Source organism: Triticum aestivum, chromosome 6D, assembly GCF_018294505.1.
Source record: "Triticum aestivum cultivar Chinese Spring chromosome 6D, IWGSC CS RefSeq v2.1, whole genome shotgun sequence".
In the NCBI taxonomy this organism is placed as follows: Eukaryota; Viridiplantae; Streptophyta; class Magnoliopsida; order Poales; family Poaceae; genus Triticum; species Triticum aestivum.
In genome coordinates this window covers 232,103,102-232,175,190 of record NC_057811.1, presented here as the reverse complement: position 1 = coordinate 232,175,190, position 72,089 = coordinate 232,103,102, and the positions used below count along the sequence as shown (strand labels likewise).

The 72,089-nt window shown below is 45.7% G+C and overlaps 1 protein-coding gene and 1 pseudogene across 2 annotated transcripts in view; both read right to left on the bottom strand.

Moving 5' to 3' along the window:
• LOC123144526 (vesicle transport protein SFT2B) overlaps positions 1-10,431 on the bottom strand; it is a 28,645-nt gene extending 18,214 nt beyond the window's left edge. Inside the window, exons 1-3 of one of the 2 annotated variants that reach the window (XM_044563713.1) lie at positions 10,112-10,431; positions 9,587-9,640; positions 7,138-7,211 (exon numbers count right to left, since the gene is read on the bottom strand). In XM_044563713.1, coding sequence (XP_044419648.1) covers positions 7,138-7,211; positions 9,587-9,640; positions 10,112-10,252 — 269 coding nt within the window. In that variant the 5' untranslated portion in view covers positions 10,253-10,431. The remainder of the gene's footprint in view (positions 1-7,137; positions 7,212-9,586; positions 9,641-10,111) is intronic. The other variant, XM_044563714.1, reaches the window with a different exon arrangement.
• A 27,526-nt stretch (positions 10,432-37,957) lies between these two features.
• Positions 37,958-39,632, bottom strand: LOC123142570 (ATP synthase subunit beta, chloroplastic-like; annotated as a pseudogene).
• Between the last annotated feature and the right edge of the window lie 32,457 nt (positions 39,633-72,089).

The following is a 72,089-nucleotide window of genomic DNA, read 5'->3' as shown; positions in this document are numbered from 1 at the left end:
CCAAATCGTGAAAGATCGGCCCATAGGGTTCCACCCTACATCATCTTGGTATCATGAACCAAGGTTGATCACGAATTTGGAGTCCCTACCCCTCGTTTTCTAGCCTAATTTTGCTGATTTTGTCCCAATTTCAAAAATCCCCACAAAAATAGCCCCAAAGTTTTTTGTGATTTGTTGGTTTGATGAAGTTTTGTTGGATTTGATCCGTGGATTCGTTGTGTTGCAAGTGGATCTACCCTTTCCCCACCATCCCCACCACGAAATCCACCCAAAATCCCCGAAATTTTCGATTTTCCCCATGATTTCGAGTTTATCCCGAGCCTCACCCGCGAGCAGTTGACCTGCCCGGATCATCCGAACCCTGACCCGGATCATCCGGACGCGCCCGGATCATCCGGCTTCCCCTGACGAAACTGCATTTCTGCAGTTCTCCACCGCCACCATTTTCGCACCTGCATACCCACTTCGACCACCACCATTCCACTTCCGCAAACCCCTCGACATATCCAACCGTACCACCATTTGACTTTGGTTTTGAGAATTTGAGTTGTGGTTCTCCGTTTCCTAGGGTGTTTCGGCTAACTAGGAATGGTTCGACATCGACATCGCACCGCTCATCGTCGCCAAGGACTCGACATCGACAACGGCCACTTCACAATTTTGACACCCCGACCGTAAGCAAGGACGGTAACTTCGACAACACCTTTGTGTACTCCTTTCCATTACATTGATAACCCCATAGCCCATTTTGCGTCACTTTCCTATCGAAACTAGCCATTTGAGTATTGCCAGCAACATTACTTGTGCACATTAGTGATCATCGTCTCATTGCATATATCACATCATCTTGGTATCCGTATCTTGGTATCATCTCTTGTGTCACAAGGTTGTCATCGCATATACACAATTGCTATCTTGGTTCGTCAAGTGTGCAAAAGAAGTCCAAAGAAAGAGCTAAAAAGAGAAAGAGCCAACAAGCTTTTAAGCAAAAGAGAAAGATAAGCAATGAGCTTTTAAGCAAGAACCATAGCATCATACTACATTAAGATTGTCATACTTGATCATCTTGGATCATATCACCGGAACATCATACATATATAGCACACTTGGGATAGAAGTCATTGCATTTTTGCTTTGTAGGTTGTGCACTTGGGATAGAAGAAATTGCAACTCCTCAAGCAAGGCACTAAGTCCGTTGAAGAGTACTACAGGGAAATGGAGATCGCAATGATACGAGCTAATGTCACGAAAGATGAGAAGCAAACTATGGCACGTTTCTTGAATGGACTCAACCATCCTATCAAGAAGATCGCGGATTTCCAACCGTACACAAACCTCCTCGAGCTAGTGCACCAAGCTACCAAGGAGGAGCGACAAGTGCAAGATGATTACAAGTATGCCAAGTACGCTTCCAAGACCTACGGCTCCTATAATGAAGCTTCAACGACTACGACGCCTTCTACCTCGACCAAAGCTTCCCCAAGCAACGGCGACAAGTCAAGTTACAAGAATACTTCGACAACCTCAAGTCGTCCTCCTACTACAAGCAACTTCAAGCCGAGAGCTTCATCATCTACAACTCCATCGGATGAGACCGTCAAGACAAGTTCCATCAAATGCTTCATATGTGGAGGCCGAGGCCACAAGACATTCGAGTGCACCAATCGGCGCACCATGATAGCCAACGACGACGGCACATACGACTCCATGAGTGAAGAAGAAATGGAAGCCCTTGAGCATGTGGCCATGCACTGGCAAGTGAATGAAGATGAAGATGACCAAGTCTTTTGTGACAATGATTCGAGCCCCGCTCTCGTTGTCTCCAAGGTCTTGACGCTTCAACATCAACAAGAGGAAGACCAACGTTGTCACATCTTCCATACCAAAGCGGGCATCAACGGACGTTCCGTAAAGGTCATCATCGATGGAGGAAGTTGTCACAATTTGGCAAGTGAAGAGCTATGTTCCAAGCTACAATTGGTCAAGATGAAGCATCCTCGTCCTTACAAGGTCCAATGGCTTAGCAACTCCGGCACCATCCAAGCGGAGCACACCGCTCAAGTCTCCTTCAAGATTGGAGCATACGAAGACACCTTGGAGTGTGATGTGGTTCCCATGTCCGTTTGCCATCTCCTACTTGGACGACCTTGGCAATTCGACCGCGGCGTCATTCACAATGGGCGAACCAATCACTATAGCTTCAAGGTGAAGGGAAAGGAGTACGTGCTACGACCTATGTCACTAAGCCAAGTGATCACCGACAAGCAAGCTACCACCCATCGTGGAGAGAATAGTGAGAGAGTGAACCACCAAAAAGAGAGTGAGCGCCACAAGCCAAAATTGAGTGCCTCCACGATGAGCGACAAGAAAAACTTAGTTCTCTTAGCCACCAAAAGAGAGATGAGAGAAGTGTGTGAGAACCCATCTAGTGTCACCCACTATGTCGTATTGTGCAAAGATGAAGCGGCAAGGACTAACACCTCTCACAATCTACCTTTAGTGTTGTCTTCTCTATTGCAGGAATTCCAGGACGTTTTTCCCGACGAACTCCCTCCGAGACTACCTCCACTACGTGGCATCGAACACTGCATCGACCTCATTCCCGGCACACCTCTACCAAATAAGGCACCGTACTGTGTCAACTCAGACGAGACAAAAGAAATCCAAAGGCAAGTGCAACAACTCATGGACAACGGACATGTACGTGAAAGTTTAAGCCCTTGTGCCGTCCCGGTTATTCTTGTGCCTAAGAAAGATGGTAGTTTTCGCATGTGTTCCAATTGCCGTCCCATCAATGCTATCACCGTTCGTTATCGATATCCTATTCCTCGCCTTGATGATATGCTCGATGAGCTTAGCAGAGCCACAATTTTCTCTAAAATTGATCTTAAAAGTGGCTATTACCAAATACATATTCAAGAAGGTGATGAATGGAAAACCGCTTTCAAAACCAAGTTTGCCTTGTATGAATGGCTAGTTATGCCTATGGGCTTATCCGAAGCACCCGGCACTTTTATGCGTGTGATGCAAACACATCAATATTCCCCTGCAGGAAGGCGACGAGCGCGCTTTCCTATTTGCAACTCACGGTAAAGGTACCGCCAATGCCACCCTGGTAGAGACTTGCTTCGTAGCAAGTGTTGAGGCTTTGGCCTTCTTGCTCTTGCCGGTAGAGCTCTCTGGTACGTCCTCAACGGGCATGCTACACTCTAAGGTGTGCTACTCGATGGCCTCGCTAGAGGTCTTGCCGGTCTTCTTCTTTCCTTCCCGGGAGCTTTGCCGGCAGGAGCAGGTGCCTTGACGGCAGATGCTGTCACTACCTCTTGATAGAGCTTGTCAGCGCAGATAACTGCGTCCTTCTTGTCGGAGTGGATGGTGATGATGCTCATCGAACCCGACATTTTCAAAGTATTATAGGCGTAATGTGACACTGCCATAAACTTTGCCAGGGCCGAACGACCAAGAATCCCATTGTAGGGCAATGGTATCTTGACGACGTCGAAAACAACCTTCTTGGTCTTGTAGTTCGGTCCGGTGCCAAAAGTGACCGGCAAGGTAATCTTTCCGGTAGGCTGGCTCCTCCCCGGATTAACCCCTTGAAACGTTCCCGTTTCTCGGAGATCTCCATCAAGGATTTGCAGCCTCCTGATCACATTGGGGGAGATCAGATTCAAGCGGCCCCACCGTCAACCAACACTTTCGTCACCTTGAGGTTGCGAATTGTTGGAGAAACAAACAAAGGCAAACACCCGACTACGGTGGTCCGGTCAGGGTGGTCCTCGGTGTCGAAAACAATCGGCGTGTCGGACCACTTGAGCGGTTTTTGCGCCTCTACTGCTAGTCCGGCCGCATTGATCTCACGCGCCCACTGCTTGAGCTGGTGGTGAGAGGAGTGCAAAGCTGCACCTCCATCAACGCACATGGCCTCCACAGCCTTTTGGAATTCCTGACCCTCAGATTCTTCATCGTTGTCATCACCATCATCCTTGCCCTCCTTCTCGTGGCCGCGAGCAGGCTTCTCCTTCTGCTGTTGGCCCTTGGCGCGGCGACCCCCACGGCCACCGCGGCTTTTGTTGCCGAACCCATCGGCGCAATCTTGGACTTTCTCCTTGTCACGCTTCTCGTACTCTTGCTTTTGCTTTTCGGCAAGATGTTCCACTTGCCGGCAATCTTGGACTTCGTGGCCCTTGGTACGGTGGATCTTGCAGTATTGCTTGCCGGAGCCCTCCGTCTTCTCGCCTGCCGCAGCCTCCTGACAACCAGCGTATCCAGCAACCTTGTTGCCGGAGCTCTCGGTCTTCGACTTCTTGGCGGCATTGGAGTCAGCCAGAACCCTTGACGGCCATCACAGTCTTGCCTTTGCGCCTGCGGTTGCGCTTTTGGCATGTCTTCTTTGGGCTGGATACGTCGTCGTCCTCAGAATCAGCTTCGGCTCTGGCATTCTTCCCGGGAAGTCTCCTCCCCTCCTCAGCACGCGCACACTGGTTCGCCAAGGCGTACAAGTCGTTGACGGTCTTCAACTGCCCAATGTTCAACTCAGCCCACATCCTGCGATTGTGAACATTCGTGTGGAACGAAGCAATCACAGCAGCGGGGTGCACATCGGGGATGTTGTGATGCACACGGCTAAACCTCTGGACGTACTTACGAAGCGATTCACCATCCTTCTGTGGAATCAAGTGGAGGTCACTGGGCTTCCCTGGAGGCTCATGGCCCCCGATGTAGGTCCCAACGAACTCATGACACATGTCCGACCAAGAAGAAATGGAGCCCTCCGGCAAGTTCATCAGCCAAGATCTCACGTTGGGCTTGAGCGCCAACGGAAAATAGTTGGCGAGAATCTTGTCGTCTCTGCCACCAGCAGCTTGCACAGCGATGGTATAAATATGCCAAGAAACTCAGACGGATTGAGCTTGTCGTCATACTTCTCTGGCAAGTCAGGCTTGAAACTTTGGGAAGAGGGCTACTGAAGTTGCCGCAACTCGCGGATAAACGCTGGGCAACCCACATCGTAGGGTACGCACCCAGGGAACCCCTGTGCAGGCTCGTTCACAACAGGTCCTTCCCACGCGTCTGACTGACGGCGCGCTTCCCGGCGGTAGTTCGAGCATCCTCAGCGCACCGATCGTTGATGACCTGGCGCTGATCTTGGTGGCGATTCCGGCGGCCTGGCGGATCAGACGACGCCATTGACATATCGTCACGGGCGTCGACCCGCTGGCTCTGCCATACTTGCCGAGGAGGGGACTGCACCGTTGGTGCACCACCCCTGGTTCGCCCATCAGCCCCTCGTACTGGCGTCGTTGGCTGCCATTAAGAGGGCCCCGCCGGCCGCACCCCATCGTTGTTGGCGAAGCCCACGAGGCTCTAGATGGTGGCTCGCCACTCATCCATCTTCTCCGGAGCCGGAGGAAAGTTCAGCAATAGCTACACCTGCGCCAACACCTCCGCCAGCGACGTGGGCATGACTGGGCGCAAGGACTAAGAGGTGCCTCGGCTTCTGTGCAAGCCAGAAGGAGCTCCATCTCTGTCCTGCTGCCGCGGTCGATGCTCACCAGCAGTTCGACGTGGCGGCAGGCCATGCGCACCATGGGATTGGTGCACATGCTTCTTTCCTGGACGCCGACCAGGGTCGACGTCGTTGCGGGGAAGCGCTTCGTGTCCATCTTGTGATGGCCTCGGCGTGCGTCCCACCGCTCCATCAGTCTTGGATCTCGTGGCGTCATCCTTGGACGTAGCCACAGCGACCTTATGAGCCGCAGCGCCGCCTTTCCACATAGCGATGCGCGGGTCTTGACTCCCGACAGAGTGACGACTCTTGCCTCCAGAACGGCGGGGAGAGTGCTCGTCGCCGCCCCTGTCCGCCGGAGGTGTCTGGGTCGGCAGCTTAGAGGCAGACGGTGCACCCACCGTCGCGCTCTTCTTCTTGGGCGCCATGGATGAAGAAGATGGTGAAACTTGCACGAGAACTGCTGGAGTAGATCCGCACAAGCGATCCCCCTGCCTGGCGCGCCAAAGATGTTAGGGTACGACAATCTAACCAGCGAGGCCCCTTTGCAGTTCGGCTGGGGAGATCGACGAGCACGGAGAGCAAATCCAGAGGTTAACATGAAGGGTTTTCTTAGGTTCGGGCCGCCGTGGGGGCGTACATCCCTACTCCTCCTGCCTTTTGATGGATTGACTTGGGGCTCAAGTTACAAACAAGCGCAACTTGCCGGAAAGGGGCATGCAAGGTGCAGCTACTGTGTAAGAGTGAGCAAAGTGTCGACCGGTGCCCAGGTAGCCATGGGCCTTCTTTTATAGACGAAAAGGGGTCACCACAATGGCAACATGGTCATTTACATGCATGGAATAGTGGCTTCGATGTTATCCAATCTAATCCCACCGGACTAGGACAAGGGCATTTAATGCACTGTGAGCTGATAACGATCCTTGGCAAAAAAGAGTCTCTCCTTCTATGCCGTCGGTCCGGGCGAGCCTATCATCTTGACACGTCCACTAGACGGGTGTCAATAAAGTTAACCTTTATGCAACGTGCTGACACATGACCTGATGATCATCTCTAAGCCGCCTGATGATCATCTCTAAGCCGCCTGCCCGCTCAACACCTAATCTTGACAAGCCATCAACTAACCGATGAGGTGGAGCGGCCGAAAAGCGGGAGGGAGAACTTCCCGGCAAGGAGCTTGTCGGATCTTGGCTTGCTGGTGTGGAGCTTGCCGGCAATTGGAGTCTTGACCGTCAGTACTAACTTAGTACTTCTCAATGACCTGTCGGGAGATGTTCTTCACGGTCTTGTGAATTGAATCTCGAGTCTTGTATGCAATAGTCCTCCGGCAAGCGTTGCCGACGAAAAAAGCTACAACTGCCTGTGCACAAGTCAGGATACTAAGGCACCCATATCTTAGTGCACCGACAACCTAGAACATCAATTATTTTGGAACAGAGGGAGTAGTGTTTTAGAACAAGAAAACATAGTATGTGGTTAACTCATTTGTACTCACCCGCAAAAGAAAAAAACTTATTTGTACGGGATCAAAAACTAAATATGAAGGGATATAGACAATTCTCGAAAGCAAAACAAAGTGAGAGAAGACACATATTCTATCAAAAAGAACTACAAATAGTGCAACAGACCTTCCGAGTGCCATCGCATTGCCAAGCGTGAATGTAACTCCAAACTTCACAGGATTGAAGAAAACGATCATCGACTGCAATGACAGATACAAAAGCCAAATAAATAACACAGTTGGACTAAATACTAGCAATTGCAATGACTGACATTTATACTTCTATATAGTGCAGGAATAAGTTTCAATGCTAGCCATTGATACTGCTACATCCAACGGCAGAAACTGTCGTGAATCCCTGTGTTTTAAGACATGGATACATTGAATCAAACGACGAACGTTCTCTCAAAGCTCGGCTCTAGAAACTTCGCTTGCACCCGTGTCCCTAGCCACTAGCGCCTAGTGAACCAGTCGTTCTTTGCATCTTAACCTAAAATCCAGTGATCCGCCTGCCGAACCAACAACCAGAGTTAACTTGGTCCCACGTAGAAGTAGAATAGAGATTAAATTAGGAAAAAAAGTGCAAATTTTGGAAAATAAATCCTAGAGTCACAGTTCCGATTGAGCATCAAAGCAACCGGCAAATTGCAGCAAAATAAAGAAACTTTCACATGAGAATGGGCCGAAAAAAGTACCTTCCAATTTTCTTCTTTGTTGCTCCAGCGGAAAATGGATGCCCTATACACCCTCACTCCAACAACCCAGTTTCTAGATCCTTTGTGCTTGCCTCATGCTCTTGGCACCAAATGGAACAACAACAGCTACCGCCCATGTCGAGATCAAGACCAACAGGTCACAACCAGGAGCGTCGCCGCGGTTTCCACTATCAACATCGATAACTCTGTCCAACTGTGCGTGTGGTGCCAGGTAAAGACGAGAGATCAATGCGGCCTGGTACATCTCGAGAAGAGACGGGCCGGTAATCTGAGGTCGAGGTGGGCAATGGGCCATGGATCATCCATCCCTCCTGAGGCAACAGATATGCTGAGGGTAAGAGCAGTAGTAGTTCTGGTCATAGTGGGAAAGAAGCGCCTTAGAAAGATGATGACATACGTCGGAAGGGATGCAGCATTAGACAAAAGACTGGAGGAGGGGGTCATTCCTGGTGAAGTTGGGGAATCAAGATGTGAAAAGAGCGTGAGTGAGTGCCGTGTGCGTTGATTCTTCCACTTCGATGGATTGTTGTGTTCCGAACAGAGACGAAGATCGGGATGGAGAACTTCCATAGGTAAAAAAGAAGATCAGGATGCAGCCCCGATGACCCATGCTAGCCTAGAAGGACTACAACTAAAAGGACTATCCCTTTAGAAAAAGAGGAACCATGACCGTCAAATACATTGTGTGAATGAAAATTAGAAGTAGCTCCCTACAAAAAAAAGTAACACTATAGCTGATGTAACCCTTCAATAAGAACATATTTTTATTCATTTGCAGGATTAGCCCTTTAAAAACAATTACCAATTAGAGCCATAAGAAAATAATTCAACCAGTTCAGACTGATTTTATAGACATTTGACAAACTCTAACAAAATGTTTAGTCTAGCTGTTTTTTATTTTCATGGTTAATAGAATTACCAGTAGTAAAACACCGGGCAAGACACATGAAATTCATTGAACACAACAATGATATTAGTGCAGAAATATATACAAGGCACCATAGTTAGGCTTTATATTGTTAAGCTTCATGCACTAGCCAACGCAACCAAAAGTCTGAACTGATGAAAAGGGCTGGTGCAATCCACATATACGGTAACACCCCCTCTCACGTGTGACGGGGAAGACAAGTCAACACGTGCAACCGAAAGAGAGAGAGACGGCGCGCGAAACTCACGTATGACTCAAGAGGCCTCTACGTGGACACAAAGGGGGGCTATCAGCAATTTTTAATAAATTGCGAAAGTCGGGACTTGAACTCAAGACCTTAGCTCCGATACCATGTTAAGCTTCATGGACTAGGCAACGCAAGCAAAAGTCCGAACTGATGGAAAGGGCTAGTGCAATCCACATATACTGTAACATATGTATCGGTAACTCGTGGATGATCCCGATTCCCGAGTTCACCTGCTCTCACGTGAACTGTAAATTCGGAACAAATTCAAAAAATCTGAACTTTTTTTTTGAACTCGAGTGTGCTTGTGCGTGCAAGAATTCATGAACTAATGACATCCAAGGAGCTCTAGAAAAATAAAAACCAGCTCTCCAAAATGCTTTTTATTTTAAATTTACTGCTAATGCCGTGTGCCAAATTGGCAAAACATCGTGAATACTAACAAGAACTCCTAATCATACACGATGTTATCTCCATATGAGATCCAAAAGGAGACAGCCTGATAAAGCGTAAGAAGATGACTTAAACCCGAAGGTTAAAGAACATACTGCAAGGGTGTAGCATCGGAATAGGTACAAATAACAGCGTTCAGGAAGAAAAAAATACTATTAATCACGTGATGTTACACGTGCAGAAAAAAAAGGGGGGGAACTGCGCATAAGAATGCTGATAAGGCAGGTAAACTCACCAAGAAAGTGCAAGTCAAACCGGCAGCCAAGCATATCGCAAAACCATACAACCTCTGCACACAGAAAAACAAAATCGAAAGGTCTTGGATTTAGTTCTGTGGTACAACCACTATATACAACAAGAACAGTAACCCAGATTTGATGAGCAGCGTAGCCGCATTGATGGAGATGTTCTACCGCGACCTATCCTCATCAATCCTTGCTGGTCAATCCCCGAGAAGGTAATGACTGCAACAACTCCCTCCGTTCCTGAATATAAGTTTTTGGAGAGATTCCACTATGGACCACATACGGAGCAAAATGAGTGAATCTATACTCTAAAATGCATCTAGATACATCCATATGTTGTCAGTGAAATCTCTACAAAGAGTTGCATTTAGGAACGGAGGGAGTAGTTAGCATTAGCTTGGCTGATAGTCCCGGGTGACTCTCACAGCAAGATCTGAGCGGAGATGCCTCGGGTCCGAGAGGTAGCAAGTAAAAGATGGGGAACGGAGGAGGAGGAGGCGGCGGCGGCGGCTTTCCTGGGTGGTGTTGAGGGTGCAGTGCCGGTTGATGTCGTCGAAGAAGGACTGCTCCTCAGGCGGCGGCGGCGCGGACTCCTCGTCGAACTCCATGCCGACCAGCATCTTGGCCCGCTCCAAGGCATCCCGCATCCTATCCATGCTAGCTCAGATACTGGGCGTCTCCGATGGGGGCAGCCTCGAAAGCACGGCCAGCGACCCGTCGGTGAAGGCTGGTGCGGGAGGATCCCGTCCGGCGAGGAAGATGGCAGAGTGTTCTTTCACGGCCAGCGCGGAGTTCACTTTGGTACCACAATTGGGCCTGGGTAACCACTTTACGTTTTTTTTTTCGGATAAGTATCACGTCTCGGATCAGGCCGCAACAAATCGAGCTGACTCGTGTTTAAACTTTTTTTTTACAAGGAAACTCACCAGCGGGCCCCGCTTGTCAGGTGCTGATTGCGAGGAGGCGCGTGTCGGCCCCTGACTAGGAGTAAGTCCGGCTTACTCGCTCGATTTGGCTCGGTTGGGGATGAAGCCCAGCAGCTGCGCGGCGTAGAGGAACAGCTCAGATTTGGACCTGCCCTGTTCTGCGGCCATGACAGCGTCGAAGAAGCCATGTGCTCCCACGGCCTCGATGGCACCTCGACGTCACGTCCTCCTCGCTAGACACCTGGCCTCCGGCCTTCCTTGATCTCCACTCGCCGACCCGACATCCCGTCGCTACGCCCATGCACGAGCTACTCTCCCGCACGCCACAGCTCTCGGGAGAAAGGCCGTTGACTTGTGCTGCTCGCGAACTCCAGCCTTGCACGATCTACGACCCTCCGTTGTTGTTGTCTTCTCCCGAGATCCTGCCTCTTGAGCTCGTGCACGCCGCCAAGCTCCTCCCAAATGGTCGCACCCGGCGGCGGCGGAAGTGCTCATGTGTGTGATGTTTGATGTATGTGTGCATGGGTGCACCATTCTGTGTTGTGGTGCAGGCATGTGTGTGGTGTGCGCAACCGCGGGCCGCCACCAAGGTGCGAGTGGACCATCGATGCCTAGTGATGTGTGCAACAGTGCAATCGTGTGTGTGGTCGCCGCACCGCGAAGCTCGCTGTGGATCTCCTCCTTGTGTGGCGCCAGGCCCGCAGCTCCGCGGGGTCTAGGACCAGCAGAGCACCTCGGTATTCATCACCTCAACCCGCCGCAGGATTAATGCCGAGGGTGGGTGAAAGAACATGCGGTGCCCCATGTTTGGTTTTGGTAATTGATGACAATCTCTATGGACTAATGGTTGCCTTGAGTTATATTTGAAGGATTTGTTCATAGGCATTTCTTGAAGTCCATGTGTTGGTTTTAAGGAGTTTATGTGGTGACCAAGGTGTTATTAAGGAATTATCCAAAGATTGGTCATGTGAGAGTTGAGCTTATTGCAAGCATGTCTTGAAGAAGAAGATTGTGTGATCATTCATGTTTACCTTCAAGACATCATCCAAATGAAGAGAGTTGGAAAGAGTCAAGGTTGATCAAGACTAAGTCAAGAGTGAATCAAGTTGATCAACACACAAAGCGCACAAGATGTACCGAGGGATCAAGCGATCCCATGGTATGGTAAGCATTGTCAATTACGCTTTGTGTACTAACCCATGGTCTTCGTGAGAGTTCTTTGTGGGGTTAGGTTGCGGTGTGCAAGTTCAAGTGAAGCGGGCAAGTTCAAGTAAAGCATCACGAAGAGATCAAATGCTTGAAGCCATTATGGTGACAATGGACTTGTGAAGATGTGCGGAAGGGTGGCTCACCCATAGTGGAGTATGGGGGGCAATCAACTAGTATTCATCGAGCCAACGCAATCAAGAAAGGTGGTCCATCTTGAGGGAGTCAAGATCGTCATCATCTAGCTCAAGTGGACCATGTGCAAGGCAAAGGTTTGCTCTTGATAGGTTTTCTATTTTACCGGTCTCATAATGGTGGTTGGGAGACCGGGTTATAGGATCGATTGCCGTACTATCAAGGGGGGCTCTCGATGAGTAGCTTGATCGTATCGTTCATAGAGAGCTCAAACCATTGCATCCTTGCATCTTATTTATTGGTTCTTATTTGGTTCTTCTCTTTGTGAGTTTTGGAGCTTATGGTCATCTTGATGACAAGCTCGAGTTCATTGAAAACGGAGTTCACTCGCATCTTCTATGATGTTTTCGATGTTGGAGGTTATGCCGGTTCTTCTCGGTTGGAGGTTTCACTCCTCTATTTGTTGGCATACCTCACTTGCCTCTTCTTACTATAACCAGTCGCTGTTTTGATGCTACTCGTCGTCTTGTATCCAACAAGCTTGAGTTTGCTCAATTCGGAGCTCATATGAAGAAGTTTTGGCAGTTCTGTTTTTCTCCCTGCGGTAGTACCGCGGTGGCAGCGGTAGTACCGCTTGTAGCGTCAAGCAGCAGTACCGCTCTACTACCGCCTCAATTTTGGGTCTGCTCTTTTCGTGTCGGGTTCAGCAGTAGTCGCGCGGCAGTAAGGCACGGTAGTTCCGCCTATCCTGCACTACTGCCACCGTACTCTGCTCTGTCCTGCCTCCTTTTGTCCCGTGTTCTGCTCCTCTAGCGGTAGTACCGCTGGGGTGAGCGGTAGTACCGCTTATCGGTGGTACTACCGCCCCAAGGTTCTTGTTTTGTTGCTCCTTTTCACTGCTTCTTCCGCCCGAGCGGTAGTACCGCTCGTGGAGCGGTAGTACCGCTCGTGTGCGGGCTGAGCACATAACAGTTGGATTTTCCCCCTCCTATAAAAGGGGGTCTTCTTCCCCAATAAACCTTATCCTTTGAGCTCGTGTTCTTCCCCCATTGTTGACCTTCTTCGAGCTTGCTAACTCTCAATCCCTCCATGGGTTCTTGCTAGTTTTTGAGGGAAAATAGAGAGGAGATCTAGATCCACATTTTCACCAATCATTTTCTCCTCTATGTGAGGGGAACCCCTTGGATCTAGATCTTGGAGTTCTTGGTGTTCTCCTTCTTGTTCTTCCTCTTATTTTCCTCCCTAGCATTAGTTGCTTCGGTGGGATTTGAGAGAGAAGGACTTGGGCACTCCGTGTGCCCTTGCCATTGCATTTGGTGCATCGGTTTGAGTTCTCCACGATGATACGTAGAAGTTACAAGTTGAGAAGCTTACTACTCTTGGGTGCTTGGTACCCTTGAGCTTGTTCCTCTTGGGTGCTTGGGCGCCCTAGACGGTTGGTGGTGTTCGGAGCTCAATCATTGTGGTGTAAAGCTCCGGGCAAGCGTCGGGGTCTTCAATTAGGTTGTGGAGATCGCCCCGAGCAATTTGATGGGTTCCGGTGATCGCCCCCAAGGGTTGCCAAAGTGTACGGGTTCGGTGACCGCCCCCAAGGGTTGCCATTTGTACGGGTTCGGTGACCGCCCTCAAGGGTCCCTTAGTGGAATCACGGCATCTTGCATTGTGCGAGGTCGTGAGGAGATTACGGTGGCCCTAGTGGCTTCTTGGGGAGCATTGTGCATCCACACCGCTCCAAACGGAGATTAGCATCTGCAAGGGTGTGAACTTCGGGATACATCGTCGTCTCCGCGTGCCTTGGTTATCTCTTATCCGAGCTCTTTACTTATGCACTTTACTTTGTGATAGCCATATTGTTTCTTGTCATATATCTTGCTATCACCTAGTAGTTTATCCTGCTTAGCATAAGTTGTTGGTGCACATAGGTGAGCCTAGTTGTTGTAGGTTTTGTGCTTGACAAATTAACCGCTAGGTTTATTCCGCATTTGTTCAAGCCTCAACCGTAATTATTTTAAAGCGCCTATTCACCCCCCCCCCTCTAGGCGACATCCATGATCTTTCAGTGGGAATATGCCCACCTCCTCCGCGAGGGCCGGTCACGCCTACAGCTCCATGTTGGAAACATGCCCTAGAGGCAATAATATTTTGTATTGTTTATTTACATGTTTATAATTAACATTCTATATTATATGCTATAAGTGGTATATATGGTCCTTGAATATGTGATTCGGAGGAAAACTCATAAGCATATATAAAATGATAAACGATAAAACCTAATTCCCAGTTTTGCCTATAGGACTAGCTCAAGTGTCATGTGATGATTATGTTTTCCTAATCATGAGCGTCTGTTTAGCAGCAATGCTAGACATACGGAGAGTTTACAGATGGTTTAGGGGGGTGAGGGGGTGTGATTAGCAGAGATTTAATTAGGAGGGAGGCAATTAGATGAGGCCACATTCTCTCCGTGTAACGCTTTTGTATCAATCATCATGTCGTCTAGTATTATTGTTTGTTTAGTGTAACAAGGATGCCAACAACATTGAGGGTATGATTTTAGTAGAGCAATCATATCGAATTGACCCAACTTGTTTGTTATACTTTGAGATGTTATCACAGCAAGTCCATAATTATAACATGAAGGCTTAATATATGCTTTAATTCCTTAGACCATGAGAATATCAAGTCACTTCATACTAGACAATACACATTGGTGTTTCTCCAACGTCATCTGTAACACGGTGGTCATAACGATAACTTACAGGTTTATCGGAAAGTACACTGAGTGCCTGGATAGCTCAAGAGTTGGATTTGCTCCTCCAACAATGGAGCGATATTCTTAGGGCCCTCTCTGCGTGACGGCATCCATCATTGTCTAACCAGACACAGGTGACTACGTCACAAGGATGCCAGAACATGTCAACGAGAAAGAAGAACAAAACTGGTAACAAGGAGACCGGTATAGTGAGCATGAGAATGACTCCAGGGGATACCAATATATCTCACATCGGGTCTTGTCAAGTATCGCGAAGCAAAGTGTATAACATATGATAACCAAAGGTTCACTTGAATATCATTCATTTAATCATAGGGATCAATTTTTTTCTAGAATACGTACGAGTGTGCGTATCATCTATTAAAGAAGGATAAGGGTGAAAGTGACCCATCCATAGTGTAGTGTTACAGATTACATGCCAACACTCATTACTGCAGGTTGCTGCTAACGCGACACTACGATCAGAGACCCTTCGACGAAACTGTGTGCGATGTCACAATCGCAAACGGGGGTGTAAAATAACCGTCAAAAAATGTGAAAAACGTTTGCGATGGAGGATGCATTAAACACAGTTCAAATTTTAGTTGCGTGTGCGATGTAGGGGATACGGTTCAGCTCAATTAACTGTTTGCGCTGAGGAGGAACAAAAGAAACGGGCAGCTAGATGAAGGTGTGTGCGATATACAGCATACGGTTCACTCGGATGAACTGTTTGTGATTAGGTAACACAAAATAAACAGTAAGCCAGATGAAGGTGTGTGTGATATACGGCATGCGGTTCACTCGGATGAACTGTTTGCGTTGAGACAAGAGAACAGAAATGGTTCAATATAACAAGATGTGTGTGATACGCGGTAAAGAGGTCTGTAATCAGAAATTTGTGCGAAGACCAATAATAACACAGACGGTTGCAACTAATAAGACGTATGTGATATGCTCTGTCTACACAACATCTATTGGCCATCGGGGGACGGGCGGTCATCCGGATACGCCATAAGGATGCGAAGAGGCATCCTATCAGCAAGGACTAGTTGTTCCACCAGTAGCTCATGTAAGAAAGCTCTCAAGTTAAGCGTGCTCAGGCTGGAGCAGCCATGAGATGGGTGACTGGATGGGAAGTTGTGTTGATGTTAAATGAACGGATAGGATGGGTCGTATCTGTCAAATTAAATGACCGATACGACCCATCCCATGAGTTAATTTAACCTCGAGGTCCTTGTTTTTATTTTATTTTATTTTTTAACACATGTTAAAGAAGGTCTACCGCATTACTTTTTGACAATGTGCAATACGTGGCATACAGTTGATCCATCCGACCTGTATGTGATGGAATAGGCCGTGTGTGTTCCGGGCAAACGCTTGCTAGTATTCAACCATTTGGGATTGATGAATTCATCACCGACGGGTTCCCTAGTGTGGTCTGTGTTCATCTGATCATCATCTACTTCCTGTGCTAGCTCGATGTTCCTTCTATGCTAAGTTTCCATTAATTGACGGCGTCTTACGAACACGCCACCGTTTCCCGCCATTTCCTCACATGTTTCCCACCACCCAGCTACATTGCGCATAGGCGGCGCGCGACGCACGGAGGCGACAAGCATAGCCTGTAGCACATCCACCTTTTCAAAGCATGCCAACCCACCAAAGCGCCGCCTCTGCCATCAACCTCGTCGACGAGGAAAACGAGCAGTCGCCACGGCCCGTCGAGGCCGAGGCGCTCCCCGGCAACGCGATGGACGACGCCATGATGCGCGTCATCGCCAGGGTTGAGCAGACCTTTGGCGCATGGCGCTTGAGCGCCGCGGATGAAGATAGGCATGTCAGCGCCGACAGGCTGCAGCTCGCCGCACAACATGATCGAAGGCGCGCCGCAGAGCAAGCTAGGCGTGTCTGCGCCGATAGGCTGCGGCTCGCCGCACGGCGAGACCGTTGGAGCGCCGCAGAGCGAGAGGCGCGGCGCGCCGCACAGCAAGAGCGGATCCATCGGCGCTTGCCTGTTGTCGACACAGCGTCGCAGCTGGGTACACGTCCTGTCAGTACCCCCATTCCTCGCCAGGAGTGGGCAGAGGCCCTCAGCGTCGTACTTGCACCAGAGGCCGGCCGCGCCGTACTAGCACCGGACGCCCGCCGCGCCGTTCGCATGGGTGCCACCGTTCGCCTTGTCCGCGGCCCGCTGGATGCCAATGCGCTGGTCCGTAGGCTCGACCGCCTCCTTGGCCGAGGTGTCCACCTGGGCGCAGTAGAGGAACATGGCCGTCGCATCCTCGGGTTGGTGATCTTCGATGAAATAGCCAACTTGGATCTCGAGATCGTGCTCCAGATGTATCGCGAGCGTGTCGACTGCTTGGACGAACGCCTGCACGAGTTCAGGCAGAGCCAAGAGCTACCCTAGGCAAGGGCTGCTGGTCATGGTCTCATGGACGCGTTTTATTTTGAAAAGTTGTTTCGACGTGGATAGCTATGTATTCACAACAATCATAGTATTGCTCTGTTTATTGCTCTGTTTCAATGTGTGTACTCTGTTTTTCATTCTTATATGTTCTATTTCAATGTGTGTGTATACGCTTTCCATTCTGTATATGTGGATGATAACAACTAGATTCAAATTAGTATACAAAAACAGATAGAAAATGGATTTCATAATATATATATATATATATATATATTAATTATTCATTAGTTCATCACAGAATATATATATATAATATCATCACATATACGTGATGATACTTAACTACTAGGTGCAATGCATAAAATTAAAAACGAACAATACTAAAACCTGGGGCCAGTATTCCGACTCCTAGGTGCAGCCCCTCGCCAGCAACTCCCTGGTGCGCGGCGTCTTCCCAGTGCGGAGGCAGTACTCCGACTCCTCCGCCTCGCAGCGCTTGACGTACGGATCTGCCTCTTGCTGGCGGACGCGCGCGGCCGATCTTGCCATTTCGTTGGGCGCCCACCGGAGCTCCTCGTCGGTGGCACGCTCACTACAAGAGGACCCCCCCTTTAGTAATGGATCGATGCATTGTCGTATGTCCATATAACCGTTGCTAAGGTCTACACCAACGGATTAATATGCGTTGTCATTGGTGGCGTTGTTAGGGTCTCAACAACGGATATAATTGCGTTGGTAATCTACATGAGGAAACGTTGCAAGATAGCAACGTATATAGTTGCAGCCTAACAACGCTTCATATGGGTTGGTGGTAACTTACACAAACCGATTTAGCATGAAAAATTACTAGTATTTTATATACTACCAATAATTGTTACTAGATCAACATCGATAGTGCACACAAGCAACAATCCATAAAACAAAAAGATCTCATATATTAAATCGAGTCAGTTGCATTAGATGGAATGCAATCCAAAGAATACATATACATGATTTCTGTACATTGAGATATACATGACTTCTGTACATTGAGCATGAAAATGACATTCTATAAAATTAACTTAAATCTATATGGTAGCAGCCCCATTCTCCACCTTGCAATTAACTCAGTCGTGCACCATCCATTTATCTTCAATGTACAACAACAAAAAAGAGACATAGGTAATGTATCATTAGAGAAATAAATAAAAAATCAGCTCAACAGAGCAATAAAAAGGAGAAGTCACATACAAACACATCTAGCATGGAAAATATTAGCCTCCCTTCACCGCTCCGCGAGCGAAACAAACACACAAAAGAGAAGTTTATTTTGAAAATTAGAGATGGCACATGCAAATTTGCTTAGAACGGCAAAAGAATACCACATATAGGTAGATATAGTGGACTCATGTGGCAAAACTGGTTTAAAGGTTTTTGGATGCACAAGTAGAGATCATAGTTAGTGCAAAATGGAGGCTAGCAAAAAGATTGAGAAGCGACCAACCAAGAAACGAATAATCTCATAAGCAAGCATTAAGCATAAATAACACCAGATAATGCACCACAAGTAGGATATAATTTCATTGCATGACTATTGACTTTCATGCTTGCATAGGGAATCACAAACCTTAACACCAATATTCTTACTAAAGCATAATTACTCATCAACATAACTCACATATTACATCATCATATCTCAAAACTATTACTAAGAATCAAGTTTATTTTGTCCAATGATCTTCATGAAAGTTTTTATTATATCCTTATTGGATATCTATCACTTTGGGACTAATTTTCATGTGTTGCTTTTCATAAGCTCAAACAAATATAAGTGAAGATCATGAGCATAATTTTTCTTTCTTTATATCAAAATAATTTAAGTGAAGCAAGAGAGAATTTCTTGAAAATTTTACTGACTCAGATAAATCTAAGTGAATCAAGAGAGCATTTCTTCAAAAATACTAAAGCACACCGTGCTCAAAAAGATATAAGTGAAGCACTAGAGCAAGTCCATTGCTCATAAAAATTTAAGTGAAGCATAGAGAGCAATTCTAACAAGTCATGACATAATTTTGGCTCTCCCAAATAGGTGTGTCCAGCAAGGGATCAAGGCTTAAAACACAAAATAAAACAAACAAAGACTCATACCATACAAGACGCTTCAAGCAAAACACATAGTATGTGACGAATAAAAATATAGCTTTGAGTAAAATACCGATGGTCGTTAGAAGAAAGAGGGGATGCCACTTGATGAGGACATGACTACCTTGGATACGACCAAAAATATTGCATACATGCATATTTGTCAGGTGATTTCTAGTGCAAACTATTCAATAATCTATTTATGTTATCCAGAACAAAAATACTTCACACACTTTTGTGTTTTGTCTAATTGCAGGTGTATGGAACATTTGTACAATCCACATGTGAAGATAAGGCAAAAGGAGAAGTTTAGGTTTTATTCAAAAAGTCCTCTCATGTCACTTTTGGGCCAAGAGAAGATAGAGTCCAAGTCTCTCACGTTCTGGATTCAGATTCGGACTGCACAGACATACCTGACTCAAAACGCTAACAACTTTTTCATACGGACTCCGAATTGGGTGATTCTTTTTTTGTTGGAAAGTAGATTTCGTCCTCTTTCCAACCCAATTGGATTAACCTTTAAATTCGTCCGGAGCGTTGAGATATGAACGAAACAATCTGACGCTGCAGCAGAATCCGAGTCAAACAACAAGTCCAAAGGTGTTGCATCACCTCCACTTGGGCCCATGAGCCTTGTACGACCTAGGGTTGGTTTTAGGCTGCCTTGGGACGTCCTCCCACCTCCTTGGCCGCCAGCCCTTGCTCCTATATAAGTAGATCCATCTAGTAGCTTTTTCCTTGGGATTTGTTTAGTTAAAAGTTAGCCATTGCAACTTCGTGTACTTCGTTTGTGTCCAACGACCAGACCAAGACCGCTTACGGATCCCCACCATTATCAATACTTCATATATATTCACAATATTCAGATTGCTTTATCATATTCTTGCTTGTTCTTCGATTGCTTGCAGGAATAGACCTTCGTGGTCAGGTTGATCGTGTTGCGGCGTGGTCAATAACCTCTCGGAGTTGGTTTAGCGATTGCTAAGGCGCAATGTCGTGCACGTTTGTAGTCGGATCGTCAAAGTCGTCTCCACCAAATCGATAATTATCATCTCATCGAAAGATCGGGACACCCCCGCCTCTATCAAGTGGTATCAGTTTTCTGGTTGCTTGGTGAGAATTTCCAGTTTTTCTAGATTAGATTTATTTTCTTACCTATTGTCCAAGAAAAAGCCACAAAAAAAGTTAGATCTATTCATCCTTTGTCCAAGCCAGTCTGAGCCTTTGCAGTTTTCTTTTCATTGTTTGCATTAATGAATTATCGGTTGCATCGTCGTGTCGAGTTGCTGGTCTTAGTGTCTAGTTCGTTTAGAGCTTCGGGTTCTGTTCACATTAGTCACGCAGCCACTGCATCGTTATCCCTTCCGCTGTCCACCACCCATCCATCAATTTCCACCATGTGCTACCCACCGTTCATTGTCATAATCATAGTTGAGATCGTTCACATCTTCGCTTGATCCAATCTGCATCTTATCTAGTTTGTTTTGGAAATAGGGAGAGAGAAAAAGAGAGAGAGAGAAAAGAGAAAAAAAGAGAGAAAGAAAAAGAAAAAAAGTGTGAGGAAAAAAAAGAGAGAAGAAAAAAAACAAAATTCGGATCTATCTAGACTCAATCTCGTAGTTGAATTCGGTTTGGAATCTGTTTTGTGCACTGTTCAGTAAAACAGGCATAACTTCCTCATACAAAGTCAGTTTTGGCTCCACGAGTACTCAAATTAAAGCTAGCGACAAGCCGCATCTAAATAGTTGCAGAGGTTAGTTCACTATTTGACACCTCAAAATCGGCTTCTAAATAGGTCTTTTTGCTCTCCAAAGTTCGCGGACACAGCTTATTCCAGTTTTTCAAGCCAGTTTTAGAATTCTTTGACTCCTCATATCAATTCGGAATTGAGTGATTCTTTCTGCATTTGAAAGCTTGAGTTAGTAGCATTCTTTGAAAAAAGTTATCAGAAAATTGGCTCAAACTTTTCAAGAGGAAAGTTGGAGAGAGAGTTGTTGTATATCCTGCTTGGTAGTTGTTTTTCATAATTATCTTTACTGCCGTTGTGATCTTCACTTATATCTTGCTGTCCAGAGCTACTTAGTATCCTTCATTGATGCTAGTTGTGCTACGCCGTGACCTCATTAGTGTTCTAGGCTCGCGTCTCTAGCCCGGTCTAGCCTAGGACCAGCATAGTACCGTCGTTGAGCGTTTATTCAACATTGCATCTCTGAATTGATTATTGCTAATATTTTGCTACAATATATAGCCAACCCAGCTCCACATATTTCTGCACCGTGTATACGTACGTTCCCATGGTGATAGAGGCAAAGGTGTCCCGATGTTTCGATGAGATAGCAATCGTTTTCTGTGGGAGTTGACTTTGACGATCCGACTACGAACGTGCGAAGACGTCGCGCCTTAGCAATCGCTAAACCAACTTCCGAGGGGTTATTGACCACGCCGGAGCACGATCAACCTGACCACGAGGGTCTATTTCCTGCGAGCAAACGAAGAACAAGCAAGAAACTGAGATTGCAATCTGGATATTGCGAATAAAAGAGGAAAGTTTTATTAATGAAGGTGGGGTTCTGTGACGCCTTTGTCTGGTCGTTGAACACAAATGAAGTACGCGAAGTTGCAGCTATGGCGAACTTTTAATCTAAACAAAACCCAAAGTCTAAACGATGCCCTAGGGGCTGTATATATGGAGGAAGAGGGGGGGAATTTCGTGGCCCTTGGAGGAGGGGTCTGAAACCCACCCTAACTCTTGTTTCCCCACACATACGGACTCTAAAAGCAGCCTATATTGAAGTATTTAGAAATTACATGGGCCTGGCCCAAAAATAAGGTGATGCAGCACCTAGAATAGCCTCTGGACGAAAATTATGAAGTGGCATCTTGTATATTTCGTCCAAGGCTTCATGCACTCATTATGGTGGCTTCAAAGTCCTGAAATCATCACTTGAAACTCTATTCTTGTCTCCCTTGCGCATGCCATCAACTCCATGCTTGTTCTTGCTCCAATGTTCATCCTTCTCCAAGCTAGGCCCTTCATTTGTAAGCAAAACAAATGTATCCAATTTAGGCAGCATCATATTCTCATGAACATTAGAATCATTACCAAGAAACGAAAGTACCTGGTAATTTAATTGGCGTGCGCGAGCTCTAGTAATCGGTCCAGTATGTATACTAGCAGGGGTTGTGGGTGTAATAATGGTATTGATGTCCTCATCATCCTCCCCTTCTTGAAATGAAGTCGTCCTCGACGGAAGCTCATCTTCCTCACCCAAATAAGGCTTCAAATCTGCAATGTTAAAAGTGGGACTAACCCCAAAATCTGCAGGCAGCTCAAGTTTATATGCATTATCATTTATTTTCTCTAACACCTTAAAAGGACCATCAGCACGTGGCATTAGCTTTGATTTGCGCAAATTAGGAAACCTATCCTTATGCAAATGTAACCAAACAAGATCTCCAGGTGCAAAGACAACATGTTTTCTACCCTTATCTCCAGCAAGTTTATATTTAGCATTCATACGCTCAATGTTTTCCTTAGTTAACTCATGCATTTTTAAGATCAATTCAGCATGTTGTTTAGCATCAAAATAAACCTTCTCCGAAGATGGAAGAGGCAACAAATCAATGGGCGCACGAGGTAGGAAACCATACACAATTTCAAAAGGGCACATCTTAGTAGTAGAATGCAACGAACGATTATAAGCAAATTCAATATGAGGCAAGCATTCTTCCCACATTTTCTTATTATTCTTCAAAACAGCCCTAAGCATAGTAGACAATGTTCTATTGACTACTTCAGTTTGACCATCAGTTTGGGGGTGACAAGTAGTACTAAAAAGCAGTTTAGTCCCCAACTTAGCCCATAAACATCTCCAAAAGTGGCTAAGAAATTTAGTATCACGATCTGAAACAATAGTATTTGGCACACCATGCAAGCGAATAATTTCACGAAAGAACAAATCAGCAACATTAACAGCATCATCGCTTTTATGACATGGTATAAAGTGTGCCATTTTCGAGAACCTATCCACGACAAAAAATATGCTATCCCTCCCCTTCTTTGTTCGAGGTAAACCTAAAACAAAGTCCATAGATATATCCTCCCAAGGAACACTAGGTACAGGCAAAAGGCATATCTAAATCATGAGGATTGAGTCGTGACTTAGCTTTTTGACATGTAGTGTAGCGAGCAACAAAACGCTCAACATCCCGTCTTATCTTTGGCCAAAAGAAATGTGTAGCAAGTATATCCTCCGTCTTCTTCACGCCAAAGTGTCCCATTAGTCCTCCTCCATGCACCTCCTGCAACAACAAAAGACGAACGGAGCAAGCTGGAATGCATAGCTTGTTAGCACGAAACACAAATCCATCGTTAACGACGAACTTGTTCCATGTTCTACCTTCTTTACAATTCTGCAATACATCTTTAAATTCAGCATCATGCACATATTGATCTTTGATGGTCTCCAAACCAAATATTTTAAAGTCAAGTTGTGAAAGCATAGTATAACGACGAGACAATGCATCAGCAATAACATTTTCTTTACCCTTCTTGTGTTTAATGACATAAGGGAAAGTCTCAATGAATTCAACCCATTTAGCATGTCTACGGTTCAGTTTAGCTTGACTTTTAATGTGTTTCAAAGATTCATGATCAGAATGTATAACAAATTCTTTGGGCCATAAATAATGTTGTCATGTTTCTAAGGTCTGAACAAGAGCATATAATTCTTTATCATAAGTAGAATAGTTCAGACTAGGCCCACTCAATTTTTCAGAAAAGTATGCAACATGTTTGCCATCTTGTAATAACACACCTCCTAATCCAATTCCACTAGCATCACATTCAAGCTCAAAAGTCTTATTAAAATCAGGAAGTTGGAGTAAAGGAGCATGTGTCAACTTATCTTTCAATATCATGAAGGCTTCTTCCTGTGCGGCACATCCTTCTTTGTAAGCTCATTGAGAGGTGCAACAATGGTGCTAAAATCTCGCACAAAACGCCTATAGAAACCAGCGAGTCCAAGAAAACTCCTCACTTGTGTGACCATTTTGGGCTGCGGCCAACTCTCAATAGCTTCAATCTTGGCTTTATCAACTTCAATTCCCTGTGGAGTAACAACATAGCCAAGAAAAGATACTCGGTCGGTGCAAAAGGTGCACTTCCCAAGGTTACCAAACAAACGTGCATCACGTAGAGCAATAAAAACATCACGTAAATGTTCCAAATGTTCTTCCAAAGATTTGCTATAAATCAGTATATCATCAAAATAGACTACCACAAATCGTCCAATGAAAGCACATAAAACTTCGTTCATTAGTCTCATGAAAGTACTAGGTGCATTAGTTAACCCAAAAGGCATGACTAACCACTCATATAAACCAAACTTAGTTTTAAAAGCTGTTTTCCATTCATCTCCCAATTTCATACGAATTTGATGGTATCCACTACGCAAATCAACTTTGGAGAATATTGTAGAGCCACTCAATTCATCAAGCATATCATCTAGCCTAGGAATAGGATGACGATAACGAATAGTAATATTATTAATGCCTCTACAATCAACACACATATGCGACGTACCATCCTTTTTCGGCACTAAAATAATAGGAACAGCACAAGGACTAAGGGATTCGCGAATATAACCTTTGTCGAGCAGCTCCTGTACTTGACGCATAATCTCCTTCGTCTCCTCTGGATTGGTACGGTATGGTGCACGGTTGGGTAGCGATGCACCGGGAATTAAGTCAATTTGATGCTCAATCCCTCGAATAGTTGGTAATCCCGATGGCACGTCTTGTGGGAAGACGTCAGCGAACTCCTGCAAAATGTTAGTGACTGCAGGGGGCAAAGAGGAAGGCACGTCCTCGAATGAAAATAATGCCTCTTTGCACACAAAAGCATAGTAAACAGATTTGCTAAAAACTAGCTCATCAATATCAGATTTGGTGGCAAGTAAACATGCACTTTTCAATTTAATTTCAGAAGCAACACTAGATGGTTTATTATTAGGCTTCATTTGTTGCTCAAATTCTTTTGCCACAATCTGATTTTCACTCTTATTTTTCTCCTGTTTTGCTTCATTAGCTCTATGAATATCATCTTTCAAAATGGAATCAGGAGTCATAGGAAGCAAAGTAATATTTGTATCCTTATGAACAAGAGTATACTGATTGTTTCTACCATGGTGTACAGAATTTTTATCAAATTGCCATGGTCTACCAAGTAATAAGGAACATGCTTGCATAGGTACCACATCACAATCAACATAATCAGCATATGTAGAGATACTAAAATGCACCCGAACAGTACGTGTTACCTTAATCTTGCCGCAGTTGTTGAACCATTGGATGTAGTAAGGATGTGGATGTGGTCTTGTGGTGAGAGACAGCTTCTCCACCATCTCCATGCTAGCCAAGTTGTTGCAGCTCCCTCCATCTATGATGACGCGAATAGAACGTTCCTTCACAACTCTCTTTGTATGGAACAAATTATGCCTCTGATTTTGCTCTGCTTGTGTAACCTGCACACTCAAAACACGTTGAGCAACTAAACATTCATACCTGTCAGCATCTTCAACAGCCATGTATTGCGTCTCATGATCAGAATCATCTCCACCGTGTTCTTCATGTGTAATAAGAGCCAAAGTCTCCTCATCATAGTCAGTAGCGGACTCATACCCACCATGATCAGTAGCAATCATCACACGCTGAGATTTGCATTCTCTCGCAAAATGTCCTCTTCCCTTACAATGACGACAAATAATATCACTTGTGTGCCCTGTTGACGCCATGGAAGAAGAAGAGCTCTGTGCAGGCCCGACAGGTGTGCTCTTGGCAGATAGTGGTGGTTGTGCCTGCTTTCTTGTATCACGGTTGGAGGTGGCACCTGAAGGAGCTGATGCTGCAGTGGAAGTAGATGATGCACGTGGTGTCCATGATGAAGGTTGACCTGCAGAAAAGTTAGTTCGCGCCAATGTCTGTCGATCCTGCACTTCACGTTCAGCTTTACAAGCAAGATGGAATAAACGAGTGATATTATTATAATCCTTATACTCTAGAATGGTCTGAATCTCTCTATTTAATCCACCCGTAAAACGTGCAAGAATAGCTTCATTCTCCTCAACAATACCACATCTAATCAAGCCAGTTTGTAATTCGTGATAATATTCTTCTACAGAATTTTTTTCCTTGTCTTAAGCGCTGCAATTTTTGAAGTAATTCACGTTGATAGTATGGTGGACCCAACGAGTACGCATAGCAGTTTTCAAAGCAGCCCAAGTAGGTGGAACAGGATATAATCTACAATGTTCAGACCACCAAACACATGCAAAGCTAGTGAAAGCACAAACAGCAGCAGGAACACGTCTCTCCTCAGGATATTGTAAACATGTAAATCGTTGTTCAGTTTCTAACTCCCAAGTAAGATATATATTAGGAACATATCTACCCTCAAATGGTGGAATATTCAATTTCAGTTTAGGGAGATGGTCATGATCTCGTACCTGAGGGGGAGCCCTAACATTGCCATTATTTGCATGTGGACGACCTGGTGGTTCTGGTGCTGGTGGTTGCACGTAGTTCTGATTTTGATCAACCTCATCCTCGTAATCTCCCGCATAATCATCCTCCTCCACATCAGCAGCAGGAGCCACAGAAGTATCAACAGCAGCACCAGCAGTTTGGCCAGGCTGAAGAGGGACACGGCTCGCTCGGCGGAGGGCTGTTTCCCGACGTGGAGGTAGTCGTTGTTGTTGTAGAGGTGCGGCAGGTGCAGCCGGTGGTGGAAGACGCGCAAGCAGTTCATTAAATCTGTTATCGAGCTTTGTTTCAAACGTCTTCTCAAGGCCAGTGATCTTCTCCATGGCCTCTTCAAAATTGTTCAACACATCTTGCACCTGTTCAGTCATCATTTGCTGAAACTTATCATGAAGCTCCTTGTTCGTTAAGTTCTCCCAGTCAATCTCGTCCGCTTGTGATCCTGGCATGGTTAGCAGCAATAGAAACACACAAAAATATGATCCTATAGACTACTAACAAGTGGTGGTGGTGGTGGGTGTCACAAATCCGTCAAGCAAATCTCAAATTCTTACCAGTTCTTACCCAGCAGCAGGCGATGATCGGCAATCGATGTAGTCAAAACTCTCAAAGCTTGGATAGAGCGATTACCAGGGAGAGTCAAACGCACGATGTAGATGTATGTGGAGCTGGGAAGACTTATAATATGGTAGCAAAAAGGGTCAGCAATAATCAATTCAGAGATGCAAAGTTGAATAAACGCTCAACGACGGTACTGTGCTGGTCCTAGGCTAGACCGTGCTAGAGACGCGAGCCTAGAACACTAACAAAATCACGGCGCTGCACGTAAACAAGGGAGGAGCACACTCTGAATTTTTTTTCTCTTTTTTTTCCTTTTTTTTGCAATTTTTTCCTCTCGTTTTTTTAACTGGAACTATTTTTCTACTGCGGGTAACACGGAAGTTTGGGAGTCCTTCTCCGTCACGACTCGGAGTATGGCGTGATTTGGAAATCCAAAACAGAGTAACAAAATACTAGACTCGGAACTCGGACTGGTGGCGGAGATGAATCTGGTGGAACTCGGACTGGTGGCGGAGATGAATCTGGTGGAACTCGGACTGGCGTGATGGCGGCAGATATGTGGTGGCGTATATGGACTCGGATTGGCGGTGAAGATGTGACGGTGGTATATGGCAGCGGTAATGAAGTTGGTGCGGTGGTGGTATATGGCAGCAGCGATGATGGTGATGCGGTGGTGATATATGGCAGCAGCGATGATGATGATGCAATGGTGATATATGGCAGCGGCAACGTGACAACCTGTGAACAGAACTCGAAACTCTAAAGGACTAGACGCTAAGACCAGCAACTTGACACGACGATGCAGCCGCAAATTCAACAAAGCAAATACAGAAAAGATTATGCAAAGGCTCAGATTGGTTCGGATAGGATGAACTAACCCTAAATTTTTTTGGCTTTTTCGTTGACTATAGGTATGAAGAACAAACTCGATCTAAACTACGAAAAACTGTAAAATCTCACCGAGCAACCTGGAAATCTGATACCACTTGATAGAGGCAAAGGTGTCCCGATGTTTCGATGAGATAGCAATCGTTTTCTGTGGGAGTTGACTTTGACGATCCGACTACGAACGTGCGAAGACGTCGCGCCTTAGCAATCGCTAAACCAACTTCCGAGGGGTTATTGACCACGCTGGAGCACGATCAACCTGACCACGAGGGTCTATTTCCTGTAAGCAAATGAAGAACAAGCAAGAAACTGAGATTGCAATCTGGATATTGCGAATAAAAGAGGAAAGCTTTGTTAATGAAGGTGGGGTTCTGTGACGCCTTTGTCTGGTCGTTGAACACAAACGAAGTACGCGAAGTTGCAGCTATGGCGAACTTTTAATCTAAACAAAACCCAAAGTCTAAACGATGCCCTAGGGGCTGTATATATGGAGGAAGAGGGGGGGGGGATTTCGTGGCCCTTGGAGGAGGGGTCCGAAACCCACCCTAACTCTTGTTTCCCCACACATACGGACTCTAAAAACAGCCTATATTGAAGTATTTCGAAATTACATGGGCCTGGCCCAAAAATAAGGTGACGCAACACCTAGAATAGCCTCTGGATGAAAATTATGAAGTGGCATCTTGTATATTTCGTCCAAGGCTTCATGCACTCATTATGGTGGCTTTAAAGTCCTGAAATCATCACTTGAAACTCTGTTCTTGTCTCCCTTGCGCATGCCATCAACTCCATGCTTGTTCTTGCTCCAATGTTCATCCTTCTCCAAGCTAGGCCCTTCATTTGTAAGCAAAACAAATGTATCCAATTTAGGCAGCATCATATTCTCATGAACATTAGAATCATTACCAAGAAACGAAAGTACCTGGTAATTTAATTGGCGTGCGCGAGCTCTAGTAATCGGTCCAGTATGTATAGTAGCAGGGGTTGTGGGTGTAACAATGGTATTGATGTCCTCATCACCTGGCAATCGCTTTACACAATCTTCAGAGTTATTTGACACCGCTGGTTGCCTGTCACCACCTGCTGCTTGGTAAGAACTTGTAAGATATTTATATTTGCTTTACTGTGAGCGCTTTACCACCACATCCTAGTAGTTCATAGGAACATTATTCTTGAATTTTGTTTCTTGTTTCTACTAATCATGACAGGATCTAGAGTCAATTCATGGGCTTTGTCGATCGTGGGAGACGTGCCATCACCTATGCAAATACCACAACTGTCACGAGAGGTGCACAAACATCCAAATGCACATGATCAGGTTAATGTTTCTATACCACCATTTAATGGCCGTTTTAGACCTGCTTTATATATTGAATGGGAGTTTGACATAAATAATATATTTGCTTCCAATAATTTTGATGTACGTAAAAAAGTTAAGGTTGCGGTTGGTTCTTTCACCGGTTATGCTGTAGTTTGGTGGAGTGAATATTGTCGGTTACACCCTAATGATATACCTACTACTTGGGATGATTTGGAACTTGCCATGCGACATACATTCGTTCCCGCTTATTATACTCGTGACATGATTACAAAGTTGCAACATTTAAAACAAGGTAGTGACACCGTAACGAAATATTATGATACTTTACAAACTACCTTGCTGCATTCCTCTTTAGAAGAAAGTGAAGAAGATTTTATGGATAGATTTTGGGGAGGATTAAATCGTGACATTCAGGAGATACTAATTCATGAAGAGTGTTATCCTATGGACCATTTGTTTCATCTTGCTTGCAAAGCTGAACAGGAAATAAAACGACGTGTTGCCCACAAGGAGAACAAGCGCGAGATGCACATTCCAAGAGTTGATACGGTTGTCCCTTCAACTACTAGGCATACTATGACAACCACATCCGTTGTTGTGAGGACTACATCACCTCCACCATGTGACACATCATCACCGAGAGTGCCTACATCATCTGAGTTGATCATAAGAGGTAATGACAAAGGTACTAATCTTCCACCTCCACATGAGTATGATGAATGCCTTGTCAATTTAAGTGCACCATGCGGTGAGCTACCCACTACTTTGATCACACCAGCTACTTTAGAGGGCTACGTTGATGATTTGACTTTGCCATGTGATCAAACAATTTTGAGTGAACCCATTGAATTAACTATCGATGCAAAAGAATCAAGTGAATCAGGGAATAAATCAGATTTGGATCGAATATGTTTGAAAATAATTGTGCCAATGTTTAATCATTTTGATATGACCTCTAATCTTGGTGATGGTTCATCAATGTTGGGATGGTTTAATGATAAGCATTGTCAAACTTTTGATATGAATAAGAGCTTCACTTATATGTGCAAACTGAGTTGCAATATTTTCATGCCTTTGACTTCTTGTGATAAATATTGGCTTTACATTTCACGACTTTTGATGGGTGCTCTTGTATAACCGTGTCACATGTGCACCAAATGAGATCAGTAAAAATGGATGACATATACATATTTTTTTTAGAAATGGAGGAGGACCCCCGGCCTCTGCATCTGGATGATGCATGCAGCCACTTTATTAATTATTCACACAAGACCTTATAAAGTCATACAACAGTAAGACTGAAGCCACCGTCTAGGCAACAAAAGTGTCGCTACTCCTATCCAAGTGATGAAGGGATGCTGATAGTCTGGGCCTAGTACCAAACAGACCTCGCAGCCAAACCTAACATCTAAGACCTGAGGTCCCAACCAGGACGCCTGCCGGGTATGGGTCACCTACCAGTCCGGCGCACTACTCAACCAGGACGCCTGCCGGGTCTGAGGCCGCCGCAGCCACCTGCCACCAATCCATCTTCAGAGCTGTACTGCTGCATCTACCTTGCCCGGTCTAGCTGCCGTCGACGCCACCACGACGCCAGACCGCGTCACCCTCCTGCGCGAGTCCATCTCCGTGCATCGGACGCAGAGTCACCACAACGCCATGCCGCCGAGACCCGCCACCATCAATGAGTGAGATGCCGCACCGCTCCACTAAAGAATCCGTCCTCTGGTCTTGCATCCGGCCGTTGCTCAAAAAACGATGCCCCCATGAGGGAAAACGACGCCAAAAGCACATGCATCGTCCGATCCGGAAACTCCGGATCTAGGTTTTCACCCAGAGCAGCGCAAGCAAGTCGACAGAAGCTGCAGAGGCGATGTCTTCAACAAGATAACGAGGCGAAAACGCCGCCATCGCCCGCCATGACCCGAGTCATAGCACGGTTTTCACCGGCAACCTCGTCTCCCCACTCTACGCCGGGACTGGATGCGAGAATCCACAACCATCTAGCCGACCACCTCCGGCGAAGAAGATGGCCACCACCTCCACTCCCAGGGCCGGAGCCCCCGACGTCCTCGTGTCGCGTGCCTAGTCCAGAGGCCGCTTGCCACGTCGGAACAAAGGATGTGCACGACAGCTCGAGGAACCACCATCCAGATTCGAAAGGGATCCAGATCGGACACCATAGCCGCCGCCGTGATCTCTTCGTCACCGCCACCAGCACGACAACCCTGGTTGCCACCGGCCTGCGCCACCGCCCTTGAATCGGCCGGAGTGGGTCGCCGCCACCCAGATCCGATCGCCGGCCGAGGAAGATTGCCGCCGCCGCCGCCGCGGCTCGCAGGCTTAGGCTGCGATGCCCTTGGCGGCGGTGGCGGGAGTAGAGGGAGGCCTGGCGGGGAGGCCCCGGTGCGGCGCGGCGCTGCCGCACGAGGGGAGGAGGTCACGAGGAGCCCTTTGTTTCAAGTTCATATACAACATGTACACCTTGTCTCTTTTGTTAGCCAGATTTCAGATTAAGCAACGCCAAGGACGGCTTTGTTTTCAAGAAGGGGATGATGATGAGGACATGACTACCTTGGATACGACCAAAAATATTGCATACATGCATATTTGTCAGGTGATTTCTAGTGCAAACTATTCAATAATCTATTTATGTTCTCCAGAACAAAAATACTTCACACACTTTTGTGTTTTGTCTAATTGCAGGTGTATGGAATATTTGTACAATCCACATATGAAGATAAGGCAAAAGGAGAAGTTTAGGTTTTGTTCAAAAAGTCCTCTCACGTCACTTTTGGGCCAAGAGAAGATAGAGTCCAAGTCTCTCACGTTCTGGATTCAGATTCGGACTGCACAGACATACCTGACTCAAAACGCCAACAACTTTTTCATACAGACTCCGAATTGGGTAATTTTTTTGTTGGAAAGTAGATTTCGTCCTCTTTTCAACCCAATTGGATTCACCTTTAAATTCGTCCGAAGCGTTGAGATATGGACGAAACAATCTGACGCTGCAGCAGAATCTGAGTCAAACAACAAGTCCAAAGGTGTTGCATCACCTCCACTTGGGCCCATGAGCCTTGTACGACCTAGGGTTGGTTTTAGGCTGCCTTGGGACGTCCTCCCACCTCCTTGGCCATCACCCCTTGCTCCTATATAAGTAGATCCATCTAGTAGCTTTTTCCTTGGGATTTGTTTAGCTAAAAGTTTGCCATTGCAACTTCGTGTACTTCGTTTGTGTCCAACGACCAGACCAGGACCGCTTACGGATCCACACCATTATCAATACTTCATATATATTCACAATATTCAGATTGCTTTATCATATTCTTGCTTCTTCGATTGCTTGCAGGAATAGACCTTCGTGGTCAGGTTGATCGTGTTGCGGCGTGGTCAATAACCTCTCGGAGTTGGTTTAGCGATTGCTAAGGCGCAACATCGTGCATGTTTGTAGTCGGATCATCAAAGTCGTCTCCACCAAATCGATAATTATCATCTCATCGAAAGATCGGGACACCCCCGCCTCTATCACCACTTGGGGGCATCCCCATGCTTAGTTGGTTGCTCATTTTTGGTTAATAGCTTGGGATGCAGGGGCATCCCCAAGCTTAGGCTCTTCTGCTCCTTATTCCTTCATCCATCGTAAGATAACCCAAAACTTGAAAACTTCAATCACACAAACTCAACAAAACCTTCGTGAGATCCGTTAGTGTGAGAAAAAATAAATCACTACTATAAGTGTTGTGTCAAACCAATTCATATTTTGTTTTTGCATTATATCTACTGTATTCCAACTTTTCTATGGCAAAAACTCATCAAAGAAAACCATAGAGTCATCAAAATAAGCACACAAAGCAAAGAAAACCGAATCTGTCAAAACAGAACAGTCTGTAGCAATCTAACTTTTTCGAAAAATTCTGGAACTCCAAAAATTCTGAAAAAATAGGAAGACCTGAGAAATTTGTATATTAATCTTCTGCAAAAAGAATTGGCATTTTATCATGCTCTGGTAAAAAATGAGAATATTGTAGAGCCACTCAATTCATCAAGCATTTCATCTAGCGTAGGAATAGGATGATGATAATGAATAGTAATATTATTAATGCCTCTACAATCAACACACATACGCGACGTACCATCCTTTTTTGGCACTAGTATAATAGGAACAACACAAGAACTAAGAGATTCGCATATATAACCTTTGTCGAGCAACTCGTGTACTTGACGCATAACCTCCTTCGTCTCCTCTGGATTGGTACGGTATCGCGCACGGTTTGGCAGCACTGCACCGGGAATTAAGTCAATCTGATGCTCAATCCCGCGAATATGTGGTAATCCCGGTGGCACATCTTGTGGAAAGGCATCAGCGAACTCCTGCAAAATGTTAGTGACAGCAGGAGGCAAAGAGGAAGGCACATCCTCGAATGAAAATAATGCCTCTTAGCACAAAAAAGCATAGAAAACAGATTTGCTGAAATCTAGCTCATCAATATCAGACTTGGTGGCAAGTAAACATGCACTTTTCAATTTAATTTCAGAAGCAACACTCGATGGTTTATTAATAGGCTTCATTTGTTGCTCAAATTCTTTGGCCACAATCTAATTTTCACTCTTATTTTTCTCCTATTTTGCTTTATTAGCTCTATTAATATCATCTTTCAAAATGGAATCAGGAGTCATAGGAAGCAATGTAATATGTTTATCCTTATGAACAAGAGTATACTAATTGTTTCTACCAAGGTGTACATAATTTTGTTCAAATTGCCATGGTATACCAAGTAATAAGGAACATGCTTGCATGGGTACCACATCACAATCAACATAATCAGCATATGTAGAGATACTAAAATGCACACGAACAGTACATGTTACCTTAACCTTGCCGCTGTTGTTGAACCATTGGATGTAGTAAGGATGGGGATGTGGTCTTGTGGTGAGAGATAGCTTCTCCACCATCTCCATGCTTGCCAAGTTGTTGCAGCTCCCTCCATCTATGATGACGCGAACAGAACGTTCCTTCTCAACTCCCTTTGTATGGAACAAATTATGCCTCTGATTTTGCTCAACTCGTGTGACCTGCACACTCAAAACACGCTGTGCAACTAAACTTTCATACCTGTCAGCATCTTCAACAGCCATGTATTGCGTCTCATGATCAGAATCATCTCCACTGTGTTCTTCACTTGTAATAAGAGCCAAAGTCTCCTCATCATAGTCACTAGCAGAGTCATACCCACCATCCTCAGTAGCAATCATAACACGCAGAGATTGGCATTCTCTCGCATAATGACCTCTTCCCTTACAACGACGACAAATAATATCATGTGTGTGCCCTGTTGATGTCATGGATGAAGAAGAGCTCTGGCAGGCCCAGAGGGTGTACTCCTGGCAGATAGTGGTGGTGGAGCCTGTTTTCTTGTATCTTGATTGGAATTGGCGGCTGAAGTCATTGGTGCTGCAGTAGGATGTGTGGGAGTAGAGGATGTACGTGGTGTACATGATGAAGATCGACCTGCAGAAAAATTACTTCGCGCTAATGCCTGTCGATCCTGCACTTCACGTTCAGCTTTGCAAGCAAGATGGAATAAACGAGTGATATTATTATACTCCTTATACTCTAGAATGGTCTTAATCTCTTTATTTAATCCACCCATAGAACGTGCAAGCATAGCTTCATTATCCTCAACAATACCACATCTAATCATGTCAGTTTGTAATTCCTGATAATATTCTTCTACAATTTTTTTCCTTGTCTTAAAAGCTGCAATTTTGAAGGAATTCATGTTAATAATATGGTGGAACCCAACGAGTATGCATAGCAGTTTTCAAAGCAGCCCAAGTAGTAGGGATATTATCATGATATAATCTACAATGTTCAGACCACCAAACAGAAGCAAAACTAGTGAATTCACAAACAGCAGCAGCAACATGTCTATCCTCAGGATATTGTAAGCATGTGAAATGTTGTTCAGTTTCTAACTCCCAAGTGGGATATACATCAGGAATGTATCTACCCTCAGACGGTGGAATATTCAATTTTAGTTTAGGAATATGGTCATAATCTTGTACCTGAGGTGATGCTGCAGCCCTACCGTTGCGATTATATACATGAGGTCAACCTGGTGCTGGTGGCGCTGCTGGTTGCACGTAGTTCTGATTTTGATCAACCTCATCTTCGTAATAGTCCTCCACCTTTGCAGTAGCAGCAGGAGCTACAGAAGCATCAACAACAGTAGCAGCGGCACCAGAAGTTTGTCCTGGCTCAAGAGGAACACACTGCGCTCGCCCTGCTGGAGCGCGACGTGGAGGTGGTTGTTGATGTTGTAGCAATGGTGCAATAGATTCGGGTGGTGGTTGTGGAGATGCGTGAGTACTTCATCGAACTTGGCGTCCAACTTGGTGTCAATTGTCTTCTCAACGTCGATCCTCTCAAGTGCCTTTCCAAAGTTGGCCATCACGTCTTCCACCTGTTGACTCAACATTTGCTGAAATTTATCATGAAGCTCCTTCTTTGTCATATTCTCCCAGTCAATCTCGTCGGCTTGTGGTCCTGCCATGGTTAGCAGCAATAGAAACACACAAGAATATGATCATACAGACTTTTAGAAAGTGGCGGGGTGTCACAAATCCGTCAAGCCAATCTCAAATTCTTACCAGTTCTTACCCAGCAGCAGGTGGTGATCGGCAACCATGGTAGTCAAAACTCTCAGAGCTTGGACAGAGCGATTGCCAGGTGGTGTCAAACACACGATGTAGATGTATGTGGGGCTGGGAAGGCTTATGATATGGTAGCAAAAATGTCAGCAATAATCAATTCAGAGATGCAACGTTGAATAAACGCTCAAGGACGGTACTGTGCTGGTCCTAGGCTAGACCGTACTAGAGACGCGAGCCTAGAACACTAACAAAAGCACGACGCGGCACGTAAACAAGGGAAAAGCACACTCTGAATTTTGTTCTTTTTTGTGAAAAATCACTATAATGACGAGTGTCTCAAAACTCTTCCCAAGTCAAACTAGCAGGATAGGCACGAATTTGTTTTTGACTATTTTTTTCCGGAAATCAGGGCAGCGACGACCAAAAAGTGCGATAAAAAATCAGTATGATGGCACGTGTCTCAAAAGACACAGAAAAGCCTAAAAATGGGATAGGGAAAAAATATTTTCACGAGCTGAAATTTTGGCCTAAAAACTGCCCGGGGGTCTCCAGACTCCTTTTTTTCCTGAAACCTACTCAGCCAAGGAAACATGAATCGGAAAATAGATGGATCTCGAAAACAAACCTAATGTGAAAAGAACTCGGATTAGTGGTGGATATATGGTGGTATGATATGGCAGCGTTGGTGGTATATGGTAGTAGTGGTGGTATACGGGTACGAATCGGTGGCGGTATATGGATACGGATCCGTGGTGGTATATGGATTCAGAGCAGTGGCGGATAAGCGGTGGTGGCAGACGGCAGGGGCGATAATGATGGTGGGGCGGTGTGACAACTTATGACCAAAACTCAAAACTCTAAAAGACTAGACGCTAAGACCAGCAACTTGACACGATGATGCAACCGCAAATTAAACAAAGCAAAATACTAAAAAGACTATGCAAAGGCTCAGACTGGTTCGGATATGGTGAACTAACCCTAATTTTTTTTCTGGCTTTTTCATGGACTGTAGGTATGAAGAACAAACTCGATCTAAACTAAGAAAACTGTAAAATCTCACCGAGAAACTTGGAAACCTGATACCACTTGATAGAGGCGAGGGTGTCCTGTGTTCCGATGAGATGGTAGCTCTCATTTTTGGTGCAGTAGACTTTGACAATCCAACTACGAATGTGCGAGGACGTCGCGCCTTAGCAATCGCTAAACCAACTCCGAGAGGTTAGCTATAGCCCTTATCAGAGATATCTTAACATATAGATAATTTCTTGTCAAGATGAATATTTTCTAATGCCAGAGGATACCTCTTTGATCTGTATCTTTTTAGTATTTAGTTTAGTATTTAGTATATAATAGACCAATAACAGAGCGATATTGCTTAGAAAAGGGATTCAATATATAATCGATCGAAGTAATGGGTCTTCCTTTGTGGTGATAAATTGCCTACTTAACTCAGTGGTTAGAGTATTGCTTTCATACAGCGGGAGTCACTGGTTCAAATCCAATAGTAGGTAAGTAGGTAGAAAAATTACTAGATAGCATTGGACTTACTTCACTTCGCTATCTAATAACTTTTTCTACCCCTCTTCCCTTTTTCTTTGTATCAACTATAAACCACTGGATTGTCTTCAATTGGATGGGGGAATCCAATTGACAGCCTCGATTCGTATACTAGCTCGTCCGAGAGTGAGCTTCCTTCAACCAAATCTTTCGTACCCTCGGCTTACTCAAGTTAGCTTCGGCTATTTCAAGTGCCTTTTGAGCTTCTTTGGGATCAAGATCACTACCCAGTTCTGCATCATTTCCTAAAATGATGATCTCATTATTAACTATTCTCACAAAACCGCTCCACAGAACCGTTGTTAACCATTGGTCGTTGAGGAGGCGTATTCTCAAAGGACCCATATCTACTGCTGTATTAATGGGGGCGTGGTTTGGTAATACGCCAATTTGGCCACTATTAGTGGATAAATGATTTCTTTCACTTCACAATCCCAAATAATTCGCTTAGGAGTCAGTACATAAAGATTTAATATCATTTCTGCGATTTGTTCTCCTCTTCTATGGTTATAGCTTTCGTGCCAACTTCATCGATGTTACCCACCAAATAAAAAGCCTGTTCAGGTAGGCAGTCTAATTCTCCAGAAAGGATTAGTTGAAATCCCCTAATAGTTTCCGCAAGAGCAACATACTTTCCTGGAGAACCAGTAAAAACTTCTGCCACAAAGAATGGTTGTGCTAAGAAACGCTCAATTTTTCTTGCTCTTGCTACAGTTAAACGATCCTCTTCTGATAATTCATCCAAGCTAAGAATCGCGATAATGCCCTGAAGTTCTTTTTAACATTGTAAAGTTTGCTTAACTCTTTGCGCGGTTTCATAATGTTCGTTGCCAACGATCCGAGGCTGTAGCATAGTCGAGGTTGAATCTAAAGGATCTACTGCTGGATAAATACCCTTGGAAGCTAATCCTCTGGAAAGTACGGTAGTAGCATCCAAATGTGCAAATGTTGTGGCAGGGGCAGGGTCGGTCAAATCGTCTGTAGATACATAAACTGCTTGAATCGAAGTTAGATCCCTTTTTAGTAGAAGCAATTCTTTCTTGCAAAGAACCCATTTCTGTACTAAGAGTAGGTTGATAACCCACTGCGGAGGGCATTCTCCCTAATAAAGCGGATACCTCTGATCCTGCTTGAACAAAACGAAAGATATTATCGATAAATAAAAGCATGTCTTGCTTATTAACATTTGGGAAATATTCCACCATAGTTAGGGCAGTTAAACCAACTCTCATACGAGCTCCCGGTGGTTCATTCATTTGGCCATAGACTAGAGCTACCTTTGATTCCTCAATATTTTTTCATTAATTACTCTGAATTCCTTCATTTCCATATAAAGATCATTTCCTTCATGAGTCCGTTCCCCTACTCCACCTAATACAGATACGCCCCCATGAGCTTTAGCAATGTTATTGTTTAATTCCATGATCAGTACTGTTTTACCTACTGCAGTGCCCCCAAATAGTCCTATTTTCCCTCCATGTCGATAAGGAGCTAAAAGATCGACGACCTTAATACCTGTTTCAAAGATGGATAATTTCTTATCTAACTCGATAAAGGCAGGAGCAGATCTACGAATAGGGAATGTTGCACTACTATCTACAGGACCCAAATTGTCAACAGGCTCCCCAAGAACGTTTCGTCCGAGAGTAGCTCCACCGACTGGAACAGTGAGAGGAGCTCCCGTGTCAATCACTTCCATTCCTCCCATCAACCTGTCCGTAGCACTCATAGGTACAACTCTAACTCGATTATTTCCTAATAATTGTTGTACCACACAAGTCACATTAATTTGCTTATCGGTAGTGTCGCTACTCTGGACTACCAAAGCGTTATAAATATAAGGTAACTTGCCTAGGGGAAAAGTGATATCCAGCACGGGTCCAATAATTTGATCGACACGACCTGTACTTTTTTCTTCTATTGTGGAAACCCCAGGACGAGAAGTAGTAGGATTGGTTCTCATAATTATCACATAATAAAAAAGGAATTTGTTGAAACTTTTATTTTATTATTATTGAATAATGCCAAATCAAATAACAAATCCAAAAGTAAAAAGGAAATGAATTAGTTAATTCAACCTTTTGAATTAAGAATTTATTGACCGTGTGATAGTTGCGAATTAAGAATTTGAGAAAGTCTAGTTTTCGTAATCGACCAGTTCGTTAACATACCACTGAACCACTTTTTATTAACATAATGAAAACGAGCCCTTATTGCACCTGATGCTACTAAATCTGTTGCTCTTTTTTTGGTAGCAACAATTAAGAAACTTTTTCCCTGACTTGCTGCATCAAAAACTAAATCACAAGCTTCTGATAAAAAACGAGTCGTTCTAGCAAGCTTTATAATATGAGTACCTTTACGCTTTGCCGAAATGTAAGGGGCCATTTTAGGATTCCCTTTCTTAATACCATGACCAAAATGAACTCCTGCTTCTATCATCTCTTTCAAATTAATGTTTCAATATCTTCTTGTCATTTTTTCCACACTTCCTTTTTTTAATCCTACCATTCCATTACGGAATTTAGTTATTTTTAAAGATTAAGAAAGATCCGAAATAGCTTGAAATAAGTAATAATTGTTCCGAGAGAACCTTGTACTAAGATAAGTGTTGGCCATTGATACATGGTATAAACATAACCACCTTAATGAATTAACTGACTTGTTTTACTTATGAAAATAAAAATCTTGAAAATCTAAAATTTGGCGTGTTAGTGTTCTAAGTTCAAAAGTCTAGTAAAGTAAAAAATATTTTTTATGTATCCTTAAATGATATAGGGTTAAATGTCAAATGGGGGTTCTTATGTCTCATAAAAATTGTTTGTTACGTCAGAATCTGAAGAAACTAATTCTGTATGAAGAAACAAAAATCTCTCATTTCTGACGCGAATAGATTTTTTTCTTCGAAATAAAGGTTCTTGTCTTGTGGGGAATGATGCACAATTTTTTTGAATCCGGTAACAGGTATAATCCCCCCAGAACTACGTTTTCTTTCAAGCCTTTCAACCAATCAATGCGACCTCGTAGGGCAGCTTTTGCTAAAACTCGAGCAGTTTCTTGAAAACTTGCTTCAGATATGAAACTTTGGGTATTCAGGGAAGCCCTTGTTATTCCAAATAAGATTGCCCGATAATAGATCGATTCATCCAAAGCTCGCCCTGCTCGTTCCGCTTGCAATATTCCGATTAATTCCCCAGGCGAAAAAACATTAGACATTCCATCTTCGGAAACCCGCACTTTTGATGTTACTTGGCATATAATAATATCTATATGTCTATTATGGATCTGTACCCCTTGGGATCGATAAACCTTTTGGATTTTATTAACCAAAGAGATACGACTTTGGGCTATGGTTAGCTCAGCTCCAATCAGGAATCCCCAAGGGACCCCAAGAATTCTTGGTATATGCTCATTCCAATCCTCAATTCTCCTTTCGAGATTCGGGGATAATGAATCAATTGAACGCGCTTCAAAGATTTGTCCCACTTTTGGACGACCTTGCGTTATGTCACTAGATATCAATTTTTCATATATAAACGTAACTAACCTATCTCCCTTGTAAAGGATTTCTCCATAATGACCATTAACCGTTGCTCCTGTAGTGGCCAAATAAGGTTTAGCTGCTCTTATAATAAAGGAATTCATATTTACAATGAAAATTTGACCAGATTTTTTATGTGCGATTTAAATAGACATACATTTTCACAAATAAATTGTCCAAGGAGAATTATTGCCTCTCTTCCCATTGACCACGCTGGAGCACGATCAACCTGACCACGGAGGTCTGTTTCCTGCAAGCAAACGAAGAACAAGCAACAAACTGAAATTGCAATCTGGATATTGCGAATAAAGGAGGAAAGCTTTATTGATCAAGTGGGGTTCTGTGACATCTTGGTCTGGTCGTTGAACACAAACGAAGTACGCGAAGTTGTAGCTATGGCGAATTTTTAATCTAAACAAAACCCAGAGTCTAAACGGTGCCCTAAGGGCTATATACATGGAAGAAGAGGGGGGGGGGATTTCGTGGCCCTTGGAGGAGGGGTCCGAAACCAACTGTATCTCTTGTTTCCCCACACATACGGACTCTAAAAACAGCCTATACTCAAGTATGTCGAAATTACATGGGCCTGGCCCAATAATAAGGTGACGCAGCACCCATAACAGCCTCTGGAATAAATTTATGAAGTGGCATCTTGTATATTTCATCCAAGGCTTCATGCACTCATTATGGTGGCTTCAAAGTCCTGAAATCATCACTTGTAACTATGTTCCTGTTCCCTTGCGCATGCCATCATCTCCATGCTTGATCTTGCTCCAATGCTCATCCTTCTTATCCAAGCTAGGCCCTTCATTTGTAAGCAAGAAAAATGTATCCAATTTAGGTAGCATCATATTCTCATGAACATTAGAATCATTACCAAGAAACGAAAGTACCTGGTAATTTAATTGGCATGTGCAAGCTCTAGTAATTGGTCGAGTATGTATATCAGCAGGGGCTGCGGTTGTAACAATGGTATTGATGTCCTCATCAATCCCTGACCATCTGCTGGAGACCTAGGGTTGTCAGACTCAGATGAAGATACATCGCCTGAAGCATGAGTGATGTTGCTGCTACTCAGCATCTATAGAGAACACGTGTGAAACTCAGCAAAGGAGGATAAGCATAAAGCTAACAACTTGGTAGCAAGCTGTCTAAACATGTCATGCAATAACTTTGAAAATGTACGGCTAATTTATAAACTTTGTGTGACTCGGGTGCCCACGATCTGTAAATTGACAATAACTAATTGGAACAAATACAACTTATATGTACTAGTTAGGAAGGTAGATAATGAACATATGTATGCTCTCCATTATTTTATAGCCAATTTGGGAACATACCGAACGAAATAGGAAGAGGTATTACGAGGAAATATGCCTCACTGCATTGGAGAGAAGTAACTAACAGGTTTTTGTGCAACCCGACAGGACCACAGGAGAGGCGAGGGTTTACAGGATCGGTATGCTCGAGGGCGGCTGACGAGCAAACGAAGACGTCGAGGGGTGGGCAACCGCATGTTGGGAATGGCAGTGAAGGTAGGGTTGACGCTGAAGAGCGGGTACACGGACGGGTTGAGCATGGCGGCACCGGAGAGGGTTCTGGTGTGGATCTGGGGGAGGGGGTGCTGGCGATGGAGATTAGGTGGCATACGCGGACTATTGAGTGAAATGGGGGCGAGCGGTGGGGGGATGTTGGCGGCTTTGGTGAAAAAGGTGGAAAAAGATCACGGTCACCTCGCAGAAAGGCCTATGCAAACGGCTACCTCTAAGCGCCCATGTGCACAAATAGAATAATTTCATTTGAAATGAAGACATGCTAATTTTGAAATGAAGACGTGAGTTCATCGTTTAACCTCAAATATTTTTCCATGGTACGCAATCACCATTATACCCTAGGTTTGGTTTTTTGGCGCACTTTAGGTCTCGTTTGCTATATTTAAGCCATTTTTTGCGTTTATCATGCATTTAGTGCATACATATGAAATCCTAGCTGCAACTACATGTGCTGATGAAAGGGATGAGGATTGTCGTTCGATCTGGGAGCATCCAATGGTGCAGACGTATGATCCATTGGGTTTGGGTTCTGGAAAATTAGAACATACGACTCACATAGCGCGCGCGGTAGGGGGGGTGCATCGGCCATGGTTTGGTAGGCACACAACTTTCATGAATGAAACGTGTGCTATTTGGAAACAGTTACATCAACTAACAAAATATTTTTGTTCCAATGAAGACGTGGTTTCATTGTTTCGCCTCAATTTTTTATCCACGGTACGCAATCACCATTATACCCTAGGTTTGATTTTCTAGCGCATATCGGGTCTCGTTTGCTATATTTAAGCCAATTTTTACATTTACCATGCATTTAGTGCATACATATCAAATCCTAGCGGCAACTACATGTGGCTGTTAGCAAAATCATTTGTGTACCGCTTGCGAGTTTTCATTCATTGTCCGGGAAACAGGGAGAATTTTCAAACATTTCGACCGTGAGGTGCAGCCACTAGCGTAGGCCTTGTTGGTATTTTAATTACCGGAAATGCAAATAGAGTTCGTGTTGGGGAACGTAGCATGCAATTTCAAAATTTTTCTTACGATCACGCAAGATCTATCTAGGAGATGCATAACAACGAGAGGGGGAGAGTGTGTCCACGTACCCTCGTAGACCGAAAGCGGAAGCGTTATGTTAACGCGGTTGATGTAGTCGAACGTCTTCATGATCCAACCGATCCAAGTACCAAACGTACGGCACCTCCGTGTTCAGCACACATTTAGCTCGATGATGTCCCTCGAACTCTTGATCTAGTAGAGGGTCGAGCGAGAGTTCCGTCAGCACGACGGCGTGGTGACGGCGATGGTGATGTGATCCACGCAGAGCTTCGCCTAAGCACTACTACGTTATGACCGGAGGAGTAAACTTTGGAGGACGGCACCGCAAACGGCTAAAAGAATTCTTGGTGTGTTCTTTGGGGAGCCCGTGCCCATGTACATAAAGGGGGGAAGGAGGAGGCCGGCGGCCTAGGAGGGGCGCGCCAGGGAGAGTCCTACTAGTCCAAGTAGGATCCGGCCCCCCTTTTCCTTTCTTCCACCGGAGGGAATAGGAAGGAGAGGGAGAGGGAAAGGGAAGGGGGGTGCCGCCCCCTCCTTGTCCTATTCGGACTCCCTAGGAGGGGGGTGCACGGCCACCCCCCGCGGGCTTCCCTCTCTCTCCCTTAGGCCCATGTTGGCCCAACAGTTCCCCGGGGAGTTCCGGTAACCCCTCGGTACTCCGGTAAAATACCTGAATCACTGGGAACCATTCCGATGTCCGAATACAACCTTCCAATATATGAATCTTTACCTCTCGACTATTTCGAGACTCCTCGTCATGTCTGTGATCTCATCCGGGACTCCGAACAAACTTCGGTCACTAAATCACATAACTCATAATACAAATCGTCATTGAACGTTAAGCTTGTGGACCCTACGGGTTCGAGAACTATGTAGACATGTCTGAGACACATCTCCGATCAATAACCAATAGCAGAACCTGGATACTCATATTGGTTCCTACATATTCTACGAAGATCTTTATCGGTCAAACCGCATAACAACATACGTCATTCCCTTTGTCATTGGTATATTACCTGCCCGAGATTCGATCGTCGGTATCCTCATACCTAGTTCAATCTCGTTACCGGCAAGTCTCTTTACTTGTTCCGTAGTGCATCATCCTGTAACTAACTCTTATATTGCTTGCAAGGCTTATAGTGATGTGCATTACCGAGAGGGCCTAGAGATACCTCTCCGATACACGGAGTGACAAATCGTAATCTTGATCTATGCCAACTCAACAAAAACCTTCGGAGACACCTGTAGAGCATCGTTATAATCACCCAGTTACGTTGTGACATTTGATAGCACATAAGGTGTTCCTCCGGTATTCGGGAGTTGCATAATCTCATAGTCAGAGGAATATGTATAAGTCATGAAGAAAGCAATAGCAATAAAACTAAACGATCATAATGCTAAGCTAACGGATGTGTCTTGTCCATCACATCATTCTCTAATGATGTGATCCCGTTCATCAAATGACAACACATGTCTATGGTCAGGAAACTTAACCATCTTTGATTAAAGAGCTAGTCAAGTAGAGGCATACTAGGGACACTCTGTTTGTCTATATATTCACACATGTACTAAGTTTCCGGTTAATACAATTCTAGCATGAATAATAAATTTATCATGATATAAGGAAATACAAATAACAACTTTATTATTGCCTCTAGGGCATATTTCCTTCAGTCTCCCACTTGCACTAGAGTCAATAATCTAGATTACATAGTAATGATTCTAACACCCATGGAGTCTTGGTGCTGATTATGTTTTGCTCGTGGAAGAGGCTTAGTCAACGGGTCTGCAACATTCAGATCCGTATGTATTTTGCAAATCTGCATGTCTCCCTCCTTGACTTGATCGCGGATGGAATTGAAGTGTCTCTTGATGTGTTTGGTTCTCCTGTGAAATTTGGATTCCTTTGCCAAGGCAATTGCTCTAGTACTGTCACAAAATATTTTCATTGGACCCGATGCACTAGGTATTACACCTAGATCGGATATGAACTCCTTCATCTAGACTCCTTCATTTGCCGGTTCCGAAGCAGCTATGTACTCCGCTTCACACGTAGATCCCGCCACGACGCTCTGCTTGGAACTGCACCAACTTACAGCTCCACGATTCAATATAAATACGTATCCGGTCGTGACTTAGAGTCATCCGGATCAGTGTCAAAGCTTGCTTCAACATAACCATTTACGACAAGCTCTTTGTCACCTCCATAAATGAGAAACATATCCTTAGTCCTTTTCAGGTATTTCAGGATGTTCTTGACCGCTGTCCAGTGATCCACTCCTGGATTACTTTGGTACCTCCCTGCTAAACTTATAGCAAGGCACACATCAGGTCTGGTACACAGCATTGCATACATGATAGAACCTATGGCCGAGGCATAGGGAATGACTTTCATTTTCTCTCTATCTTCTGCAGTGGTCGGGCATCGAGTCTGACTCAACTTCACACCTTGTAACACAAGCAAGAGCCCTTTCTTTGACTGATCCATTTTGAACTTCTTCAAAACGTTAGCAAGGTATGTGCTTTGTGAAAGTCCAATTAAGCGTCTTGATCTATCTCTATAGATCTTGATGCCCAATATATAAGCACCTTCACCGAGGTCTTTCATTGAAAAATTCTTCTTTTTGAGCAAACACAGTAGGGTAAAAACCCTACTGTAACTCTTTTTTCATTGATATTGGGGGGGGGGTGTTATATACAGATGGATTACAACAAAGGACAGTAGCATTAACAGAAAAAATTACAAATAATCCAACCAGCTTTGCATTCCCTCCTTTAAACTAGGTTTGACTCTTTTCATGATGGTGCCAAAGTGATCCTTGAAACAGGAAATACAGTAGCTCAAATCTCTTTCTTTGTTGTCAAAAATGATGTTGTTTTTGTGTTTCCAGATGGTCCAACAACCAGCAATTAGGCATTCTTTAAAGGGCTGAATCTGAGTTCTGTTTCTGGCTTCAATAAGCATATCATTGCAGCTCAAATCAGTGTTCCATTCAAAACCAATTGATAACCAAAAGTTTTGGCTGAAATCACATGAGAAAAATAGATGTTTCATGTATTCATTAGGCTCATCATCACATAACACACATATGGAACTCTCAATGTAGAAGCTTTTCCTGGTGAGAAGATCTCTGGTGTTTAATCTGTCCAGAAGAAGGAGCCAGAAAAAGAATTTTTGTTTAGGTAGGCAACGAGATTTCCAAATCCATTGGAAAGGCTTGGGAGCTTTCTCGGGGCATCCCAAATATTCAAAGTAGACCTTCTTAGCATTGTAGTGTCCAGAGGCCCATTTAAACTTCCAGGTATCAGGTTCACTGTTACTCATCACACCATTAATGAGGGCCATGAGCTCTGTGCTTTGTTGGACAGCCACAAAAGACATAGCTAGGTGGAACATGCTATAGAAGTCATTCTCACTTTCAATGCAATCCTTCTGGAGTGTGATGTCTTTGTTTATGGCATGGGAGTATATGTGTGGGAAGCTGTCTTTCATTGGATTGTCATTCCATTTGTCATGCCATAAAGAAATGGTGTCACCAATACCAGCAGAACAGGTTGCGAGGTTCTTGTACTTGTCAAGAATAGAGCAACAATCTCTCCACCAGAATGAGCCAAGCCTAGTTGGGAAGTGTGGTAATTTACCATTTCCATAGTACTTGCTCCAAATAAGTTGCACCCATGGGATATCCATTTTATTGAAAAACTTGTGCAAGAATTTGGTCAACAATGCTTTGTTGTGTGCTCTAAGATCTAGAACACCAAGACCACCAGCATCCTTGGGTAAGCAAACTTGTTCCCACTTAACAAGGCATTTGCCAAATTTATTGATGTCCTTACCATACCAAAGAAAACTTTTGCCAGATTTTTCAAAATGATCCAAGATGGTGAAGGGTACCCTGATACAACACATTGCAAATATAGGTAGTGCAGTGATAATAGCCTTTAGGTGGGTGAGCCTACCTGAATATGACATCATTGTTGCAATCCCAGATAACCTTTTATCTAGTCTTGAAACCATTGGCATGAACTCCTCAACTCTTGGTCTGGTGGACTCCATTGGCAGTCCCAGGTAGGTGAAAGGCATGCTTTCTTTTTTACAGCCCAAGATATTAGCAAGTTGAGTGGCTTTTTATCAGAGATGTTAATGGGTACAAGAGAAGATTTGTGGAAATTCACCTGAAGCCCAGTGAAATCTGAAAATATCTTTAAAGTCTCCATAACATGTGAAATCTGATGAGGCACAGCTGGCATAATAATTAAGGTGTCATCAGCATATTGGACAATAGGGTATGGCATGGAAGCAGGTTGCTCAATGGGAGTATTGATGTGGCCATTGTGCCAAGTTTGGTTGATCAGGATCTGTAGCAATTCAACAGCAATAACAAATAAAAGAGGGGAGAGAGGGTCCCCTTGTCTTACTCCACATTTACACTTGATTTTCTTCCCAGGTACACCATTTAAAATTACAGAAGCCGAGGCAGTCTGTAGGATGTTATTGATCCATCTAATCCATTTGTCTCCAAATCCCAGGTGCTTGAGCATGAAAAGAATGGCCCCATAGTTGATTTTGTCAAAAGCTTTCTCAAAGTCTACTTTGAAAATGACAATTTCTTTCTTAGACTTGTGTCACATATGGATGTACTCAAAAGACCATGCAAGACAATCCTGAATATTCCTGGTTTTGTTGAAGCCATATTGATTCTTGCTTATCACGGGAATGATGCATTTTTGGACTTTGTTTGCAAGAAGCTTAGTAAGTATTTTGATAGGCATACTTACCAAGGAGATGGGCCTGAAATCATTGGGAGTTTCAGGGTTTTCTTTCTTAGGGATCAGGGCAATATAAGCAGTATTAATTGGAGCAAGATCCACACTCTCTGATTGGAAATCCTGAAGAAATTTATAGATGCTCTCTTTAATGATATGCCAGCATTTCTTCATGAAAATGCCATTAAAACCATCAGGTCCAGGGGATATGTCATTAGGCATAGAACTAATGATATCATCCACTTCTTTCATACAGAAAGGTTGTTCCAACTCCTCTTGAATAATTGTTCTGGAAAGGTGATCAATGTTGAAGTTCATCTGGGATGTGCCAGCACTGCCAATCCTATTTTTGAATGAGTTACACAAAATAGCTGCTTTCTGCTCATGATCATTAACAATCAGGTTATCAGTATTGATTAGGAAAGTAATATAATTACTTCTGAAAACATGTGTGGCTATAACATGGAAAAATTTGGTGTTTTCATCACCCAGCTGAGCCCATCTAATATTCGCTCTGATTCTCCAATATTTCCTTTTGGCCTCAAGAAGTTTATTAGTGTGCCTGATCAATAACTTCCTGAAGTTCTTCTCATGTTGAAAGAGATCTCTTTGATCTTCAATACCATCAAGGAGCTTAACATAGAAGCAGCAGTTTTCAATGGTTTTATTGAGCCGTGAAAGTTGCTTGCTCCAAATTATCAGTCCTTTTCTAATGGATTTAAACCTAGCCACCAAGTTCTTTGCTGAGTCAGCATAGAAAGTGCAGTTATTCCAATAATTAGAGATAGTGTCAATAAAACCTTCAAAGTCCAACCAAAATTCCTCAAACCTGAATATGTGGCACTTGGGGATCATGCTGTCAATCTGAATATTTATGGGGACATGATCAGAGGAGAGTTTAGCCATGGGGGTTGCAAGAGTATTTGGGAACTTGCTGGTCCAATCAGCACTTGTGAAAATCCAATCAAGCTTTTCCAATAGAGGAATATCCTACATATTACTCCAGGTGAACTGCCTGCCTTTCAGTGGGATCTCAACTAGATCAAGATTGATAATGATGTTGTTGAAGTGAATCATATCATTGTGGTCACCTCCTCCTCTATTCCTATTCTCAGGCCCTCTGATACAATTAAAATCCCCAACAATGAGCCACAACAGCATAGGTTGGATATTAACATTGAGAAGCCAGTTAGAAAATTCAGTTTTGCCCTCCACAGAGTTTGGCCCATAAACATTAGTTATGAAGTAAACAGTATTATCCAGTTTTGATGTGAGCTCCACAGTAATCTGAAAATAATCTTTGGATATTTCTCTACCTTTGAAAAGATTACCATTCCAGATGGTAATCAGACCACCTGAATTACCGGCAGAGGGCATGAAACTGTATTGGTTGAACCTTTTAGGACAGAAATTCCGAATATATGCCAGGTCAAATTGTTCTCTCTTAGTTTCTTGGAAAGTCATAACACAACATGAGCTTTCATCAATTTCCAGCCTGATATCATCCCATCTATCATTTGAGTTAATCCCTCTAACATTCCAATTGAGAATATTCCAACTTCTATGCATTATACATGTGTAAAGCGGCATAAGACATGGCATGGCTAGCATGACATGGGGGGATTACTTCTTTTGCTATCCAGAAATTCTATATTATTTCAATCAACAATATGTCATCCACATATAATATTAGAAATGCTACAGAGCTCCCACTCACTTTCTTGTAAATACAGGCTTCTCCAAAAGTCTGTCTAAAACCATATGCTTTGATCACACTATCAAAGCGTATATTCCAACTCCGAGAGGCTTGCACCAGTCCATAAATGGATCGCTGGAGCTTGCACACTCTGTTAGCACCTTTAAGATCAACAAAACCTTCTGGTTGCATCATATACAACTCTTCTTTAAGATATCCATTAAGGAATGCAGTTTTGACATCCATTTGCCAAATTTCATAATCATAAAATGCAACAATTGCTAACATGATTCAGACAGACTTAAGCATCGCTACGGGTGAGAAGGTCTCATGGTAGTTAACTCCTTGAACTTGTCGGAAACCTTTCGCAACAAGTCAAGCTTTGTAGACAGTAACATTACTGTCAGCGTCAGTCTTCTTTAAGATCCATTTATTCTCTATGGCTTGCCGATCATCGGGCAAGTCAACCAATGTCCACACTTTGTTCTCATACATGGATCCCATCTCAGATTTCATGGCCTCAAGCCATTTCGCAGAATTTGGCTCATCACCGCTTCCTCATAGTTCGTAGATTCGTCATGGTCAAGTAACACAACCTCCAGAACAGGATTACCGTACCACTCTGGTGCGGACCGTACTCTGGTTGACCTACGAGGTTCGGTAGTAACTTGATCTGAAGTTTCATGATCATCATCATTATCTTCCTCACTAATTGGTGTAGGAATCACTGGAACTGATTTCTGTGATGAACTACTTTCCGATTCGGGAGAAGGTACAATTACCTCATCAAGTTCTACTTTCCTCCCACTCACTTCATTCGAGAGAAACTCCTTCTCTATAAAGGATCCATTCTTAGCAACGAATATCTTGCGTTCGGATCTATGATAGAAGGTGTACCCAACAGTCTCCTTTGGGTATCCTATGAAGACACATTTCTTCAATTTGGGTTCGAGCTTATCAGGTTGAAGCTTTTTCACATAAGCATCACAGCCCCAAACTTTAAGAAACGACAGCTTAGGTTTCTTGCTAAACCACAGTTCATATGGTGTCGTCTCAATGGATTTAGATGGTGCCCTATTTAATGTGAATGCAGCCGTCTAAAGCATAACCCCAAAACGATAGTGGTAAATTGGTAAGAGACATCATAGATCGCACCATATCTAATAAAGTACGGTTACGACGTTCGGACACACCATTACGCTGTGGTGTTCCCGGTGGCGTGAGTTGTGAAACTATTCCACATTGTTTCAAACTCATAACTCAAATATTCACCTCCACAATCAGATTGTAGAATCTTTATTTTCTTGTTACGATGATTTTCCACTTCACTCTGAAATTCTTTGAACTTTTCAAATGTTTCAGACTTATGTTTCATTAAGTAGATATATCCATATCTGCTCAAATCATATGTGAAGGTCAGAAAATAACGATACCCGCCGTGAGCCTTAACACTCATCGGACCGCATACATCAGTATGTGTTATTTCCAACAAGTCAGTTGCTCGCTCCATTGTTCCCGAGAATGGAGTCTTAGTCATCTTGCCCATGAGGCATGGTTCGCAAGCATCAAGTGATTCATAATCAAGTGATTCCAAAAGCCCATCAGCATGGAGTTTCTTCATGCGCTTTACACCAATATGACCTAAACGACAGTGCCAAAAATAAGTTGCATTATCATTATTAACTTTGCATCTTTTGGCTTCAATATTATGAATATGTGTATCACTACAATCGAGATTCAACAAAAATAGACCACACATCAAGGGTGCAGGACCATAAAAGATATTACTCATATAAATAGAACAACCATTATTCTCTAATTTAAATGAATAAATCGTCTTGCATCAAACAAGATCCAGATATAATATTCATGCTCAACGCTGGCACCAAATAACAATTATTTAGGTCTAAAACTAATCCCCAAGGTGGATGAAGAGGTAGTGCCGACGGCGATCACATCGACTTTGGAACCATTTCCCACGTGCATCGTCACCTCGTCCTTAGCTAATCTTCGTTTAATTCGTAGCCCCTATTTCAAGTTGCAAATATGAGCAACAGAACTAGTATCAAATACCCAGGCGCTACTACGAGCATTAGTAAGGTACACATCAATAACATGTATATCAAATATACCTTTCACTTTGCCATCCTTCTTATCCGCCAAATACTTGGGGCAGTTCCGCTTCCAGTGACCAGCCCCTTTGCAGTAGAAGCACTCAGTTTCAGGCTTAGGTCCGGACTTGGGCTTCTTCCCTTGAGCAGCAACTTGCTTGCTATTCTTCTTGAAGTTCCCGTTCTTCGCTTTGCCCTTTTTCTTGAAACTAGTGGTCTTGTTAACCATCAACACTTGATGCTCCTTCTTGATTTCTACCTCTGCAGCCTTTAGCATCGCGAAGAGCTTGAGAATAGTCTTTTCCATCCCTTGCATATCATAGTTCATCACGAAGCCTTTATAGCTTGGTGGCAGTGATTGAAGAACTCTGTCAATGACACTATCATCAGGAAGATTAACTCCCAGCTGAGTCAAGTGGTTATGATACCCAGACATTTTGAGTATATGTTCACTGACAGAACTATTGTCCTCCATCTTGCAACTATAGAACTTGTTGGAGACTTCATATCTCTCAACTTGGGCATTTGCTGGAAATATTAACTTCAACTCCTGGAACATCTCATATGCTCCATGACGTTCAAAATGTCTTTGAAGTCCCGATTCTAAGCCGTAAAGCTTGCCACACTGAACTATCGAGTAGTCATTAGCTTTGCTCTGCCAGACGTTCATAACATCCGGAGTTGCTCCTACATCATATTACTTAAGAACTCCCACTTAGATAGACATCCCTCTAGTCATCTAAATGATCACGTGATCCATATCAACTAAACCATGTCCGATCATCACGTGAGATGGAGTAATTTTCAATGGTGAACATCACTATGTTGATCATATCTACTATATGATTCACGTTCGACCTTTCGGTCTCAGAGTTCTGAGGCCATATCTGCATATGCTAGGCTCGTCAAGTTTAACCCGAGTATTCTGCACGTGCAAAACTAGCTTGCACCCGTTGTATATGAACGTAGAGCTTATCACACCCGATCATCACGTGGTGTCTCGGCACGACGAACTGTAGCAACGGTGCATACTCAGGGAGAACACTTATACCTTGAAATTTATTGAGGGATCATCTTATAATGCTACCACCGTATTAAGCAAAATAAGATGCATAAAGGATAAACATCACATGCAATCAAAATATGCGACATGATATGGCCATCATCATCTTGTGGCTTTGATCTCCATCTCCAAAGCACCGTCATGATCTCCATCGTCACCGGCTTGACACCTTGATCTCCATCGTAGCGTCGTTGTCATCTCGCCAACTATTACTTCTACGACTATTGCTACCGCTTAGTGATAAAGTAAAGCAATTACATGGCGATTGCATTTCATACAATAAAGCGACAACCATAAGGATCCTGCCAGTTGCCGATAACTTTTATAAAACATGATCATCTCATACAACAATTTATATCTCATCACGTCTTGACCATATCATATCACAACATGCCCTGGAAAAACAAGTTAGACGTCCTCTAGTTTGTTGTGGCAAGTTTTACGTGGCTGCTACGGGCTTCTAGCAAGAATCGTTCTTACCTATGCATAAAAACCACAACATTTTTTTTGTCAATTGTGCTGTTTTAACCTTCAACAAGGACCGGCCGTAGTCAAACTCGATTCAACTAAAGTTGGAGAAACAGACACCCGCGCTAGCCACCTGTGTGCGAAGCAAGTCGGTAGAAGCAGTCTCATGAACGCGGTCATGTAATGTCGGTCCGGGCCGCTTCATCCATCAATACCGCCGAAAAAGTAAGACGTTGGTGGTAAGCAGTATGACTATCATCGCCCACAACTCTTTGTGTTCAGCTCGTGCATATCATCTACGCATAGACCTGGCTCGGATGCCACCGTTGGGGACGTAGCATGCAATTTCAAAAAATTTCCTACGATTACGCAAGATCTATCTAGGAGATGCATAGCAACGAGAGGGGGAGAGTGTGTCCACGTACCCTCGTAGACCGAAAGCGGAAGCGTTATGTCAACGCGGTTGATGTAGTCGAACGTCTTCACGGTCCAACCGATCCAAGTACCAAACATACGGCACCTCCGTGTTCAGCACACGTTCAGCTCGATGACGTCCCTCGAACTCTTGATCCAGTAGAGGGTCAAGGGAGAGTTCTGTCAGCACAATGGCGTGGCGACGGTGATGGTGATGTGATCCGTGTAGGGCTGCGCCTAAGCACTACGATGATATGACTGGAGGAGTAAACTGTGGAGGGGGCACCGCACACGGCTAGAAGAATTCTTGGTGTGTTCTTTGGGGTGCCCCTGCCCATGCATATAAAGGGGGAAGGAGGAGGCCGGCGGCCCATGAGGGGTGCGCCAAGGGGGAGTCCTACTTGGACTCCTAGTCCAAGTAGGATTCACCCCCTTTTCCTTTCTTCCACCGGAGGGAATAGGAAGGAGAGAGAGAGTGAAAGGGAAGGGGGGCGCCGCCCCCTCCTCCTTGTCCTATTCGGACTCCCTAGGAGGGGGGCGTTGTCGGTGTCAAAACCGGCGGATCTCGGGTAGGGGGTCCCGAACTGTGCGTCTAGCATCGATGGTTACAGGAGACAGGGGACACGATGTTTACCCAGGTTCGGGCCCTCTCTATGGAGGTAATACCCTACTTCCTGCTTGATTGATATTGATGAATATGAGTATTACAAGTGTTGGTGTACCACGAGATTGTAATGGCTAAACCCTAGAAGTCTAGCCTATATGACTATGGTAATGAGTATATCCTTTCCGGACTAACCCCTCCGGTTTATATAGACACCGGGGGGATCTAGGGTTACATAGAGTCGGTTACATAAGAAGGAATCTTCATCATTGGTCGCCAAGCTTGCCTTCCACGCCAAGGAGAGTCCAATCCGGACATGGGTACAGTCTTCGGCCTTCATGTCTTCACAGCCCATCAGTCCGGCCCATGGATAACAGGCCGGACACCCGAGGACCCCTTAGTCCAGGACTCCCTCAGTAGCCCCTGAACTTGGCTTCAATGACGAGGAGTCCGACACGCAGATTGTCTTCGGCATTGCAAGGCGGGTTCCCTTCTTTCCAAACTCCAAGATAGTCTTCGGACGCAATGATAGTATCCGGACCTGTCACATACAACCACAGAGAAAATATAGTTTTACACGAATCCAATCCGCTGACAAATGTTTTTGCAGCATGACATCATGTCCGATCGGTCATAATTCTGAACCGTTTCTGTGTCTGCCGCCCCAAGTCCCGAGACGCGGTTGCCATTGGCACGTCTTGTCAAAGCAGGGATCGTGTTCCCTTATCACGGGATTTTCATCAATGCGGGCATGGGTAACCCAACCGTGCCTTTTATACAGCCCTTGGGAATAGGCGAATTCTAAGGCGAGTGGGGAGGCGTTCAATATTCACTGCCTTTATAAGGGGATAAGGATTCCCTCTTCCTCCCTCACGCCTTCTCTCTATCCTCGCCCTTCCAATCTCGAGCTCCAGCGCCCAAGTTCTCATCTCCTTTCCACTGAGCTAGCACTCAACCATGTCCGAATCCGGAGGTCAGGGCAAGTGGATGGTCTCCTCCGTCAGGGAGGAGGACATTACTGAGCTTCGGGCGACCGGATACCTGGCGAAGGATATCGCCCACCGTTTGCCAGCCAAGGGACAAGTCGTCCCCACGCCGAAGCCCAACGAGAGGGTGGTATTTATCCCTCATTTCTTCCGCGGGCTAGGGTTCCCACTCCACCCTTTCGTCTGCGGGCTAATGTATTATTACGGGGTAGATTTCCACGATCTATCCCCCAACTCCTTCCTCAACATCTCGGCGTTTATCGTTGATGTGGCTATCAGTGACGGTAGTCACCATGGGAGAATGATGAACACATTTAAAGCAGTCAACAATGAGCAGATTATTTATTTTGGAAAATTTCATGTTCAACTGATTGCACCAGACGAAGTCAAGCCCACCTTCAGAACTCCTTGTGCTACACGATTATGGTAGGAACGGTACTTGTCAATTTGATCTGGGTCCGTAGCATGCAAAAGCACGTCCAAGTCTTTTGTTCTGGTTACTAGTAGTTACATAGTCCTTTCTGAGTCCAAGTTAATTGGTAGGCGATCAACATGGCCGCGTGATTAATTAGGTAGTTGCTTGTTTAGTTTGGATAGGAGAGTCCGTTTCAGATTTTGCTGGGATTGAGTCGGTTGAGAACCGGTGCCTCCGCGCACCATATAAATAAAGGCTATGGCTGTGTAATAGGGCAGATTTTGTTTGTAGTCATGAGTTGAATAAAGCTACAGAAAACGTCCCATGTCGGGGGACACCAAATATCTTCGTTGCTAATCCGTGGGGATCCTGTTGCTGCTGTGCGAGGAGTCGAACTAATCTACTCGACGCTAGTTTTTGATCTTACGGTCTTGCATCTTTGCTCGATCGGAATTTCTTGTGCTGCTGCCAGTATCGTGAAAGATCGAGCCGACAAACGACTCGCATCTAGTCGGGGCCTATCAAGTGGTATTCAGAGCTAAGGTTGTTCACGATACTGTGTTGATTGAGATGTCAACCTCGGTCAACAAGGGTGATGAGGTTGCTGCTGATTCTGAGGAAATAGTACGTCCAGTGTATTCGGATGATATTCCGCAAAATATTCGGGATGGTTTTGACCACACATGCAACTACATCAAGCAATGTCATTATGCGCTCGGCAAAAGGATGGATGTCCTGATCACTCGGTTCGATGGTTTGGCAGACATCATCAATATGCCGGCAACGAATTCTGCACCACCATAGACTGCTCCGGCTGCTCCACTTCGTTATGCACCACCGGCTCGCGACGGACATGCTGGCGTGCATGATCGCCGTTTGGCGGCACATCCTCATGTTGGAGATGATGGTCTGGATGACGGCGTTGACCAGGCAGCGGGGTACGCTCCACGGCCACGACACTATGAGCCTCGTCCCGAAACTTCTGTTCATGGTGGAGTGCATGACCGAGTTGGTCAAGCTGTGCGTGTGCCTTTGGATGATGGAGTTGGGCGCATAAAAATTTCTATTCCTTCATTCTCCGGCAAGTGCGAACCAGAAGTTTATTTGGAGTGGGAGATGCCCGTTGATCAAATTTTTGATGCCCATCATTATAGCGAAGAGAAGAAAGTTCAACTTGCTGGAATTGAGTTCACCGGTTACGCGCTAATATGGTGGAATCAAATTTGTCGTTCAAGACATCGCCCGACGACTTGGCGAGGGATGAAAGAATTCATGAGGCGACGTTTTGTTCCTGAGCACTATAAAAAAAATATGTACAACAACTTGCAGCGGCTCTCTCAAGGTAATATGAGTGTTGATGAATATTACAAGGAGATGGAATTGCTCATGATACGTACAGGGACAACGGAGGATCCGGAGGCGACCATGGCACGTTTCTTTAACGGGCTAAATATCGAGGTGCAGGATCGTGTTGAGATGGTGGTCTACTACAACATACAAGGTGCAGGATCGTGTTGAGTTGAATAAAGCTACAGAAAACGTCCCATGTCGGGGGACACCAAATATCTTCGTTGCTAATCCGTGGGGATTTTGTTGCTGCTGTGCAAGGAGTCGAACTAATCTACTCGACGCTAGTTTTTGATCTTACGGTCTTGCATCTTTGCTCGATCAGAATTTCTTGTGCTGCTGCCAGTATCATGAAAGATCGGGCCGACGAACGACTCGCATCTAGTCGGGGCCTATCAATCGTCGTGTGTGAGGCCTTCCTCTGTATCCAACCCCACTTCGGGCTGTGGCTCAAAGTCTTCAACGTGAAGCCGAAGGTGGTGGATGGCTAGCACGCAGAGTGCGGAGGAGCCATGGTGAGTAAGCTGTCCAACGTTTCCTGGCCAAAAGGCACATTTGTGGATATAGTGAAGGAGTGGCAAAAATAGTGGTTCTACATCACAGAACCTCGCGACACCACCTGGGCCGCAGCCACCGAATTCCGCTCCGACGCTCCCATGCGACTCACCTCCTGGGTCGAGAAGAGTCCGAACCGGTGTTCGTCCGATGAGCTGATAGCATTGTAGACGCGCGTCCAGAGCATGATAGCCAAGGACGTCAAGCTTGTCGATGTAATCCAGGTGATGCTAGTTCGCCGGATTCTCCCATGCCAGTGCAGAAGTCGCCCTCTGTTGGATTTCAATCCGAAGAAGCATCAAACCCTAGTGAGGCTCTTCGAAACCACCCACGAAGATGCCTGGAAGTTGCTCTTTAAGGGCAACGAGAAACCGCCGGTCACAGATTCAGACCGTGGGCACAACGTTAAACACCCCGCCAGCGAGGTATGTTATTCTTAACGTACTCCCTATTTGCTTGTTTCGAGGATTATGTCTGAGCTTTTATCATCGCTCTTTCAGGACTGGATGGAGAGGGCGAAGCGGGTCCAGTGTCCGGCTCCGCTGCCTGAAGAACCGGTCATCCCGCGTCTGGCGAAGATGCTGGTGCCGGCGCCATATAAGGCGCTGGAGAAGAAGGCCAAGAAGAAGGCCAAGGGGGCCAAAAGCGGCCCCCGTCGCAAGGGCACTTCGGACGTGACGACCAAAGACGAGGAAGCCCGTTCCTGAGGACGACGACGAGGAAGAGGAGGAGGAGGTGGAGAAGAACCCTCCCCCGAAGGAGAAGAAGAGGGAGGCCTCCACGAATCTGGAGGCAGGAACACCCAAGAAGGGGAAGGGCGCCCTTGCGGTCAACACCGCGTGGGACGTTAACAGCAGTCCGGAGCGACGCCTCCGCACTATGCCTCGGGCCGCATCATAAGTACTATGACTCTCGTGCATAAGTGTACCCGACCTCTCCTTTTTATTGTTTTGACGTGGTTAATTCTACCATTGCAGTCCGGCCCGTGGCAGCATCCAACGATCCTCATTTGGAGATTCGTTGGATCCGGCGGAAATGGCCAGTATGTCTCCGCCGCCCACTTACTCCCCTGAGGCCAAGGACGACACTAAAGTGTTGTCTCGGAGGACCGCTCCGAGCCGGGGAGGGGTCCAGGACGCCGTCCAGGAGGCGCCGCAAGGCGAGACCTCCACTGCCGGACACATGGGGGAGCAGATCCCCATGGAGACTGGCGAAGAGGGACGTATTCAGTTCGGCCCTCAGCCGAGTCTGATTCCGGGGACCGATACGGCCCTGGAATCCGGCGCGCACCTTCCTTCGAAGGAGGGGGTGTGTGCCAATTCCACCGACGGCCCCTGTCCAACCAGGGGCGTCAGATAACCAGATGGAGGCACTACGAGGTGCCTCCATTGTGGACGAGCACCGTATCCTTATGGGTATGGCGATCGAGAAGGTTCAGTTCGCCAAGAGCGGGCTAAACGAGGCCTGCAACAACCTGTTGACAGGTTTCGAGGTAAGACACGTAGAAAGAGAATACCCCGTGCTGACAGTAGCCCCTGAGACACTGTCTGGTGTTCGGAAAGAAAGACCGGACAGAGGATCAACCCTTTGTAGGATACTAATTTTGTGATTAAACAGGCGTCGCTGTTGGCTGCGACCTCGCATGCCACCGAAGTCTCTGAACTAAAGCAGAGGTTGGAGCGGACCGAGAACGAGCTCGGCGAGGTGAAGCTCCAGCTCCACAAGAAGCAAGGTGAGTAACGACTTGCTGTATATTCGGAAAGGGTAAGCGGTGAGTATTGATCGGAGTGTCGTAATATGTGTAGGGACGGCGACCGAGGTCGAGACCCTGAAAAATTCCCTGACCGAAGCCGTGGGGAAGGCTGTCCAGCAGCAAGCCGCCCGTAAGAAGCTCAAGGCCCGGGTCGGCGAGATCCAGCAGGAGCTCCAGGATGCGGTGAAGAAGTGTGAGGCCTTGGAGCGCGAAGCGTCGGTTCGAGAGACCGAACTTACCAAGGCTCGCCAGAGCGCGGAGGCCGCACAGAATGAGGCCCGGGGCGCTCTCCAGGAGATCCAGGAGGCCAAGAAGATCGCAGCGGGTAAGGCTCTTAACATGCAAAGCAAGTATGCGGAGATGAAGTACCTTTTACTAACCCGGATTCGGAGTTGCCCAGGGGCTTTTGCGGATCTGCCACGCAGCGCGTCTGATGCTGCGGAGTTCTTCCGAGCCAGAGAAGGGAATTCCACGGAGAAGCTGTTCTGGGCGCAGTATGCTGTGCCAGAACATCCGGTGCCCTTTGCCGATCAACTGAAACAGTTGGTCGAGCTGCACAGGGTGGCCGAACTGGCCATGAAGGATTTAATAATCCGGCTGTGGCCAGCCGAAGCTATACCTAGCAGTTATTTTGGTCTCGTGAAGCGGGTGATGGAGGCTTGTCCGCGGCTAGACGTCGTCAAGCGATCAGTCTGCATCGAAGGTGCCCGCATGGCCTTCGCTCGTTGCAAGATGTGGTGGGCGAAGATGGACGCCGTCGAGGTGGCCAATGGGCCGCCGGAGGGCAAGGAGCACCGCACACCCGAGCGATATTTTGCGGATGTCCTGGAGGGATCTCGACTTGTAGCAGGGCAGTGCGGGCAGGACATTATTTTTGAATGAATGCATTCGTTTTTTGTCTTTGCCCTGTATGATGAGAACAAATCCGGTTTGTAGTATAATGTTTGTTATGTTTTGATTGTTTCCTCCTGTGCGGCCGTGTTGTGTGAAATCTGAGGGTTGGCCAGTCGTCGGCTTCTGCCCTCACGTAGGTAGTAGGAGGTGTTTGGGATGGAATCTAAACAATCTTGACCCAATTATATGGTCCTTGAAGGAGTTGTTTAGCGCAACGAACCAGGCAATCAGACTATGCGGCTTAAATGCCCTCACTTAGCCATAGGAGTTTTATAATAAAACATAGACGCAGCCCCTGGTATACAAACCAGAGTGCTGTCAGTGTATGATCGGGAAGTACCGATCCTTCGCAGAATGCGGGAAAAAGAATCTCCAACGATTTGAGACCTCCGAACAGCTGGCCGGCTCTCGCCGCATCATGACAGTCAGTTTTTGGCTTTCTCTACTGAGGTGCTCATCTGGTCTAGGCCAGGGCATAATCGCTGTAGTTCTCCTTTTACTACTCTAGCCGATGTAGCGGAACGTAGGGTAGCAAGCACAGGAGCCGGGCAACCCAACTATTGACCAAAGACATGATTCAGAGCCAATGCATATAATGCTAAATTCGGGGTGCCAAACTTATCTTTAAGGAGTGTTCAGACTTTGTTGCCGTATTATGGGGCGATGGGGAGCCCCTCGCGAATATGAAACGTACCAAAGTGTACGGGTGCGAAAATATTAGTAATTAATGGTGAAGGAAAACAGAAAGAGAGCAGAGGTAGTATCTGGGGCCCCTTGACTTGGGCCATGAACTGTTTCCATTATAATTGGGTTAATGCGTCAAAGCGCATTTATACAAATAGTGCGATAAGCAGCCGGCTATTTAACATGCCATAACCAAAGGAGAGCTGCATTCGGGTACTGAAAATAGGTAGAGTGATCGTTAGGTTGTCCTCTAGAGCTTCCCCTATATGCTTGTGCCCTGTGCCAATCTGGTGTACTTGTCCTTTGACAGGACCGGTAATCAGGCCGTCGAAGGAGGCCCGTATAAAAGATACCTGAAAGGAAAAAGAAGGAAGAAAGAGAAAAAAGGAATAGTAAAGATACCAGTGAGTCCGGGATCAGTGTAGCCGAACTACAAGCTAGTTGTGCCTCCGTCGATGCCCATGGGATTTTGAGTGCGTAATTATGTACGCGTGGTGCGGATGCCGCTACCTCATCGGGACTGGGACGGAGGCCGAATTGCTAATCGAACTCTTGATGAGTCGAACCGTCCTGTTGCAGTGTGGTCCGGACTCTCTTAGTGATGTCCAGGGGCTCGGCAGCCGGATTACGGTTCTGCTTGAGAAGGCCGCTCTGTACCTCTGCTGCTAGGGCGGCTGTGTGCTCCTCTATACGGAGAGAGCGTTAAGTGTTTCCATTTACTGTTATGACGCCACATGGACCGGGCATCTTGAGCTTGAGATAAGCATAGTGTGGCACTGTGTTGAATCTAGCAAACGCGGTTCGTCCGAGCAGTGCGTGGTAGCCGCTGCGGAAGGGGACGATATCGAAGATTAACTCTTCGTTGCGGAAGTTGTCCGGAGAGCCGAAGACCACCTCCAGCATGATTGAGCCCGTACAGCGGGCCTCTACGCCTGGTATGACTCCTTTAAAGGTAGTCTTTGTGGGTTTGATTCGTGAGGGATTACTGCCCATCTTCCACACTGTATCCTGATAGAGCAGGTTGAGGCTGCTACCGCCATCCATTAGGACTCGTGTTAGGTGAAATCCGTTGATGATTGGGTCGAGGACTAGTGCGGTCGAACCGCCATGGCGGATACTAGTTGGGTGATCTCGACGATCGAAGGTGATCGGGAATGACGACCACGGATTGAATTTTGGGGCGACTGGCTCTACTGCGTAGACGTCCCTGAGTGCTCGCTTGCGCTCCCTTTTGGGGATGTGTGTAGCGTATATCATGTTCACCGTTTTGACTTAAGGGGGAAATTTCTTCTACCCCCCAGTGTTCGGCTGCCGGGGCTCTTTGTCCTCGTCCTCACTTTGTGATCCCTTTTCTTTGTTCTCGGCATTTAACTTGCCAGCCTGTTTGAAAACCCAACAATCTCTGTTGGTATGATTGGCTTGTTTGTCTGGAGTGCCATTTATCTGGCACGGACGATCGAGTATGCGGTCCAGGCTGGATGGTCCCTCATTGTTCCTTTTGTAGGGCTTCTTCCGTTGGCCGGACTTGGAGCCGCTGAATCCGGCGTTAACTGTGGTGTCATCGGTGTTATCGCCATTGCTTCGGCGTTTGTGTCTATTGCGCCAGAGCTTGCCGTTGTTGTTTTTGTCCTCAGAGGGGCCTGCCTTGCTGGCTGTGTTTTTGCTACGAGCCAGCCAGCTGTCCTCACCCGCGCAAAAGCGGGTCATGAGTGCTGTGAGGGCTGCCATGGATTTCGGCTTTTCTTGGCCGAGGTGGCGGGCGATCCATTCGTCACGGATGCTGTGTTTGAAGGCTGCTAGGGCTTCGGCATCCGGACAGTCAACGATCTGATTCTTTTTGGTTAGGAACCTAGTTCAGAATTTTCTGTCTGATTCTCCGGGTTGTTGGACTATATGACTTAAGTCATCGACATCTGGTGGCCGGACATAAGTACCTTGGAAGTTGTCAAGAAAAGCTTCTTCCAAGTCCTCCCAGCTGCCGATGGAATTTTCAGGCAGGCTATTTAGCCAGTGTCTAGCTGGCCCTTTTAATTTTAGTGGGAGGTATTTGATGGCGTGGAGGTCGTCCCCTCGGGCCATATGTATGTGGAGAATAAAATCTTCGATCCACACTGCGGGATCGGTTGTTCCGTCGTATGACTCAATATTGACGGGCTTGAACCCCTCGGGAAATTCATGATCCAGTACTTCATCTGTGAAGCAGAGAGGGTGTGCGGCGCCTCTATATCTGGCTGCGTCGCGACGCACCTCTGATGAAGTCCATCTGCGGTTATCGGCCCGGGCGTGACTAGGATTTTCACGTCCGAATAGGTAGCCGTCATCCCGAGTCGAGAAGCGTCCTCGCGATCCGTAGAATGATCTGGTGTGTCCTGCTCTACTGTCCAGGTCCTGCCGAAGGTCGTATGTATGGTCCCGAGCTGTTTTGTCTCTGTTTTTACGAGGCGGTGGGGCAGGCTGTTGTTCGGCCTGAATTGCCGTTTTATCCCGACCGCATGGTGGTCGGTCCGCCGCACTATCCCGACCACGTGGTGGTCGTTCCGCATTGCGTGAGGGAGGTATGGGCTCCGGTGCCTCCTCATCGAACTGAGGTAGCAGTCTGCGCTTTGGGTAACTCTTGGCTGGGCGCTTGAGGCCATATTCTTCGGCTGCCAGGACATCAGTCCATCTGTCAATGAGTAGGTCTTGATCGGCTTGAAGCTGCTGTTGCTTTTTCTTCAGGCTTTTTGCAGTAGCTATTAGCTGGCACTTGAAGCGCTCTTGCTCGAGGGGTGCCTCGGGCACGATGAAATCCTAGCTGCCGAGGCTCTCCTCATCCTCGAAGAGTGGACGATAACTATCGTCATCCGGGTCACTGGGCATGGCCTGTTTATCAGGGTTAACTTGCCCGTTGTCTTGTTCCTCCTGTTCGGATGCTACTCCAACAGGGTCTTCATTGTTTTCGGCGTCGTCCGGAGTACTATTTTCTCCGGTGCCAGTGTTGCCATCTTTTGAGCGATGTGGCTTAGAGCGGCGTTTAGGGCGCCGGCGCTTGGACTGTGTCTCATGAGGTTTATTCGCGACTGGATCTTCTTTGTCATCGTCGCTGGCTTTTTTAGGTGTGTCAACCATGTACACATCGTACGAAGAGGTGGCCGTCCAACGTCCAGTGAATGGCGGGTCTTGATCTTGCTCCTTGTCGGCATCGTCGTCCATACCGTCGATGTCTTCGGAGCCATAATCAAGTTCGCCGGTTAAGTCCCCGACAGTGGCTATGAAGTGCGTGGCGGGTGAGAAGCGAAATTCCCCATCATCAACCTCTAGTTCGAACCGGACATAGTTCGGCTGTGAGTCCTTCTCCAAGGACAAATTCTTTAAAGAGTTTAGCACATCACCCAAAGGTGAGTGCTGGAAGATGTCTGCGGCGCTGAATTCGAAAATCGATAACCGATCCAGCTCGGTGTCCGCAGGCGTACATGGTCCGGAACTTATAGCCGGAGACGAGTCCGGAGTTCCGTTGACGCAAATATTGCAGGGTGTCGAGTCCGTGTGTGGCTCCACCGCCGCGGACTCTGTGGCCTCGGATGGCACGATCTGCTCCGGTTGTAAGGCCGTTGCAGCAATAGGAACCATCTCCTGGATGTGATCCGATGACAGATTTAAGTCATGTTCATCGGGGCGAGGGGGAGCGATCGTCGCGGTCTCGAATCCGTCGAAGATCAGGTCTCCGCGGACGTCTGCGACGTAGTTTAAGCTTCCGAATATGACCTGATGGCCAGGGGCGTAGCTATCGATCTGCTCCAGATGGCCAAGCGAGTTGGCTCGCAGTACGAAGCCGCCGAACATGAAGATCTGTCCGGGGAGGAAGGTTTCTCCTTGGACGGCGTCACTATCGATGATTGAAGGGGCCATCGAACCTTTCGTCAATGGCACAGTGGAACTCTCAATGAAAGCACCAATGTCGGTGTCAAAACCGGCGGATCTCGGGTAGGGGGTCCCGAACTGTGCGTCTAGGATCGATGGTTACAGGAGACAGGGGACACGATGTTTACCCAGGTTCGGGCCCTCTCTATGGAGGTAATACCCTACTTCCTGCTTGATTGATCTTGATTAATATGAGTATTACAAGAGTTGATCTACCATGAGATCGTAATGGCTAAGCCCTAGATGTCTAGCCTATATGACTATGGTAATGAGTATATCCTTTCCGGACTAACCCCTTCGGTTTATATAGACACCGGGGGGGATCTAGGGATACATAGAGTCGGTTACATAAGAAGGAATCTTCATCGTTGGTCGCCAAGCTTGCCTTCCATGCCAAGGAGAGTCCAATCCGGACACGGGTACAGTCTTCGGCCTTCATGTCTTCATAGCCCATCAGTCCGGCCCATCGATAACAGGCCGGACGCCCGAGGACCCCTTAGTCCAGGACTCCCTCAGGCGTGCCGCCACCCCCCGCGGGCTTCCCTCTCTCTCCCTTAGGCCCATGTTGGCCCAACACTTCACCGGGGGGTTCCGGTAACCCCTCGGTACTCTGGTAAAATACCCGAATCACTCAGAACCATTCCGATGTCCGAATACAACCTTCCAATATATGAATCTTTACCTCTCGACCATTTCGAGACTCCTCGTCGTGTCTGTGATCTCATCCGGGACTCTGAACAAACGTTGGTCACCAAAACACATAACTCATAATACAAATCGTCATCGAACGTTAAGCGTCCGGACCCTATGGGTTCGAGAACTATGTAGACATGACCGAGACACATTTTCGGTCAATAACCAATAGCGGAACCTGGATGCTCATATTGGTTCCCACATAGTCTACGAAGATCTTATCGGTGAAACTGCATAACAACATACGTCATTCCCTTTGTCATCGGTATGTTACTTGCCCGAGATTCGATCGTTGATATCCACATACCTAGCTCAATCTCGTTACCGGGAAGTCTCTTTACTCGTTCCATAATGCATCGTCCCCTAACTAACTCATTAGTTACATTGCTTGCAACACTTATAGTGATGTGCATTACCGAGAGGGCCCAGAGATACCTCTCCGATACATGGAGTGACAAATCCTAATCTTGATCTATCCAACTCAACAAACACCTTCGGAGACACCTGTAGAGCATCGTTATAATCAACCAGTTACGTTGTGACGTTTGATAGCACACAAGGTGTTCCTCCGGTATTCGGGAGTTGCATAATCTCATAGTCAGAGGAATATGTATAAGTCATGAAGAAAGCAATAGCAATAAAACTAAACGATCATAATGCAAAGCTAACGGATGGGCCTTGTCCATCACATCATTCTCTAATGATGTGATCCCGTTCATCAAATGGCAACACATGTCTATGGTCAGGAAACTTAACCATCTTTGATTAATGAGCTAGTCAAGTACAGGCATACTAGGGACACTCTGTTTGTCTATATATTCACACATGTACTATGTTTCCGGTTAATACAATTCTAGCATGAATAATAAACATTTATCATGATATAAGGAAATATAAATAACAACTTTATTATTGCCTCTAGGGCATATTTCCTTCGGTCCGAAAATCGGTGTGTCACCGAGGAGTGCTCTCACGACCCCATGGAATATTTTTGGTAAAGTTTGGCACAAGTTTTGATGATCGCTCCTTGGAAACTGGAGCATCTCACAAGAAGGATCATAGTTTCCAAAAGGAGACGTGGCAATTTAGACTCCAATCGTCGGTGACTTCATCGTTCCGCCTTGAAATTATTTCTACGGTAAACAATCACCAATATACCCTAGGTTTGATTTTCTGGCCCATTTTAGGTCTCGTTTGCTACATTTAAGCCATTTTTTTTGCATTGATCGTGCATTTAGTGCATATAAAATCAAAATCCTACTACAACTACATGTGGGTGTTGGTAAAGAAGGTGTGTAAATCATTTGTGTGTCGCTTTGCGAGTTTTCATCCAATTTACGAGAAGCGGAGAGAATTTTCAAACATTTTGGCTGCAAGGCGTAGGCCTTGTTGGTATTTTAATTACAGGAAATGCAGATGGAGTCCAAAAATCACGGAAATCGGTGCGTCACCATGGCGTGCTCTCACGGCCCCGTGGATTTTTTTTGGTAAAGTCGTGCACAAGTTTCATGATTGCTCCTTGGAAACCTGAGCATCTCACAAGAAGGACCATAGTTTCCAAAAGGAGAGGTGGCAATTCAAACTCCAGTGGCCTGTGACTTCATCGTTTCACCTCATAAAAATTTCCATGGCACGCAATCACCATTGTACCATAGGTTTGCTTTTTTGGTGCATTTCAAGTCTCTTTTGCTATAGTTAAGCCATTTTTTTGCATTTACCATGCATTTTTGTAAATATAAATCAAATCCCAACTACAAAGGCATGTGCCAATGAAAGGATGAGGATTGTCGTTCGATCTGGGAGCATCCAACGGTGCAGAAGTATGATCCGTGGGGTTTCGGTTCTGGCCAATCAGAACGGACGACTCACATCACACGCACAGTAGGGCGGGGCGGCATGGACAAAGATTTGATTGGCACACGACTTTCATGAGTGAACCGTGTGCTATTCGCAAACCAGATTGCATATGTTCTGTTCATACATACTAGAGTGAGATCAATTGAGTGTGATACCTCTAGGGTATATAATCATAAATAGTTCAAATTCATTGCCTGGGCTGACAACATATCAAGGTCAACATATTAACCTTTCTTAGATCAACAGAAGGCCGCGGGCATAACTCATAAATTCAGTACACACGACAGTTCTAAATTGAATGAATTAATGATGCGGAGCATCCTATGGACATCACCATGTCAAGAGTTCGTTTGGCAAGTGACACGTGCGACATCTACTTCATATACGCAAAGGTGAATCATCTCCTTTACACATGCTCACTTGACCCCTTCGAGGATGGTATACTACTTGACACTCCACTCGTGTGCATGCATAGGTATTGTCGGAACACTACGGACGACGAGGAGGAGTACGAGCGCTAAGGAACAACTACACCATCCGCGAGGGAAGCCTGGAAGCGACGACGGAAGAAGACGGAGCTGCTGAAGCTACAGCGGCCGGACATCCGGGCCAAAGGCCGGACATCCCGCGCCTAGGCAGCCGCGCAGGAGCTGCCCAACAGACGGCCAAGAGCATCAGCGGCCGGAAATCCGGCGGCCAGCCCCGACATCCGGCGCCTCCTAATAGCCCGGACCTCCGGCATCCCTCCCGGAAATCCGGCATCAACAACAGAAGACAACAAAAGATCACCCCGCTCGGGCCGGACATCCGGCCAACCGCCCCGGACATCCGGAGTCTCACGAGAGCCCGAACATCCGGCCCCCAGCCCAGACATCCGGAGCCTGCCTGTGCGCAGAGTCGGGCCAAAGGCCCATGTATCCCTTTCCCACTTACCCTTTCATGACTTAGACTATAAATAGACCACCCCCTCCTCCATTCTAGGGTTAGCAAAGTGATAGCTCATTTGATAGAGAGCTTTGCTCCTTGTACCACTCTACTCTTGAGAGAGAGAGAGAGACTACTACTCCTTATGGAGGCCAAGACCTCCATCTAGGAGAAGATCCTGCGGGATATATCATCAAGACCCCCTCTTGGGCGGCCCCCTTCAAGACCTCCTCATGGAGATGAACTTTACTTTGTATCTTTCCCTTTGTTGTTCATGTACCTTGTGGATCTTGTGTGTTTGATTGTCTAGTGGATGTGTGATTGGACTTGTTCTTGAGTGTTTCCCCTTGTGATTTCTCTCCGTTCTTCCCCGTGTTCATCGTGTTCTTCAAGGGAACCCACTCCAATCGTGAAAGATCGGCCTACACCAGGTTAGCCCCGTATCATATGGTATCATGAGCCACGTTGATCACGTATTTGGAGTCCCTCCCACCGTTTTCTAGCCTTCTTTTGCTTGATTTCGTCCTAAATTCAAAAATCCCCACCAAAAATAGCCCTCAATTTTTTTTGTGATTTGTTAGTTTGATGATGTTTTGTTGATTTCGATCCGTGGATTTACTTGGTTTCAAGTGGATCTAGCTTTTCCCCATCTTTTTCCCCCTTTCCATCCACAAAATCTCTCAAATTTTGCCCTTGGAATCATCCATTTCCGCCCCCAATTCGATTTTTTTGCCCCAAACGAGATCTGGAATCGTCGGGCCGGACATCCGGGCCATCTGGCCGGACATCCGGGCCCCAAGCCGGACATCCGGCTCATGGAGCACCAAATCTGTACGGTTCTGGACACTGACCCCCGGAAATCCGAACCCAACCCCGGATGTCCGACCCCTGTAGATTTCAGCCTCCCGTGTTTCACCGTTTTGTCCATAACTTTCACATCCGGAGTCCGATTTTCGCGTTCTTTAGCTCGTTGAGTAGCTATTGACATCCCCCATCCATATAGATAGATTTCATCACCATTTGACTCCATCTAAATATTGGCATTTTGGCATCTTTGCCTAGGGCTTCCACCATAACTTCCGCAAAACCACCATAGCCTTCCTTAACCTAACCAATTTTGTTCCTTATAGCTTTAGTGGTTGTTTGAGTTGCGATTCGAGTCTCCTAAGGTGTTCGGCTACTTAGGGACAGTTGCTTCTTCATCAACCACCACCATAACTTCCGCATAGGCTTGCCCACCATACACTTCCGCCATCCCAACTTAACCCAATTTTGTTTGTGTTGTGAGTTGTGTCTCCTAAGGTGTTTCGGCTACTTAGGGACCGTGCTTCCAACTCCGACACCGTGTATAGTCACCCTCGACTTCCGCATTACGTCTCAAAGCCCTCATCAAATCCTACAAGCGATCTTCCTCATCTTCGAGAAGACGCTCAAGAACACATGCCTCCGAGCTACCATCTCTGGCAAGGTCACATCGGCATCGACACCATCACCACCACGAACGTGAAGGTCAAGAGCTCAACACCAACAACCGCTCAACGACTTCACCATCTCCCTTGGCATCTTCTCCAAGCGACTTCAAGGCATCTTCGTCTACGGACATACGACATCTTCGCCAACAAGCACCTCAAGACTACGCTCAAGAGAAGCTCCCCAAGCTCAAGTCCACGACTTCCACGAGCTACTACGACCTCGACACCTACCATGAGATTCCTTTCTATGGGACTCTAGAACCCGAGGAGTATCTCAAGTGGGAGCGTTTGATGGACGACTACCTCAAGCTACATCAAGTTCCTCCCGAAGATCAAGTGAAGTGCGCCACAAGGAACTTCTACGACTACGCGTCCACATGGTGGCTTCACACACATTCGGCGTGCTATGACATGAGTTGGATCAAGACGAATAGAGCTTTGCGGTGAGAGTTCGTGCCTCTAACCTACACGGAACAACTTCTACGCCAATTGGAGAACACCACCCAAGGATCCAAGTCCATCGACGAGTACTTCAAGGAGATGAAGAAAGCCTTGCGACGTGCCGGCGTGGACGACCCCATGTCAATGAAGTTCCACTTCATGATGGGATTGAACAACGACATCTCCAAGATCCAAGTCCATCGACGAGTACTTCAAGGAGATGAAGAAAGCCTTGCGACGTGCCGGCGTGGACGACCCCATGTCAATGAAGTTCCACTTCATGATGGGATTGACAACGACATCTCCAAGACTATCTTCCTCGAGAACTACAAGTCCCTTGACGATAACTACATTGGTGCTCTCAAGGCGGAACAAGAACTAATGAAGGCCAAGGCTTCTCCACCCCAAGCACACTTCTCAAAGACCAAGCTCAAAGACGACGAGCATGAGGCTAGTACCAAAAAGATGTCCAAGCCCGATGAGCTCCAAGACGATGCTCCCAAGTTCGACTTCACCGCCATCCCTCTTTGTGGCATTGATGATGCCAAGTCCTCCATGACTCTTTTTCAAGATGGTGCGGCAACGAGTATGACTACGGAGACCTTCAAGGACCAAGCTTTGGAGGCGAGCGACTTGGTGACGAGCAAGGATGATGCTTCCATCTTAGGAGGCGAGAGTGATGATGTGCCATCTTCGGCCTTCATCCACGGCGACGATGACGAGATGATTGAGCATGGGATTTTCCCTTCGATCATGTATGAGAGTGATGATGTGCCATCTTCGGCCTTCATCCATGGTGACGGCGATGAGACGGTTGAGTATTTCACCTCGACCACGGCGACGTATGATGATTTGAGTGACTTGTGCCACCATATTGAGAGTGAGAGTGACTTCACCACTAGCCCCATATATGATGTGGTACCCCAATTCCCATGTGAGGAGAGCCACAACCCCCACCACTTGAGTGAGATGAGTGACTCCACCATATGTGACTTTGAGTGCACCTACCTTGAGGGAGTGAGTGAACCACCACATAGAGCGAGTGAGGCCACTTCGATTTCTAACGACTTAACCTCTACCTCTATTGTGTCTTGTCATTTGGTGCTGGGTCCCATATATGATGACGCGCCGATTCGCGACGACTACGTCCTTCCTTTGGACAAGACGATGGCCATGATGGAATATGATGCACCCCCCACATGGTTCCATCAAGATGAAGATGACCA